This window comes from Nycticebus coucang, chromosome 10 (genome assembly GCF_027406575.1).
Source record: "Nycticebus coucang isolate mNycCou1 chromosome 10, mNycCou1.pri, whole genome shotgun sequence".
Taxonomy (NCBI): Eukaryota; Metazoa; Chordata; class Mammalia; order Primates; family Lorisidae; genus Nycticebus; species Nycticebus coucang.
This window is the reverse complement of record NC_069789.1, coordinates 100,124,310-100,196,398: the sequence shown is the minus strand read 5'-3', so window position 1 is coordinate 100,196,398 and position 72,089 is coordinate 100,124,310. Positions and strand designations below refer to the sequence as shown.

Here is a 72,089-nt window from a genome sequence, read left to right as displayed (position 1 = left end):
TCCTGTCTGTAGCTGCTCAATGAACACAACAGAGATAAAATCAGAACTCAGAGTTTCTAAATTTTGTTTTCTTTCTACTGCTTCTCTTTTATATATTAAAATTTCAAATCAGAAATAAAAGAAATTATGGATTCTAAAAGTTAGTAAATGTTAATGCCATCACCAGTGAAAAAAGTAGAATGTGAAATTTAATGTGCTGTATAATTACACCTGTGTTTAAAAACCACCTATGCATGGAAAAATTTGGAAGAAAATACACCAAGATATTTATTAACATAATTTGTTTGGAGAGGGTGAAATCTTTGGATGACTTGGGTTTTTTCCTACTTGTCTCCATTTTCCAGTATTCTTTAATGAGAAAGTATATATTACATAGTACAGGGGAGGAAGTTTTAAATAGATGTTCAATGAGAAAGCAAGAGGTGTTACCCACTAAGGGGGACTGAGGGGAAAGTCTGCACACACACCTACGAGATGGTGCCACGGAGGAGGATGGAAAGGGCCCCTGAGTGTAAGTGCAAATGGGTGAGGAAAAGATGACTCTTCTACAGAGATGTGAAGATTGGGGGCTGGGTGGGGGTAGTGGAGTCTGCTCGGCTTTATAATGTATCTCTTCCCTCTTTAAAGCCAATTCAGGTGGTAAATAATTAGGATCAATCACATTTAAAAAAAAAAAAACAACTAGTGATCAAAATGGGGACCAGGAAAACCAGCATTGGAGTCTGGACACTCAATAATTTCTGATCCCAACACAGTTGCAGAAAGAGGCTTCCCTCTCATGAGCTTAGCCTGCATGCAAAGGAAACCACCAAGGGGAGAAGTATTATCTCACGGGTCTACCACTTTGCAGGTCCACCACATGGGGGATTTGAGACTTGTGAGGTGTGAATAATGAATTCTCACATATAAACGCTGGTGAGGGAGATGAAAAGGTTCACTCATCTGTATGTTCATGCAATGCAATCATTCACTTACTCAGAAGTAGTGTTTACTGAGCACTACTGGGTCCCAGGCACTATTCCAAATGCATGAAATTCAGTGACAAAAAAAGAGATCTTCACCCTCAGGGTTCTTATGTTCTAATGAGAGAAACCGACACTCAAATATCCTTCAAATAACATGGCAGCATTGATGACTGCTATGAAAGAGATGTGTGGTTTTATGATAACCTACAACAGGAAATTTTCCTGTAGCCAAGGGAAGTGTCTCTAAAGTGGCAAAGACTGAAGTGAAACCTAAAAGTAAGTAAGAGCTACTTGCAAGAAGTGGGGAGGGTAGAAACCCCCTTCTATCCAGAGGGCAGAGCCAATGCAAAGGCCCTATGGTGTGAGGACCTAAAGGAATGAAAGTCAGAGTTGCTGGAACAGAGAGGGTTGTGCTTCTAAAATTTGATCAGTTGCAGTACAAGCTGTAGGGAGCCAAGGCTGAATGCAGGCAAACTACTCAGAAGGCTGTTACAGCGGTCCAGAAAAAAAGGTGATAACAGGTTGGACAAGGGATGATGAAGATGGAGGGGGAAGGAAGATTTAGGAGATGAAGAGAAAATTCGCTTTTGCCCTCTGAAGGTTTGCTGGAAAATCAACTAACCAAAGGAAGATTAATTGGAGGAAAAGAATGCAAATTTATTTATTTAATGTGTACTCTGGGAGTCTTTAGAATGAAGACCCAGAGATATAAGGGAAATAGTCCATTTTTATCTTAGGTTTAATGACAGGACAAACCTAGGTTTAAGGACAGCTGTGTAGGAATATGATTGGACAAAAAGGGTAGGATCTAAAGCTGGTAACCTTAGTGGGGAAACCCACCAAGGCCTATCTACCTAGGTTGTTCTTGGCCTCTCTGAGCATGACTCCTTCCCCTGGATGTGGGGCAGGGCTCTCACGGAAATGGGGGTCCTTGACCTACAGACAAACAAGGTAGGGCAGTTAATTTCTTTACAGCCAATTTTACACAGAAAGGCAGAGGGAAAGTTGGAGTAATATTTTTAAGTTTTATGACTGGCTTTGAGGAAATGGGGTTGGCTTCTATGACCTGGCTTGGAGAAGAAGGATTTAAATTTCTATGGCTAGCTCAGGGGAGAATGAAACTCAGAGATAATAGGGCAGGAAAAGACTGGCCTTTGCTTTTGACAACCCCTTGGGACTAGAGAGACAAAATTTGGGGGGTCCAAGACCACCAAGGTTAAAGAACTTGAAAGTCATCTTGTTGACCTGGGACCCCAACAGGCTTACCCTAGGAGAAAGGGTAAACAAGTAGCACACCAGCTTTTACCAGTTTTAAGTTCCCTGTGTAGCCAAGACCATCTCAAGCTTGGAAATTGGATTAAACAGATTCAAGACTGCTAGTGCCCACAAGTACCTGAGAGAACCAAACAAAGGCCATCTCTCAAAGAAAACAACGTTATGATAACTAGGAGAGAATATATTTGGCTTTCTAGCAAAGATCACATGCTAAATATAATCATTACTGCCAAACTGTAAATTTCAAATTATTACAGTATCCCAGGCACCCTGATAAAAGTGGAGGGTTATCATGATGTTAATACTAGTCAATGAAAAACAAGTTTCATAGCATAACATTAATTGCCAAGGTAATCAAACAGATAAAATTCCATACATTTTCCCTGCATCTTATTTGTGTCACTGTGAACCATTCAAAGTATTTATAAAACTCTAAATTGATCACATGAGATAAATCAATTGCTCACTTTTGGAAATGTTAAGGTGTGTCTGAGTGGACAAGGCTGCATGACCGAACTTTGTTTTCCCTTTTTGCAAAACTAAATAAAGTTGTCAAATATGAAAAAAAAAAAAAAAAAGAAAAGAAAAGAATGTTATGGGCGGCACTCGTGGCTCAAAGGAGTAGGGCGCCGGCCCCATATACCAGAGGTGGAGGGTTCAGGACCAGCCCCGGACAAAAAAAAAAAAAAAGAAAAGAAAAGAACATTATTAGTCCTCAAATTTATCCCAACAATAATTTTTTCATAAACAGTATTTATCATGTGACCATTTATATCCAGGCCCACAAAGAAGCAAAAAGCTCATGGGAGGGAAAACTGATCACAGACTGCAGCCTGGGATGTAGCACATCCATCTTCCCTCATTTCTTCTCCAGGAGAGGGAGGGAATAACTACAGGAGTTTGAGACCAGGCTGAGCAAGAGCAAAACCCTATCTCTACCAACAACAGAAAAATGAGGTGTTGTGGTAGGCACCTCTAATCCCAGCTACATGGGCGGCCAAGGCAGCAGGATTGCTCAACCCCAAGAGTGTGAGCTATGATGCCACAGCACTCTATCCAGGGTGACACAGTGAGGCTCTGTCTCAAAAAAAAAAAAAAAATGTTTAGAGTATTTGCTATGCACCATTGTTCTAAACAATATATATGTACGTGTGTATATGATATGTATACACATATCTGTAAGTTTATTCAGTCCTCATAACAAATATAACCACTTTATAGATGAGGTAGCTGAGACCAAGATTATTTTTTGTCCTATTGGGAACTGAGGGTTGTTCTGTTTTGTTTTATTCGCTCACACATAATACTATTCTGGACAGAATGACTAAATGAACCAATTTTAAAATTATTATTTTAAAATAAATGCTGGTACTGGTCAACTTTACTAATTATAAAAGTCATTTATTCTTGTAACTGACATTTATCATGCACCTGCCATATGCTCTCTATAGTTCTAGGAGTTCACAATCAAAATGGATTTCAAAAGACAACCCAAGATGAGAAAGACAAGGTGTGTTCAAGACACACAGGGAATTGTATTCTCTAGAGAAACAGACCAAGAGGTTGTATAGAGATATGTGTAAGAAGGTATTTAATTTGGGAATTGGCTTATGCATGAAGGAGGTCAAGAAGTTTCGTGATCTTCTGTCTGTAGTTGGAGAACCAGGAAAGCTGGTGTTGTAATTAGAACAAAGCAGAAGGCCTGAGACTTGAGAAGCCAATGGTGTAACTCACAATCAGACTCAGAAAGCCCAGGAACCATGAAAGCCAATGTCTGAAGGACAGGAAAAGATGAATATCTCAGCTCAGGCAGAGAGACAATTTTGCTCTTTTTTTTTATTATTATTATTTGGTATTCATTGAGGTTACAAAGAATTAGGTTACACTAATTGCCTTTATTAGGTAAATTTCCTCTTATAATTGTGCCCTACCCCCAAGAGCCAAATTTGCTCCTTTTGCCTTTTTTTTCCAAATCTTTTTTTGGGGGGGGAGGAGGGTTATTTTATTGTAAGATAGTCTGGGCTCAAATTTCCTCCTAGTTCATCCTCCAGAGTAGCTGGGACTACAGGCGCACACCACTGAGCCCTGCCTCTGCCTTTTTGTTTCATGCAGGCCCTTGACTGAATGATGCTCACCTGCAATGGTGAGGCCAATCTTTACCCAATCTAATTCAAAAACCAACCTTTCGGGTGGTGCCTGTGGCTCAGTGAGTAGGGCGCCAGCCCCAAATACCAAAGGCGGTGGGTTTGAACCTGGCTCTGGCCAAACTATAACAACAATAAAAAAAATGCTGGGTGTTGCACAGACGCCTGTAGTCCCAGCTACTTGGGAGGCTGAGGCAAGAGAATCGCCTAAGCCCTAAAGCTGGAGGTTGCTGTGAGTTGTGACGCCACGGCACTCTACCAAGGGCAAGAAAGTGAGACTCTGGCTCTGAAACAAACAAACAATAAAAAATCACAACCTTTTCAGGCAGCACCTGTGGCTCAAAGGGGTAGGGCACAGGCCCCATAGAGAGGTGGTGAGTTCAAACCCAGCCCCGGCCAGAAATGGGGGGAAAACAAAAACACAACCATTTCTTGAAGTACCATCACAGACACATCCAGAAATAATGTTTTGACTGTTATCTGAGCATCTCTTAACTCAGTGAGGTTAATACATAAAATTGTCCATAAGTAGTTCACCCATTGTCAATTTGGCACCTGTACCCATGTCTTTAAATGTCCAATCAAATAAAGACAAGACCATAATTCAACCAACATGATACCACAATCTTGTGTACAACCAAAAACGCACTAACCCCTTCCACAGAAGAGGAGGTGAAGTCCTTGAGTGATGTTTGCTCTTTCCCCTAATCCTATAATTTAAATACTATGATGTAAAATTAACAACACTTAAGTACTGATACAAAGTTAATACATCTGATGATGCATAAAAAAGAATACGAGAAGATTCAAAGATATTTGCTTAATATGTGTATATATACACATAAATGTATTCATAACAAAATAAGGAGGAAATACATGTCAATCACAGTACTAGTTTCTGTAAGTGGTCATGTGGTGGTAGCTGGAATTTATAACTACCTTCTGTTATTACTTATTCTGTATTTTCTTTACCTTCATCAAGCACCTCAACTGGTTTTGTTTCTTCATCTGGTGGGGGTAACCCAAAACTTCATTCCTAAGGGGGCTGGGCCATTGTAGTTCTGCCTGGATTGTATTGCTGTCATTTTCCATTAACTTTAATTCCAGGGCATGACAATATTGACTAAGGGATCGCTTATACTCTAGCCATACTCTTTCTGATCTCCTTTGTGATACAGTATTAATTTTCACTTAGTAGTTTAGGATCAATCACCCCAGCCATGACCATAATTTCCTTCTAGGGTTTGTTAATTCGGAGTCATGAGGAGCCCAAAGTGCCCAGGTGGCAACCTTAACTTCTAGACTAATCACTTTGGGAAATGGTGCCATACTAGGGACTTAGTATTGGTCTCTACTGCTGAAAGATGGGGCACTCAACAGAGGTCATAGCCAAGTCAGTCTTGGTTTGTCAGAGTCCATGTTGCTGAGCCCATAACCTCCATCCCTGCCACCATGGCCACTTTGTCATGAGCTCACTGGGATGTCTAGGGGAAAAGGCTGACTGGTTTCCACAGAATGGTTAATCCTATCCACTGGATTAATATAACTCTCCTCTGCTGAGGTTATCCTTTGGTAAGCATTCACATGAGACACAAGTTTCTTCATGCCTTTTGCCCATTCAGAGAGGTCTGTCCAAATGCCTATTCCCCAAATTTCTTCATCAACTTTCTAATCATAATTCTTCCAAGTTTCTGACCATGTAGCCAAAGTGTTAGTTACAGCCTATGAATCAGCATCATACATCTGGCTAATTCTCCTTCCAAACGAAGTACACAACAAGGTGCACTGCCCAAGTTCTACACTTTGGGAGGATTTTCCTTCACCACTGTTCTTCAGGGACGTCCTAGAGAGGGGCAATAGTGCTACAGCTGTCCACCTTCAGATGGTGCTTGCGTATCACACAGAACCATCTGTATACCAGGCCTGAATCTTCTCTCCCCTGCCAACTGACCAGAGGGCACTCCCCATAAGCCTGCAGGTGCAGGCTGGGAGAGAGAAAGCAGTGCAGCAGGAGCGGGGATCACGGGTATTTGGGCCACTTCTTTTTTTTTTTTTCTTTTTTTTTTTTTATTGTTGGGGATTCATTGAGGGTACAATAAGCCAGTTACACTGATTGCAATTGTTAGGTAAAGTCCCTCTTGCAATCATGTCTTGCCCCCATAAAGTGTGACACACACTAAGGCCCCTTATGTAACTTACTTGTGCCTTCAGGGCCTGGTAGGCCCGATTGTGTATATGACACTTTTATCTGCTAACGGAGTACTGGTGTGCATGCTAAATTTTATGGCTTAGGGGGTCAAATAATACACAGTTTAAGAAAAGCAGCTCAGGTCATGTAGAAACTCCATCAAGCATTAAGTCTCTACTAAGGGCCAACAATAGGAAGAGAGCTGTTTCTGAAAAGGAAAATAGTTATCTTCAGCTGAGATAATGGCCTTGCTCCCAAATCCTACAGGCCTACACTGTGATGCACCTAAAGGGGACTGCAGACAGCTCCAACAGCATTCGTGTCCTCTGCTGACACTTCAAGCATTGCTGGGTCTATTGGATCACTCAGCCCAAGTGACAAAGCAGCTCCCACAGCAGGCCAGACAGTTGCAGAGCCTTCTCTAGTTCTGACTCCACTCAAAACTAAAAGCTTTCTGGATCACTGTGTAGTTGAAGACCTGAGAATAGCTGTTAAACAGACAACGAAAATGCTGAGAGTGTGTTAAGAGATGGCTAAGCATCTCGCAGACACAGTAAAGTAGCTAATACTCCCCTGTGTTTTATCTACTCACTGCAACAACCCTTATGGACAACAAGGCTCCAGACGGCTCCTCCCAGCTCTGAATCCTCTGCTCTTGCTGCCCTTTCCGGCTCCCTGCTGTGCCTGTGTCCTCCACTCTCCCTCCCAGAAGCTGGGCCTGTTAAGACCTATGCACCCTGCAGGAGCAGACACAGGCCCTACTGAATGAAGACTGCTACACAGGCCTTCTGCTCTGGAGGTGTCACGGCCACAAGGTTCCTGTGAGCACAACTCTACTGCTTCCTCCCTGTAAGTCCAGTGCCGCCACCCCTACCTCTGACTGCCTGGCCCTGTGCAAAGCCAGCTTCCTGCTCCCTCCTCACTTGGTGCCAGCAGATCCCTTCCAGTTTCCTGCTTCACCTGGTCCCTGAACCTACTTAACATCTACTGCTCGGGCCCAGCTGAACTTCCTCCCCAGCCTCACACCCACATTCCCCCACCCACTTCACCACTTATGGCAGCCATCGCACTCCAGAAGGCCCCATGGGAATGCAAGTTTCATAAGGGTAGGGAATTTGTGTCTGTTTTGTTCCGTGTTCTGTCCCCAGAGCCTAAACCAGTGCCAAACTGCTATTTAAAATTCATACACAGAATTTTAGAGCTGGAAGAGACTTAAGGGATACTTTGTCCAACTCCATCATCTTAGAGAAAGAAAATAAAGGCTGGCATAGTGGTTCAACATCTATAATCCCAGCACTTTGGAAGGCCAGGATGGAAAGATTGCTTGAGCCCAGGAGTTTGAGACCAGCTAGAGAAACACAATGAAACCCCATCTCTACAAAAAATAGAAAAATTAGCATGTGATGACATGTGCCTGAAGTCCAAGCTACTTGGGAAAGTAGGGCAGAAGGATCACTTTAGCCCAGGAAGTGGAGGTTGCAATGAGCTTTGATGACACTACTGCTCTCCAGCCTGTATGACAGTGCTAGGCTCCATCATAGAAAAAAAAAGAGAAAGAGACAGAGAGACGAAAAAATGAAAACAAGGTCACGGTATATTCTGGTGACGACAGGATTTTCCACCACATCACCAGCAAAGCCTTGAGTTAGCTCTCTGTTGCCCACTCTTGCCCCCAGCTGGCAAACTAGTTTCTTAGCTTACTGCTTGATTTTCAATAAAATATAAAACTGTATGAAAATACTTGCACATGAAGCTTCATGAGCATTGGGAAAAACATACAGTTTTCTAAGGAGTAAAGCTGCCAAATGGTGTCTGCTTCTTAAAGTCTTCTGAAGGAAGAAGATTGAGGTAATGTAATCTGGATAAGAATCTAGAAAGAATTCAAGGAAAAGAATAGTTTAGAAGGCAAACTGTAATTGTCATGGGAGACACAGAAGACCCATACGAATAAGAGGAGAAAGAAAATAGATACTGCTGAAATTTGTGTCTGTTTCTAAACTCACTGGTTCAAATTTTAAAATAAACATCAGCAGAGGTGTGGGGCTGGGCAGTGAAACATTCTACTCACAAAAATTGATCTCAAAAACACTGAGCTAATTCTTCCCCCTTCTTCACATTCAGATGCCAGGCTACTGCCCTTGGCTTAAGGTTTTCTTTAGCTCCAAAGAGTAAACCATGCTCTGTGACCTAGATTTACATTTGTATAAGTTAAGTCTGTCCCTTCAATAGCAGTGTATTTGTTTTCAGGGATCATGCTACCTGGGTGACTGAATGACAGTTGCATGGGACACTGGGGAACATCACTCACAGCCCCAGAATTGCTTCCCCAGCTGTGAAATTGTATTACCTTTTTAAAATAAGCATACATATCAACTAATTAGTAATGTTGAATTTTGCTGAATGCATAAGTAGAGTAGAGTGGAATTGGAGAAAAATACCAACTCCAAGTTTGTTTTAAATAAAATTTTGCTAATCTCTGCATCTTTCTTTTCTACCATTCACTCTTCCTGCAGAACCCCAGATCAGTCTAAATCCTCCTTTTTCCGAATCTAGTCAATTTCTTGAACCTTAGGGTTTTCTTCCTTTAAAAATTTTTTTTTGTTCTTTATCTCTTGGTGATTTTTTAAAAAAAATATTGTGCTTTTTGTTCAAATAGTACACACATATAGAGTTGTGACATCCAACTAGGATTATAAGACTTATAATTAATAATAGCAAGCTTCTGCCACACCACACTCAGAACTGATGTTTCATATAAGAAACTAGTATCAACTATTTGGTCTGTTTTTCATGCTATTTCCTCAGCATTTAGAAATAATATATTATTCTGCCCTTTCTTGATTTTGGACATTATTTATTGACTTTCTGCTAGGGGGATGCACATTTGACTCTCCTATTCCTGTGCCTCACGGAGATTCCTGTTCTACCAGGTGCAAGCTGTGTAACCTTGGGCAGGTTACTTAATCTCCAAGTCTTTCTAACCTATGAAACAGGGAGTGCCATCTACTAAGATTTTGTGAGGGTTAAATGAAACAATACTGGTAACTGTTCACTGTTAGTATTCACTGTAATTCTTATAATTTACTACTATTCACTGTTAGTGTTATTAAGCAAAATTTATATCACTGGAATAAATTAGGGACTACTCTTTGTTCGCACCTCACCCAGACTAGTCAGAATCTTGTAGATAAATTTTAAACCCTGCTGCCTGGTAGTATGACCTGTCTCTGGGAGAGCATTTCCACAGCACAGTCTCGGGGGGCGGAAAGTCTGAAGCTGGCCAAGGTCTGCTTCACAGTTGTTTGGAGAGAAAGGGCAGCACAGTCCAGGGATGCATCTGGGGTTGGATTTAAACTTGAGATCCTGGTACATCACTGCTTCCTAGGCCAAATGATGAGGCTCCTTGTCAAAACTGAACAGAGAGGTCCTAGAACACAGCTATGGTCATGAGGAGTGGGAGGGTGGTTGCCATCTTGCAGGAGTGAGCACAGCAAGTGGAGGTGTTCCGCATCCTGACCCACTCACTGCAGAGGCCCCTGGACAGAACCGAGTTATTTTCTTCCTTGGAACTATTTTGGCTTCCCCAGTAGTGAGCAGTGGGAAGCATCCCACAGGAGGGTGGTGCTGACACCAGACAGACCTTTATCTCCCCACACAGGGGCCAGGCCTGAAATCTAGCCAGGGAGAATTCCACCTTGAACAAGCCGTTTTGCTCACCCTTGCACCCTCTCGTGTGGTAACTGGCTAGGCAGAGTTCAAGTTCGGCTCCCTTGCTGCATCCTTATCCGCGCTCCATACTTCTGGTTCAGCCATGCCCTCCCCCTTGTTTCCTTCAGCCTGTGCTTTCGTTTTATTTGTTTTATTTTAAGCACTTACTTTCCCTTCTCCCTGTGTTGTATGTCTTTCCCCAGCCACTGTGACCTCCCCAGGGTGAAGAGCAGGTGGAAGAGGATTAACATGTGGGTAATAATGTCAGACTGAGTGGGTTAGGAGCAGTGGGATGTGTGTTGAGCTTCTGGTCTGAATCTTTTTTTTTTTCTTTTTTGCAGTTTATGGCCAGGGCTGGGTTTGAACCCGCCACGTCCGGCATATGGGGCTGGCGCCCTACTCCTTTGAGCCACAGGCGCCACCCTGGTCTGAATCTTAGGTCTGGATTGAAAGCAGGGGAAAGAGACATAAAGGGTTAAGCTATAGAACCCGTATCCCAAAAGCAAGCATGTCGCCAAGCACATTATATACATTCTTTAATTTAATCCTCCCAGCAAACTTGTAAGGTGGGTATTCTTTCTTCCCACTTTACAGATGAAGACCATGAGACTCCAAAGACATGAGAAACTTGCTCAAAGTCACCAGCTGGGAAGTGGCAGGGTCCAGATTAAAGCTGAAATGCATCTGTCCCCAACACTGAGGCCCTGTTTCTTACGTCAGCTGCCAGCAGCAGGATTTCTCCACAATGAATTCCTTCCCATGTTACACTGACACCCTCTTTCCCCAGCCACTCAACAACATGGGATCTGGTACACAAGAGGCCTTAATAGATGTTTCTAGAATTGACCTGAAGAGCTGTGAACAATTTTCAGGCAACGCTTGCTTTGCCTGTTCTTTTGTTCATAGGTCCAGGAGATGCCTCGGTGGAGAGTAACGACAGAGGGCCTGGCCCAGGCACCACAGAGGGATGAAACTCACAGATGTGTGTGCAGTACAGGGGAAGAGGAAAATGGGGGTGAGCAAAGTGTTTCAGTCACCTGGCTCTGGGTTTCAATTCTATGTTTCTAGTCAGGGATACTGTGGTCTCCGAGACTGTGCTGCTGCCCCATTCTCACAGTTGAGCTGTGCTAACTTTCAGTTCTGCAGATCACCCACCATGTGCCGGAAGATCTCACCAGCCTCTCTGAGCCTCAGTTTATCATCCATAAAATGAGCGTAAGACTATCTGCCTTAACCATCTTACAAGATTGTTGTAGGTACCACATTTTTAAAAAATTTAAGTTGAAGTTTTTTATAAATGACCACATCTAGGGGATTCCTCAGTGTGAGGGACAGCCTGAAGACTGGGGGAGGGGAGCTCAAACCTGAAGGTAGGTGACTCTCTGATAACCCAAGCAAGCTGGTTTTTCCCCTAAAGGAGAATGCAAGTGGAAGCTTGAAACCCTGGTAACTGAGAGCAGAACCTAGCCCCTTCCATGAATTTCTCAAGAGCTCTGTTACCCCAGTCTCCATTCCCAGGCCCCTGGTCCCCTGCCATCTCTAGATCCTTGGGCCTGAGCAGTAAGAATACACAAGAAGAACTGCCATTATGTGCTAGGTTGGAAACCCCCTCTTCAGTCCCATTTGGGCTATGGAAGGCCCAATCTGTGATGAAGGAGCTGAGGGGAGAGGAAGGGGAAAGTGACACAAGAAGACGAGATGCAGAACACAAATCCCAGGTGCCACACCCGCATGGGTCCCTAAAACCCTAAAACCCTAAATGTCTCCAGAAACATGCTGAAGATGGTGAGAGGCAGATCAGCGGCCCGGAGAGTGGCTGTGGCCAGCCCTCTCTCTCAGGCCCCCACCATTCAGCCCCTAGGGAATGCCCAGGCTCCTTCTCTGGGACTCCAGGACATTGTGCTCACTGGGTTCTCCTCACTCCTTTATTCAACACACATACATTGAGCTCCTGCTAGGAGGCCCTCTGACAAAGACCAGGGGTATGAAAATGAGCAGAGTATCTGCAGTCATGCTGTTAATCAACAGAAAATAAAGTACTGTGGAGTGGTTTTGCTTCCTGCTCAGGTCCGGTGGGGATGGGCATGATGCTTTCTAGTTCGAATATTGCCTCTGCTGCTTGCTAGCTGTGTGACCTTAGCAAACTATCTGCCAGTTGCTAAGAGTTCTCCATTATATTTTATTTCCTTGAAGATGGTTTTTATGCATTAAAAATAGTTATTTGGAGGCTATATTGCTTTTAAGATTTCATATTCAATTTATTAAAGGAATGAATTAAAAATTAGGTCAACCTTAAGTTCAGCTTACAAGTCATATTATTCTGTTTACAAATTGAGCAACTTTACCCTTTTGAGAGGCAATTGATAATATTTAACTCATTTTACAAATTTGCAAGTTGACTCCCTTATTATCCTTGGAAACAAATGTAATATATTTAATTTCATTTTAAAGCGTTTTAATCAACAATGGTTTCCCAAATATTTTAAGAAAGCTTATAAAGCTAATATATTAAACTTATGAGTATGGTAATTCTTTTTTTATTTTTTTATTCTTTATTTTTTTAACTTTATTCAAATTAATATGCTACGATATTCTGGTTACATTGTTCTCACTTCTAGGGAAGCCTCTATCAGCTTAAGGAATGTTCCTTCTAAGCCTATTTTTTGAGTGTTTTTATCATGAACAGATGCTGGATATTGTCAACAGCCTTTTCTGCATCAATTGAAAAAATCATATGATCTTTGTTTTTGATTCTGTTTATGTGGTGTATTTTATTTATAGATTTGTGTATGTTGAACCAACCTTGTGTCTCTGGGATAAAACCCACCTGATCATGGTATATAATCTTTTTAATGTGTTGTTGTATTCTGGTTGCCAAAATCTTGTTGAATATTTTTGCATCGATATTCATTAATGATATTGGTTTATAGTTTTCTTTTTTTTTTTTTAAGTCAAACCTATTTGTGGTTTATTATTATGTTAACATGAACATATGAAGAACCCCAATTTCCTTCCTGAAACAGAACTATTCCTGAAAGTGACAATTACAAATAGCCATTCAGAAGGTCACAGGTTTTCTTTATTTGTTGGCTCCTTTCCGGTTTGGGGATCAGGTGTATTTGCTTCATAGTATGTGTTGAGGGAAGATCCCTTCTTTCTCTATATTTTGGAAAAGTTTATGCATTGTAGAACTACTTTCTCTTTGAAGGTTTGATAGAATGCTGGTGTGAAACCATCTGGTCCTGGACTTTTATTTTTTGGGAGATTTTGCATAATTGATGCTATTTCAGTACTTGATATTGGTCTATTCAAGATTTCTAAATCTTTCTGTCTGAGTTTTGGAAGGTATTATGCTTCCAAATATCAGTCAAGCTCCTCTACATTTTCATATTTCTGGTAATAGAGTTTTTGTAGTAATCATTGAGAATATTTTGAATTTCTGTGGCATCTGTTGTTATTACCCCTTAATCATTTCTGATTGTAGTTATTAGAGATCTTGTTATTCTGTTTCTGGTTAGTCTAGCTGAGGGTTTGTCAATTTTATTAATCTTTTCAAAGAACCAATTTTTTGTTTCACTGATCTTCTGAATAATTCTTTTGTTTTCAATTTCATTTAGTTATTCTTTAATTTTGGTTATTTCTTTTCTTCTACTGGGTTTGGAATGAGATTGTTCTACCTTTTCTAATTGCTTGAAATGGCCCCTTAGGTTGCTGACTTACTCTGTGTTTTCTTGATGAAGGCATCTAATGTTATAAATTTCCCTCTAAGGACTGTCTTTGCATCCCACAGGTTTTAATAGTTTATGTCTAGTAAATCCATTTGTTCTAGGGTCTTGTTTAAGTCCATTATTTCTTTGTTTAGTTTCTGTTTGAAGGATCTGTCCAGTACTATCAATGGGGTGTTAAAATCTCCAATATTATAATGTGGGAAGATATCATATCATTCAGATCACTTAAGATTTGTTGTATATATCGGGGAGCATTCAGGTAGAGTGCATAGATGTTAACTATTGAAATCTCTTCATATTGTGTGTTTCCCTTGACCAATATTAAGTGTCCATCTTTGTCTTTCATTATTTTTGTTGGTTTGAATCCCGTTTCTGCATATGAGATTGCAACCCCTGCTTTTTCCTGCTTTCCATTTGCCTGGAATAACATTGCCCATCCCTTCACCCTGAGTCTTTGTTTTATCTTTTGAGGTAAGGTGAGTTTCTTGTAGGCAACAGATATCTGGCCTGAGTTTTTGTATCCAGTCGGCCAACCTATGCCTCTTTAAAGGAGAGTTCAAAGAATTCACATCAAGTGAGAGAATTGATAGACATGGCAGAGTTTTGGTCATCTTGTTTTCCAGAAGCCCAGAGCTTAATTTTATGCCTCCCACCATTTTAGAAACTAGGCTTTGTTCCTTAATTTCTAGGTACATTTTCTTTGGTGGTGTACCCTCCTGTTGCTTGTTATAAAGAATGGGTCTGAGTATTTCCTGTAGAGCTGGTCGACTCATGAAAAATTTCCTCAGCATGTGGATGTCAGTGAAGTAACTGATTTCTCCATCACAAATGAAACTCAGTTTAGCTGGTATAGGATCCTGGGCTGGAAATTGTTTTGTTTAAGAAGGTTAAAGGTTGATGACCATTTTTTTCTGGCCTGCAAGATCAGCTGAAAGATCTGCAGTCATCTTTATACTTTTCCCTTTGTAAGTAATACTTTTCTTATGCCTGGCTGCTTGCTGAAGTTTCTCCTTCATATTAACCTTGGCAAAATTAACTACAATGTGTCTAAGAGATGCTTTGTTTGGACTGAGTTGTGCTGGGGTTCTGAAATTATCTACTATCTGAATTTCTGTGTCTCTTGCAATACTTGGAAAATTCTCTACCATAATGTCTTGGAGCAGAGAATTTGTGCCTTTGGGACCATCCTCTTCTCTTTTAGGAAACCCTATTAATTCGGATGTTTGATTTCTTGGAATGATCCAATAACTTTCTCAGGGAATATTCTGTTCTCTTTCTCCATTTTTCTACCTCTATGAACACTTGGGATAGTTTGAAAGTCATGTCTTCTTTATCTGAGATTCTTTCTTGACACTGCTCAACTCTATTTCTGAGGGAATTGACTGTATTTTGAAACTCCTCAAATACCTTTTCAATTCCTTAAGCTCTGCTATATCTTTCCTCATTATGTCCATATCCTTAGTGACTTTGTCTTTGAATTCCTTAATTTCTTGAGACAATTTCTGAACTGATTTTTGGTTCTCTGTTTCCATCTTTTCCTCCATTCCAATTATCTTATTTGCCATTCATATTCTAAACTCTATTTCTGACATTTCAGCAATTTCTCTGTGGATGGGATTCTCTGTTGTATTCTCTTCTACATGCTCAAAGCCGTTGATCTGCTCTGATTTTTCATGTTGCCAGAGTTCTTCAGCAGGTTCGTCCTCATGAGTATTTTCAGCTTCTTCCTCTTTTTCTCTTTTTTTATATGTTAATTATACTTTTTTAATTGAATTGATAGTTGTCACTGATGAGTCTACTCCTCGCCATTGCAGTGCCACTGCTATTACTTTTCTTCCAGTTTCTTGTTTCTGCCACTTGGTTCAGCCTAAGTGATGTATACTTCATACTGTCCTCTCAGTGCAGAGCTCCCCTCATTTGGCTTCCATCCACTTCAGTCCAATATCTCTCCCTTTAGGCATGAGGCTCTGGTGAAAGCTGCTTCTAGTCAGCCATCTTCCTGCAATTCCCCTAAAGAATGTTTTTCATAAGTGTGGTAACTCTTAAGTTGTCCTAAAATATTTGATGCTTCATGTTAATTTAGTGAGATTTCCAACTAAAATCACAAATGTAATCAAATTATTCAATTATATAGTATGAATCAGAACCACAAATGTCTCAGTCTTTTCTGGCTCTATAACAAAAATACCTTAGATTGGGTAATTTATAAATAATAGAAATTTATTTCTCATGTTTCTGGAGGCTGGTAAGTCCAAGATCAAGGCATTAGCAGACTCAGTGTCCACTAAGGACTTGCTCTCTGCTTCCAAGGCGGAGCCTTATTGCCGTGTCTTCACAGTGTTCAGAAGAGTGGCAGGGCAAGAAAGGGTCAGGAAGTTCTTTGAAGCTTCTTTTACAAAGGCATTAATACCATACAGGAGCCATGATGACTTAATCACTTCCCAAGAGGTCCTACCCCATAATACTATCACCTTGAGGTTAGAGTTTTAGAGGAACATGTACATTCCCACCATAGCAACAAAATTTACTGTAGCTTTAATAATCTAAATTTTCTTGAACAACACATATACCAAAAACATTAATTATCTTAAACATGTCTATCTGTATTCTTTTTCCAGGATTGAAAGATTCATAACCACAAAGGAAATGATTACATCATCCCAACTGCTACTAGTCATGACCACGTTCTAACCTAGCTAAGGTTCCTTAATGACCAGAAACATCACTGAAACATTAACTTATGATGGTACCTACTTATGCCCCCCTTTGATTGCTTTATTGATGACATCTAAAGGGCTGGCCTCATGGCCTCTATCCCTACAGTTGAGACTTGCACACTGTGATATTACCTAATTCTTTCCTCTACTACAGTAGCTACTGCACTTGATTTGATATTGCATTTATTTAGCTCTTAAGATATTTAATTGTCTTCCCATCTAGGTATAAAGAGTTTTGAACTTGTCAAAATTCTATATTCTTTTCATATTCTTCCAATCCATAGGAGAAGGAATATAATGTCAAAACTCCACACAATATTAAAAGTAAAGTCCAGAAAAGGCAGTTGTATAAAATGCAGACTCATCTTAACTGCAAGGTTAATGAAAGACCAATTGGGGGCTGGTGGTGAGCCTACACAGATATGGCTGTTGGATCAAAGCTCAGCCCAGGATGCAGTTTGATTCTACCTGGGGGCTATGCCCAGCTGTTGGGGGTTATTCTGGGACCTGAGGCTAACTGGACATACAGGACAGTAGCAGGGATTCCAGTAATTTTCCAACCAGTTGTATACATTGGCTGGCCTGGCCCAGAGACACTGAGAAGGGATAACAATGGAAATGCTGGGACCAACACCAGTGAACATTGCTCCCTGCTTTCAACACTGTTGCCTTTGCACTGGTGGTATGTCTACAAGAATGTCGAAAATGTCTCTCATTGGCCAGGTGAAGGTCATGTGTCCACTCCTTGGACCAATCAGAATAACCAAGAGGATGAACTATTCTGATCAGCAGGTCCTTCTAAACTGGTCTAGAGTCTCAGTGTTGGAATGGAAATGGAGTAGTTCCCAAAGAGAACATAATGACTAGAACACCTAGGACCCCAGGGAGAATGGCTATGAGTAAGCAAATTAGTCTGATTAGTAGGGACAACAGAAGCTCCTCCTTCCAGAGGGATGGCAAGAAGCTCTTCAGCCTTTGCCACAGCTGAAGATAATCCTAGGTTCCAGGCATGCCTTCCTATAGGCCTGTTTTCACATAAGGGTTCATCCTCCTCACTGAAGTACCTTCCCTGCCTTTGTCCCTGAAAGTCTCCTCTCCTCTCCTTTGACTCTAACAAAATCAAAAACACCTCCCTTTCCTATCCCACTTCATAGATCTTCTCCAACTTGGTTCCACAGGTTCAGCCCCAGCCTTCTGTTTCAGACAAGCCGAGGCCCCAGCAGGCTATGAGGTCCCTGCCCCAGACAGAAGCTCCAAAGCCTGGCTGCCCAAAAAATGGCCTGCCACTGACAACATGAGCACTCCCAGAAGCTTGTTAGGAATCCCTCCCCAGAACTGAATCCAAGCTTGCATTTTAACAAAGTCCATAGGTGATTCAGATACCCATTAAAGTTGGAGAAGCAATGTGCTTAATGAAGGTGGTTTAGGAACAAAAACCACAACCTAGAAAGACCCCTTAGAGATGGTCACTGGGCCTCGGAGAGGCAGTCTGTCCTCCAGGGTCTCTAGGGTTTCCTAGCTGTTGATTGTCACCTACAAGAGGATGGAGTTATTTTCTTCATTCTCAGGATAGAGAAGCAAAGGCCAGATGGAATAGCAAATCTATAGCAAAAGCAAAATGAAAACTAAGTTAAAATTAAAACCCATGAGACTGTGTAAGTAACTGTTATCCAAGGGCAGCACATAAACGTGGCTCTGTTCCTGGCTCGGTGCCCATAGCACAGTGGTTACAGTGCCAGGCACATACACTGAGGCTGGCAGGTTCAAACCCAGCCCAGGCCAGCTAAACAACAATGACAACTGCAACAAAAAATAGCCGGGAGTTGTGGTGGGTGCCTGTAGTCCCAGCTACTTGGCAAGAGAATCGCTTAAGCCCTGGAGTCTGAGGTTGCTATGAGCTGTGACACAATGGCACTCTACCAAGGGTGACAAAGTGAGCCTCTGTCTCCAAAAAAAAAAAAAAAAAATGTGGCCCTGTTCTGACCAATGTTGGGGTAAAGAGTTAAGATGCTTGCTCTTACTTTCCACCCCTATCCCAGTGCCTAAATTACCACCTTGGACTCTGGAGTTCTAGAATACTAAGGGATTATTCTGGCTATTCTAACCAAGCCCTGCTTTAGCAAAAAACAGCTCTGTCATCTCTCATGGAGGGGACTCTCTAGGGAGGTAGAAAGGGAGGAGGGACTGGGCACAGAGCAGGGGCTCAAGTCACCTGACCTGCTTTCTGGTGGTAAAATGTAACTGAGAGAAAGGAGGCAAAGAAAAGAATAAGGCTGGATTAAGTTTGTTCCCCTTGGCTCCCTCATCACCACTGGCAGGACAGAACCCAAGTCTCCCCCTGCCTGAGCACTCCTTCCTTGGGACCTGAGTGGAAGAGGAGGTGTGGGGGACACCACCATCCTCCCTGTCCCTCTTCTCTCCCAGCACCCCTCCTCAACTCCCAAGGCCTGCTTCTTTGTCTCTTTAATCCTTTAATGCTGTCACCAATTTGTTGTTTTTAATTGAAAATCATATATCCACATGATATACAGTTAAAAATAACTCTCCTTCCAAATTCCAATCTCTAAGTTCCAAATCCCCCCTGCCAAAGACAACCATTACTAAGATTCTCTCTCTCTCATTTTTTCTCTCATACACATTTTTTTCAGAGACTTCTAATGTATTTACAGACCTAATGTATATTTGTGTGTAGGGGAGTGTTCCTTTAATTTCACACTTGTGAGCAATTTATAACATTTCTGAACCTTGCTTTTTTAGTTTAACAGTATATCCCAGCAATAGTAGTATATATAAATTAAAACTGACTCCCATTTATTCTAATCTATGGATTTATTTAATTTACCTGAACAGTCTTTCTTCCTCCTTATTACTCCTTCCCTAAAATGTTAAAATAATCTCCTTACTGACCACATTCCTCTCACGTTCCTCTTTCCTATCCTTTCTTCTTGCCAATTTGCAAAGCTTGATTCTGACTTTTCTAAAACCCTTGATGGCTCTTCATGGCCTTTGTCTGTTGTTCAAAAGGCAATATAACCTAGTGGTCAGATGTGAGGGCTCTCGGGTGGGACCTGTGTACAAACTCCAGATCCCCTCCTTGTTATCAATATGACCTTGGGCAGTTCCATCCCTAAGGCTTAGTTTCCTTACCTTGCAAGATGAGTTGCTGTGAGGACCAAGTGGAATAACTGCACTCCCCTACAGTGCTCACTCAGTGGAGGGTAATTACTATTCTGCTCACTGTTGGACCAGGCACCCTTTACCTACTTTTTTCCTACACAAAGTCAGCAGGGGACAGTATTGAGTAGTGGTTAAGAATATCCGGAACCAGGTTACCTGCAAATCCTGGCATCTGGCCCTGACACTTACTTGGCCAATACTTAAACTTTATGTGCTCTTGTTTCATCTGCAGAAAATGAATGAGGATAGTTATCGTCTGTGCTTTATGAGGTCTCATGCAGATTTGTCTCTTTTTTAGAGGCAGGGTCACACTTGGTTACCCAGAGCACAGTGGTGTCATCCTAGCCTCCTTGGACTCAAGTGATCATCCTGCTTCAGCCTTACGTAACTGTGACTATAGGCACTCGCCATCACTCTCAGCTAATTTTTAAAAATTTTTTTGTAGAGACAAAATCTCACTATGTTGCCCAGGCTGGCCTCAAACTCCTGGCCTCAAGCAATTCTCCCAACCTTGGTCCCCCCAAATGGTAGGATTATAGGATTTTATTCAGATTAATTAAATGTATTCTTGAAAGGCGTTTAGAACAGTTCCTGATACATCATAGGCACTTAGTAGACATGAGCCATTTTTATTCTATGCTCAGATCAAAAGGGCTAATTGATATGCTCAAATGCTGGGTTGATATCCACCCAGTGTACACACTAGTGTTCATGGCAGGTGCCCATTTGGATTGCCCTATGCCCTTGTCATCACAGTTATTAGATGTTTTCAATATCATCCTTTCATAAAAGGGAGGATGCTCCAAGTTTCACACTTGCCTTTAATCATACTGCTTCCTCCACAAAAAAAAAAAAAAAGTGCCCTTTCACTCATCAAAATCCTGCCTTTGTTCAAGACCCACTTCAGTTCTTCCCAGCTTTTCTAACCAGAGGCCGTCTCCTCTGACCCCTGTACTTTTCTCATACTTTCCATACAACACTAGTCAAATGGCCTCACATCAACTGATTCACACACATATATGGATCCAACACAAAGGAACAAATGAGTGCTTGAAAGGAAAGAGGGAGGGAGAGTGGAATAAGGAAAGACAGGAAAAAAATATCTCCTTCAGTTCTTCAGGCCTCACCTGAGGTAGGAAAGGTGAGGTTGGCACATTGTTACCAACCAGCACCTGTGTTCCAGCAGGCCACACTGCTATACTCCCTGCTCTCACACAACTATGAGAAGATAGACCCTCCCCCTTAGCCTACCAGACAACAGCGGGTCCAACAGCAACGTCATACGGTTTGCTACGTCACTAAGGAAGATGAGGACAGGCCCGAGACATCTGGGCCTTGCAATGGAAGAGACCCAATATGTCAGCTGGTCACTCAGGAGGGCTCTGGATATGGCTCAGCCTCCAAGGGCAAAGCAGAGTGTAACCTCATTGCTTCAGATGACATAATGGCTGAGTCTGTGGTTGAAGGGACCATGGTATACACGCAAGTGTTCTTCAGTGCACAGGTGAGCTCTTCAGACAGATATACCTTCCTGCACCTCCCACTTATAAAACCATCTGATATCCTGGATGGGGACAGGACCAGGGACCTAAGGGCAGAGACTCATGGCTCTTCTCATGTTTGCCAACCTGTGGGGTTCTGTGGAATGAAGGGTCTTGTTTCTCAGCTCCCGTCCTTGGGCCATAAGTAAGGAAAGTGCTGGGGAACTAGCACCACTGTCCTCACTACACTAAGGTAGCTACCACCTTCTATGTGAGACCAGGCCCTGGTGGGGTGTTCATGTTCCTCCAGGAATGACAGGAAACTCTGGAAAGCTCTCGTTTGGTGTTTAAGGTTAATCTGATGTTAGTCTGTTACAGGCCCTACTTTCTCAGGAAAGAGAACTCAGCTACAATCTACAACTCTGTACGGAAATCTAAGATGGCGAGGACAATATTCTCTGTATCCTAAGCCCATAAAGTTAGAAACTATTTCCCAGATAATTTTAATTGAAATTCCAAATTCTCATGGATGAAGAGCTTAAATTCTACCTACTATGCATCTCCTAGATACACTCTGTGGTCATCAGAGATGCTTAAACAAATATTCCTGGTTTATGACTGTGTGAACATTTCTAATTGATTTAATAATATCTGAATATTTCTAATTCCTTTAATAATATCTTATGTTGATTATTCTTAATATTGACCAGAATGAAATGCTATGAACTTAAATGATTAATTAAATGTATTAAATTAATGATGCAAGGTCTATATATGTTTCTAAACCCATCTCTAATACTAATCTACCAAAACGGCAGTAACTCAAAATAATTAAAAATCAGCCAACAATTTGTCAATGATTTTTGAAAAATATGCCGTTCTTACTATAGTATTAAAAGATCCCTTAAAAATATTTTTTAGCATTAAATAATGATGGCAAAAATAATAACTCAGATAAAATGTTACAGTTTATAAACATAAACTCTCCTCTGATCCTTGTAACATCTCTAGAAGTAAGTGGTTATCCACATTTTATAGCTGAAGAAGCTGAAATTCAGAGAAGTCAATTTTTCCTGAGGTCACACAAATAGTAATTGGAAGTTCCAGAATCACAAGGAGTTTTAAAATAACTCCCAAACAATCCTAAACTATTAACTTTGATCTAGATGGAATGGAATGGCTGTCCATTCCGTTGTCACTGTCTGAGAACATTGGATTCATTCCCACTTTTGCTTTCAAATCTCCCCTCCAAATTCCCTCCCCTTTTTGGAACACATGCAAAAAAGATTTTTAAAAAACTCAAAACTCCACAAGTTTTTCAATTGTGCTACTTTTCTGTGATTGATGAATCCTTCCATAGATATTTACTGAGTACCTTTTGTTTGCCCAGAACTGTACACAGTGCTATGAAGATTCAGATACATTTCGGCACAGACCTTTACCTTGAGGACTTGTTATCTATCTTTTGGTGGAGGAAAGATGGAACTGATCTTGTCACCTGAAAGGGGAGAGAAAATACTACAGCCAGCCCTTGAACAGTGAGCAGGGCTTGAAGCACCAACCCCCTACACAGTCAAAAATTTGTGTATAACTTCAACTCCTCCCAAATTTTACTGTTAGTAGCTTACTGCTAACCAAAAGCCAAAAAACCACATACTTTGTATATTACGTGTATTATATACTATATTTTTATTCTTTAAAGTAAGCTAAAGAAAAGAAAATATATGAAGAAGATCACAAGGAAGAGAAAATATATTTACTGTTCATTAAGGAGAAATTAATCAGCACAAAGATCCTCATCCTCGCCTTGACTGAGTAGGCTGAGGAGGAGGAGGGTCGGTCTTACTGTCTCAGGGCACAGAGGCGGAAGAAGTAGGGGGGTAGAAGGGGAGGCAGAACAGGCAGGCTCACTTGCTGTAAATTTTATTGAAAAAAATCCACATATAAGTGGACCTGGGCACGTTCAAATGTGTGTTGTTCAAGGGTCGAGTGTACTTGACTGCTTAATAAAGTATGTGCATAGTTCTCAATGGCTTTTCTGATTTTGGAAGTGAGAGCTATCACTGTACTGAGGTAGAGTGGAAAGGCTTTATGAAGAAAGGGTTTGGATTGGAGCTTAAAAAATGGATACAATGGGCTTGATAAATGTGTTCAGATGTGTTCAGTTCAACCACCATCTGCCTCGTTCTGACTTCTAGATTGTAGTCTAATGTTTAGCCCACTAGGGACATTGTCTTTGGACTCAGCATCCAATCTGTGCTGTTTGCTGCGTTCCCAGAGCCTCTTTCTGCTCTGGCCTGGCCCTTTGTGTTTGGGTCAATATTGGTCAAACTTAAAATCATACCTGTCAGTCCCTGCTCTGAGTTTCAGAATGACCATGAATCCCCACATGGCTGGTCAGTCCTGCAAGGTGGCCACACTACCCTGGCAACTTAAGGTCTTTCAATCTACCCTCACCTGCAGTGTAGGTGAAAATCAATGCATTTCCCCACCCAAACTCTTGACAGAATTTATCCCTTGTCTTCGGAATTTTCAGGACCAGGAATTCTGATTCTGGATCTCTGCTCACTTTATCTGGAAATCCTCAAACTTACTTTAGTTATTATTTTCTGACACACTTCTCTGCACAAACAAAGCTCTTGCTATCCCCAAGCTGTTGCTGGTATCTCACCCCTCTTCTCTGATCAGCTCAGATCTCATCAGCTGCTTAAAGCCCTCCCTGGACACTCTCAGACAGGACATTCTAGAACCCTTGGAACATGAAGGTCTAAAGGTCCGGACCATTACTTTGGAAACTCTGCCATCTAAATTATCTTATATAAATGTTTGCCTTGTTTCTCCAGCTAGAGCAGCGGTTGGAACCATTCAATAGTAGCTTCTTGGGGTCAAGGCCTTTGACTGTCATTTTTGTATCACCCGGATTTGCTGCATTAAACTGTCTTGTACTGTTCCTACATAAATGCTTATTATTAGTTTGGTTGATGGTTCAATCCCTTGGCTAATCCACATGACCCTCCTTCTGAAGGATGGACCAGCCTCAGCCTGGCCTTGCCTTCCTTCTTTCACCAGAACAGGGCTGAGGACACTGGAGTCTTTCAAGGCTTTATTAACAACATTCTTTTTTTTTAGAGACAGAGTCTCACTTTGTCACCCTCAGTAGAGTGCTGTGGTGTCACAGCTCATAGCAACCTCCAGCTCTTGGGCTTAGGTGATTCTCTTGCCTCAGCCTTCCAAGTAGCTTGGACTACAGGCTCCTGCCACAATGCCTGGCTATTTTTTTTGTTGTTGCAGTTTGGCCAGGGCTGGGTTCGAATCCTCCACCCTCGGTATATGGCGCCGGTGCCCTACTCACTGAACCACAGGCGCCTCCCTATTAGCCACGTTCTTGTGCGTTCTTTTGGCTCACAGGTAGTGCCACCACCACAACAGAATAATCTTAAGTCTCCTGAACGCCCTGCCTATGAAAATTTCACCTGAAAGGAAAAGCAGGTGTGGTCTCTCTCCTGACTAAGGTTGGAGAGGCAGTTGGACCGTGTGGCGCCTGGTGTTCTGTGGACAGAAGCACCCCAGAGTTTCCTTCCGAGATGCCTGCATTTGACCTCTCCTCTTCTTCTCACACTCACGGCCTCCCAATCCCATTAAAAGTTCAGACGCAGGCTCCTTCCATGGGCTTAGATGCCTTTGTTCTACTTACTTATGTCCTCAAACACTCACAGCATTTCTTCCTCAAGATTCTGCCAAGGATGATAAAATGGCGTTGAAGGGAACATGTACTCATCTTCCTTTATCAGATATTCTCACCCATGGGCACAAGGAACTGTGTAAAATGATGTTTACTGCACTATGATGTAAAATAAAGGGCATGAAATACCTGCATGCCCATTTACTGAGAGTCCCTGAGTCTCTCAGCATGAGTTAAATACATGGCAGTCTACCCAAGCAGTGGCATCCTGCCATTTGTAAAGAAAGCAACAGCTAACACGTGCCAACATGGAATAAGCATGAGGCTCACTGTGGAGGGGGAAGAACAAAGTCCAGGATGGTGAGTATTGTGTCTTACCCCCTGGATTGGGAAAATGTGTATCTAAATGCTTATATACAGGGTGACCATAAAGCTCATGTACAATTTAAAATAATGTGCAATTTTAAATTGCACACAAACTTTATGGCCACCCTGTATAGGCATAGAATATATATATATATATATGAGTTGCTGTCTCTGGGAAAGATGGGAAGGAACTGGGACTCTTAAGTTGAAAAGTAGACATTTTTTACTTTATAATTTTTTTGTATAGCCAGACTTTGATTTTTTTATTTTATTTTATTTTTTCATTTATTGCCAGACTTTTAAAAACTGTATTACTCTTTTAATTTTTCTTCACAGTGCTTAAAATGCCTGCTTCATATAAGCTTCCCATATTGCTCCCAAAGAGCTTCCCTCCTTATTGTCAGAACAGCCACAATATCTCCTTAAGACTGTAGCCACAGCCCTGTCCCCTGCCTGTAAGGTGCTCTACATTTGGCTCACGTTTGGGAAACTCTAGTGTACATTTGTGTTACAAGAAGCTTGAAGCCCATCTCTGTCCTTCAGTGATGTGTGTCTGCTGTCATGCTCCCCTGCAGTATGGCTTCTGTGGTCTCCATTGGTCACTGACTGGCTCATTGCACAGATAGTTATCACTGGGTGGCATCATTACAGAAGCTCCACAGTCAGACACACAATATGATGATATCATACATCTTACACCCCAGAATAGAGCATCCCCCAAACTCCTGAGCCTGTAGAGTCCCTTCTGATCCTTAAGAAAATATAGCCAGTTCAAGATCTACATGCCACAGGACAGGTGAAAGGCCAGCCACAGCCATCCGTCAGTGTCTCTGGTGTTCACGTGGGCTGTTTCTGACTCCATTTCCTGTGGCCTCTGCTCACCAAACTTCTTGACACTGGGACTCAGCTCTCAATACTTGCCTAAAGGCCTCAGACTCCTTTTGAATATATTTCCCTGGTTTTAAAGCTTGGCACTTGCTTTAAGATGTGGTCTGTCCACACTCCTTTCAGGTGGAAGCCAGCCTGGCCAAGCACACAGTCTCCAGGGTGGAGCTAACAAGCCTGGGACAGGCAGATGCACACCTCAGCTACCCTTCAAAAGGCTCTCTGCTGTCCCAGTGTGAACAAGGCTGAGGGGACACCAGTGGCTCACCAGGAAAGCAGACCCCTGTGCAGCAGAATAGAAACAGATGTGTGTTTATGGTGGCCCACATGTGCACTTGGGCAGAGTATAATGTAGGTATTGAATTTTAGTTCAGGCAATGGGTTTAGACTACCTCTGTGTAATGTCACAGTTTATATCAAACTCATATATTAAATACAGAGTGGGGCAATTGAAGAGCCAGGCTCAGTGCAGTGTCATCTAGGGGGTCTCTGAGTAAGCTCTTAGTTTACCTTCATCGCTTTCCTGGGCTCTGAGTCCCAGCCCTGCTCCCACAGCCTTGTTGCAGGCCTCCCCTGAAGACCCAGGGAGAACAACCCAGTGTCTAGTGCCCAGTGGCCTTGTCTTCAGCCCTCAGCTGCCTGGGCCCCCACCCTGGGTATTCAATGGGAGCACTCTTAGGTCTCAGGGCTGAAGTAGAATATGGTTTCCAAGATGCCTCTTCCTTGGTAAAGCTACTTCTGTGAAGAAGCCAAAATAGATTTTTAATAATGTGACTTCATAAATTAAACATCACACTGTGGACAAAGCTGGTGTCACTATCAGATTATCAGGACAGCATGTACTGAGGTGGTTTTCAGCTCAGAGGTGGGCTTGCTTTGTGCCATCTACTCCCACTTCCACCCACTCCCCTTGGTGACCAATTAGCCAGCGGCAAAGGTGTGAGGATGGGAGGAAGGTTTTTGCTCTGCATGTGAGTAAACCCCAGGTCCTGGTCCCCTGGAGAACCTGGCTGCCCACTCACAGCCAGACAGCCTCGCCCCACAGAGGAGGCCTCTCCTCTCCCTCTGCTTCACCATTGTCTTTCCTTCCTCTTGCTTTGGAAGATGGGCCTGGGCCAGCAGAGGGTCTAGAGAGACAGTCATCCCAGATCAGGGCGTAGAAGAGACAAGTAACATAGAAAGCAAGGAGGAGGGAATCTAACAACAATACGGCCCTTATAGACTGCAAGTACTTGGAATAGTCTTTTGTGAATGACCCAATCTACCTGTTCTCATCTGATCTATAAATTGGTTAAGAGCCTGGCTCTTATAATGGCTGTTTTCAAAACAAAGTATAGACCATGAACAAACTTTCATATCCTCTCCAGACTAGCACATGTTCTGTAAAGATTCGCAGGCTGATTCCCAAAGCAGATGCTGCTGTGACAGCAAGGTGGGAGCACTGAAAGCAGCTAGGAGTAAACGGCAAAGCTCTCCAACTCTTTGTGGCTCAGTTGAGCAGGGTTCTGGGCTTTGGGTTCTCTGTTTCCAACCTGCGGAAGAAAAGGAGAAACTTTAGACCCCCCTTATAACATCCTTATAGTAGTCCTGTGGGGTACGAATTATTGTTCCCATTTTATAGATTAGACAATGAAGCTTGAAGTGGTAAAACAAATTACTTGAGTCCATAGCTCATGTGAAATAGAGGAGGGACTTGAATTCAGTTCTTTGGTCCCAAATCCAGTACTCTTTTAGCCACACACACTTCTCCATGATGCCCACACGGTGTCCTCCACAACTCTGGGCTGTTCAGCTGGCTTTAATGTTGGGCTGTAGCTGATGTGCCAGGAATCCCAGTGGGACCCACTTGCCCTCTCCCTTATCACCAACAGCAACATCTTTCTTGGACTGCAGATGGAGGCTCAGTATAGCATGAGGCTAATGAGTGAGGGTGTTCATCCCCCAAAGATGTTGAGTTCCTCCCTGTCCACTCCCTAACACCCTGACACCCTAATGGGAATCAATTCAGCCACTAGGCTCAGTAGTCACCTTGGAACAGTGTGCACCCTTGCTGAGCTTAAGATCACCTGTGTCCTGGAATAGTTCCCAGTGACTTGCTAAATTTTAGAAAATCATTTAAATTTATTCTGGCTTCACTTGAGAGTTGGGTGGGGGGGAACATCATAAAGTCACTTATTATCCCCTCTCTGAGCCCTAACTCCAAGCCTTAGAAATGATAGATGTCCAGTTTGAGGCCCATAGCCTGGGAACTAGCCTCAGGATAGCCCTAATTTAGAGGCCAAGCCCAACAGAGTCAAACCTGGATATATACTATGATCTTGGTTTATCATGGGAGTTCGACCCTGGGTCTCCTGAGGCCTCAGTGTCTTCACCTCTAAAGTTAAGCTCTGTGTTAGAAGACACCTAAAGGGGGGGGTAATAAAAACAAAAAGAAGACACCTAAAATCCTGACAACTCTGAGGTCAGAGGAATGACCTACTTATGGCAAGAATACACCCTTTCATAGCTGGACCTCAGGCCCTCTGCTTCTTCAGAAGGAGTTCTGGGATCTTACCTCCTCATAGACAGTGCTACCAAAGGGCGGGTTCTGGTTCCTCTTCTTGGATCCAGACTGGAAATTCAGAGGGTAAAGAATACTTAACTTCAATATAAAAATGTTTCACTCTTAACTGGGTGCAAGGTCCCAAGAGAGACTCAGGGCCCAGGAAACCCCTGAGGTGTCCTCAGCCAGAAAGCAAGTAGAATCTCCCATCCCAGAAGTAAACAAGTGTTTATGGTGTGCAAGAAGCTCCTCCTGCTGTTTCTCATTATCCTTTCTCTCTTACACAAACTACTAGAAGACCCTCTAGGGTCTTTGGATATCATATCATCTTAGTCTGGAAGCTGTTAGTTTTCTCCAGACAGAAGCAGAAAGACATTTCTTGTTGGTCCCTTAACATTTAAATATAGTCACTGAACAGAAGCTTCTCTACAGACACAGTGGAGGACACCTGCTCGGCAGGAGCACACACGAACCTGCACACACACACACACGCATCACAGCACCCCGCCCCTTGAAGACTCACCTTCCTGGAAGGCTGTATGAATGAATATAACGTATTTGAAACGTCCTGTGATGTGGGAACAGAAGACTAGTAAGAAGAGAAATAAAAACATTTCAGAAATTAGATTCAAGACAACCCCAGAGAAGTCATCTCTTCTATCCCTCTGCCTCAACCCTGCCCAGATGGAAACTTTAAGCATTAGTGAAAAGAACAAGGGACCAGCCAGGAGGTCGGACAACCAGACCACTAGCCCTGGCCCATCCTTAGTCATAGCTACCATTTGTTGAGAATCACCTTATACGTGTAAGTAGTGTACTCCCCCAGCCCTCTGAGGGTTTCTATGAGATAGGAATGATTCTGATCTGCCCCATACCACAGATGAAGCTCCGAAATGATAAATAGCTCAAGCCAGACAGTGTGTATAGGATTCAGACTCAAGGCTCTCAGGGATCCTTCCTTAACACTTCAACACCTCTGTTTGTCAAGATGTCTTCCTTCTCTACAACCAAACTAGGTGTCCTCTAAGCCAGGGAACCATACTCCTTTTAAGACGCTCCCGAGGAGGAATCTCATTCTCACTCAGCATCCTCGTCTGAGAGGAAACCTTCCTTATTTTTTCAAATGCCTCTCATTGAAGTTCAACGTAGGAACTTTATTCCCAAGCCTGGGAACTGACAGATACCAATCACTCTAAGGATCAGATTTTCTTTGTTCCACAGCTTAGCCACAAGCTGAAGAGGTTGCTGTTTCGGGTCTCAATTTTCTTTTTTTTTTTTAATTAAGCCATTTTTATCAGAAACTTTTGATCACTGACCATCAGGGGGCAGTGTTTTACTTGAGATGTCCCATCCTGGGTTAATGCCCTTAGCTAGCTGTCCATATTAGAGGATGCTCCTCTGGTTTCTGGGTAAATCTCTGTAATCCCGGAATGTTAGAGGTGGAGTGGGAGGGGACAGAATGAGAACTCAGAAGCCACTGGGTTCAGCTTTGCCATGACCTTGCTAAATGGCCCTGAGCATATTCGTTAAATCAAGTCTCAGTTTCCTTGTCTATGATATAGAATTTAGATCATATCTGCAGTATTTAGAATAGCCTTCATGAGGCTGTTATCTGAGATTTATAAAGAAAATGGACATTATAGCTAAGTCATAAGATAAAAGGCATCGCTGCTGGTCTATTCTTTCCCGAAAACAGGTATGTTAAGGAATAGGGATTACAAAGTACAGGGCCTCAAGTATTGGAAAGGAAACAGCAGGGATGAAAAATGGAAGTTAAGTCCCCCAACAAGGTTTTTCCCCTATAGGCCTTACCTGAGCCAGACCTTCTGCCAGCAATGGAAAAGAAGGGACTCCTACAGCGGGCCTCCCAACTATGCTAAGACACTCCAGAACCACACTGATTTTTCCAAATACTTTATTAATGTAACTGAGGCTATAAGCTGTCTTCTGCACCCCAAGAACACGGAGATCTTATTCTTCCATTCAATGGTGTGAATTTCAGGGAGGGGATGATGCATTAGAAAGCCCCACAGATAGACCCGGAGTGGACGGGGGAACCATACTGGTACCTGGGGCTGGATCATAGAGTAGATGGTGCTCTTTTTCTCAGGAGAGTTCTGCTTGGGCTTCTGTTTCTGCACAAGAAACAGGAAAGGAACATGAGGTAACATAAGCAGGCAGCTGTATCAGGCCAGATTTGGGTTGCACAGAGAAAGACAGCAAAAAGAAGGGGGCAGGACTGGGGAGAGCCTCATCACTGTTCACCCAGGAGAGGGAGAGACAGGAAAAAGAGCCATCTGCAGTGGAGTTAGTGTCTGGACCAAGGGACCACCCATGAGTGAAGGGATTTGAGCAACCCTGTAACTTTCTTTACTTCAATAACATAGAAACCCTTCCTTGCCTTTGGTGATTCTCTACTAAATTTGTCACATAACCACTGATAACAGAAAGGGCTCAGAGTAGAGCTGTGATCTGAGCCTTACCTTGGGCACTACAATTCAGAGGATTTAAACATTTCAAAGACTGAGAATATTGAACCCCTCTACATCCAGCCTTTTAGGACAGCTTGCCCTGGGCAGCTGAAGTGCTGGGCGGAGCACAGGGTCCTTCCTGTTTCCCTCCTCTGTTTCTGCCACCTAGGAGATTAGGGGATCAGGATAGAGGTATTTCATGGTGCTGTCCCTGAACACATATTGCCAACATGGACTCTGGTGTGGGCCAGGGGAGGCCAGAAGGGTCCACTGGACTAGGTACAATTCCCAGAAGCAAGAAGAAGCTAAACGGAGCAGAAAAGTGTTAAGCTGTCCCTGGAAACTGGAGAGCTATGGATATCTGTCAAGAAGCAGGAATTTGCTGCTTTTCTCTCCTGTCCAGACTCATGTGAAGTGTCTCCAGAAAGGTGGGAGCTGGGTCCTGAAGTGAATTTGGGATTTAGGCCTTCAAACTGGAACCCAGAGACAGCAGGGAAAGGTCAGGGAAGGCTGAAACCTGGTGTGCTAAGTCTTAATTTTCTCCTATGGTCTCCTAAAGTCATCTTCATTTGCAGGGGAAAGGCTATTTTTACTGAGCACATAGGTATTAGTGGTTGTGGGTAGATGTACCTGCTCCAGGAATTTGTACCAGAGTCCGGTAGCACTAAGAGGAACAAAGTTTCCTTTAGTTTTCACACCCCAGTGCTAGACCAAAAACCCAGACTAGGTTGTTCCCCTGATGCCCATGGAGCCCAGATCTCAGAGTGGTGCCTGTCTTGTGAGGCTTCCTAGGGCCTCACATCTGAGCAGGGCAGAAGGTCCCCACTGTGTTCTGTACAGTATTGGGCCTCCACCTCCAAGCACCAGGGATGGCAGCAGGGAAAATGCACTTCCTCTCCACCTGTACAACCCCTTATCACCAGCAGCTCAGTAGCCACTGCTTAACCCATCAGGGCCTTTCCCCTGGGCCTGCGACCACATCCTGCCCTGCTCAGAGGCCCAGCAGCAAGGGTGTCTGCAGCCCCTCTGCAGCTTCCTCCCCTCTGCATCCTGGATGACAAGCAGACTTGGTTTGCCACAGAGAGCTAGTGAGAGAAGGTCTCAGAGGAGCCCACCTGGGCCATCCTTCCATCGGCTTTGTGCTGTACTGGATACTCTCTCATGCCTCAGCCAGATTCAGGCCCCTTCTACCTAAGAGGCTGCATAGCCCCCTGAGTCAGCTGCAGATCTGCTGTGCTTTGGCTGGTCACACTTACCAGCCTGGGTCATGATTAAGGGACTCAAGAAAGTAAGTTTTGACTTGCTAGGAAATGAGAATTTGTGGTCAGATACACTAAATGGGAGAAGGTTGCACTCAACCCCGCTGGCAGGACGGCAGAGGTGAGGATGTGAGGGGGTGTGCTGCCAGCATCACTCCCCTGCTGTTATTCCTGCTGTGCCCTGTCCCTGCTTAGCAGGTGTCATTCTGCACCAGCGTGTCCCTTCTGCCTCCTCTTCATCTTCTCTGCTCCCTTTGCTTTCCTTTTTTCCTCCACACCCAGAGTTAGGAAACTGACAGAAAAAAAGGTCTATTAGGAAGAGCTAAGGATCACTTCAAGAGGACAATTGTCAAGTCCTCTTTGTCACTGTGCTCCAAATGGCCACAATCGAAAGGGTATCTTCCAGGTTAGCTGAGAGAAATCCCAGCCTCCAGGAAGCCCTACATGATTTCTTGTAGTCTTCAGGTCCTTGACATCTTCATAAATTGTCAGACACTCCTCAGGGCTTGTCTCTGCAGGAGGAAGGGAGAAAAGAACAGAGCTGCAGAAACCTCTGGAGGACCTCCAGCCCAGGCTTCCACTTTAACAGGTCCCACTTCCACATCAAATGGCCAAGTCCTTAAGAAAGATCCCAGAAAGGAGGCAGGTTTGTGCTCTTCCCAGGACACCTGACAAGCGCAGAGGCAATAAATACCCCACACACACACCTCCTCCAGCAGGCAGGGCATCCCCACAGCAAAGCAGCCTCCTGTAAGTCAATCGGACTGTACATATCTGGCAGCCACAACAGCAGGTGTGAGCTTGGAGAGAGGAGCCTCTGCTTGCTCTCCCCCAACCATGCACACATGCACACCAACCTTCCCTAAGTACAAGGAGACACTGTGCTCGAGATACATCACACTGGACACCAGGCCAAGTCACTGGGTCTGATGCCTCAGGCACCTCTGCTTACCTGGCTGCTTCCTCTTCCTCTTCCACATGCACAAGCAGGTGAGGATGCCCAGGAGCAGTGTGATTACAATCACAATGGTCACCAAAAGGGGCCAAAATCTGAACTCTACAGGTTATAGAAGGCACAAGAACCGAGTTGTCAGCTCTCCCTCCTTTCTTTCCACCTATCTGTACTGAATATGTACAGACCCTTCTCATCATTATTCCCTAAACAATATAACAGCTGTCTACATAGCATTTACCTTGTATCAGATGTTATAAGCCTAGGTGGGAGCGCCACAAGGCTCACTGGGAAGTCTCGGGCCATCGCTTATGTTCCTACTGAGTTACCTGAGTGCAGTATGCACTCCAGGTAAACAAAGACTTCAGGTGCCATCAGCATGGCCATTGTGGGGAAAAAAAAACCCATATGCAATCCCAGTCCTTACAAAACATGTGGCCAAATTGGAGTAACAAAATGCTTTTGGTTGGTTGAGCTGGTTTAAAGTATATGGGAGAATGTGTGTAAATTATATGCAAATACGTGACATTTTATATAAAGGACTTGAGCATCCCTGGATTTTGGAATCCGTGAGGCATCCTGGATATCCCATGGACATCAAGGGATGACTATATATAACAGCATTATTCATTTGTTTTTAACTTGACAAATATTCACTGTGTAGCTACTGTGTTCTGGGAAAGCCCTCCATCTCGCCTTCCTGCTAATGCTGCCTTCACGCTTCTTCCTCATTCGAACTTCTACATTTAACTTTTATGTCACACATGTGACCTGATCTATAACACAACTAATAAGAGGAAGGAATGTGAGAGCTCTTATGTCACAAAAAGTTAAAAAGGAAGGGAAAGAAATTAAATATTCCAAGTGCAGGCCAACTAGGCTCTTTACAAATATTATCTCTTTTCTCTTAACAACTATACTGTGATGTATATCTTATCATCCCCATGTCATTCAAGTGAAAATTAAGTCTCAGAGAGGTTAATGAATCTGCCTGGAGCTTGTGAATGATGAAACCATGGTTGACCTGACCCAGAAGCCAGTATCCTTGTCACTACATTATCACCTTGTTTCTTTTCTGTCCACAGTACTCAGTTTCGTTGCCCCAATTTGGCCACATGTTCCTTAAGGACTGGGATTGCATGTGGGTCTTTTTTTCCCACAATGCCTATACTGATGGCACATGAAGTCTTTGTTTGCCTGGAGTGCATATTCCACTCAAGTAACTCTCAGGATGAGCATAAGTGATGGCCTGAGATCTCCCTGTGAGCCTTGTGATGCTTCCATCTAGGCTACTGTTGTACGGTGTAGTTACATCTTGGGGTATTGTGTAGCTTTGGAAAGATTTTGATCAAGAGGAGAAAGTGGGTCTCCATGAGCCTCTCAGAGGAATAAAACAATGGCCAGGAGCCATTGCAGGACACTGACTCACAAAGCTTCTGTGCACTCCTTGTGTGAAGGGAATGGTTGCAGCTCCCAGAAGGGAAAATGGAGAAAAAATTTTTCCCAGGCTAGTACAGGCCTGACTCCGTAGGAACTATGTACCTAGAGGCTAGGACCCCGCTAGGGAAGGGCACTGGGATAAGACACCAAGGCATTAGGGGAGGAAGCCAAGGGATCTCATCTGATACCTAGGTTTCTCTTGTGCGTGAGCATGCTTGTGGGGTCCAACACCTTCAGCTCCAAATACAGCCCAAGTGCTCCACTTACCCTGCTGGACACTCTGACAGCTCGCAGTGAGGTTGAGGGAGTGGCTGTTCCAGCTGACAGGATTGCTCACATTGCAGGTGTATGTGTACATGTTATTATCAATCTCCTCTTTCAGATAGGTGAGGTTCCTTGCCTTGTGGATGAACTTGCTCCCTCTGTACCAAGAATAGGTCACATTTCTATCCCTGGAGACCAAGCAGTACAGAGACACTTGGCACCTCCCTCTGTCCAGGACCTTCTCCTGCTCCTGCAGGTGGGGTTTCTCAACTCGATCTGGAAGCAGAGATTCTGATCAGAAAGGCACTGGAAATGCAAGTCCTACAGGAATCAGAGGAACAGGGTGAATGGTCCCATAGACTCACCAAATACAGAAACCTGGAACTTGGCTGTCCAAACACGTCCAGACTCATTGGTGACCTCCAGGCAATAGGAGCCACTGTCCTGCTCCTGAGCTGTGTTAATGAGAAGAGTTAAATTCTCGGTTCTAAAGCTGAATTTATTGTTGAAAATAGTCCAAGTCAAAGATTCATTTTTTGGTTTGGACCCATTCTCCCAACTCAGTATGTGCTGATAAGCTGAAGGTGAGGACAGCTGCCTCTTCCATACAACAGAGTATATCTTCATCTGTGTGATCTTGGGCTGTAACTGGAGAGACTGTCCCGAGAGGCCAACCACGTCGCTGGTTGAACCTGGGCATCCTAGAAAAGAGAACACAAGATGAAAGTGGAAGGATGAGTGGCAGGCCTGAGCAATGTGGGCAGTTGGATGTGACTTCCCTTAAGCCAGCGGTTCTTAACTTGTGGGTTGCCTACGACCATCAGAAAACAAATATTTCAGTTATGAAGTAGCAACAAAAATAATAATAATTTTATGGTTGGCGGTCACAACAACATGAAGAATTGGATTAAAGGGTCATGGTATTAGGAAGGTTGAGAACCACTGCTTTAAGTCAATAGGATGGGGGGAGTATGAAGGTGCCAGAGCCCAGGAGAGCTCTCAAGCATAATTCCCTCGTCTGTGCCTTTTCCCCAAGCTCTGTGCGCCAGTCTGAAGGAGCCCTCAGACCAATTACAATAGTTTAAATCCCTTAAGTATTTGCTATGTGAAGAGCAGTTTTTAAACACCTTACATATTTTAGCTATCTAACTCTACAATGATCTTATATGGATGTCTTATCTCCATTTTACTGGCTAGAAGAGTGAGTTAGAAAGAGCGTAGGTAACTGGTTCAAGTTACACAGTGAAAATGATGAGGTGGAAACACAGACTGAATGGCTGTAGAGGATGAATTCTTTACCATGATATTATAAACACCATTGTCTAATGTGAGTCCTTCCAAGCAGCACTGAGGCAGCTACTAGTGGCCAGCAGAGAAATTCTGCCAGAAATTCTGAGTAGCCAGACCCCAGGAACAAACTGACCCTCCAAGCTGAACTCATGACCCCTCTACAATCCTCCCAAAGAGCTGAATTCATCTCTCTCAGGACTTGGTGCATTGAATTGTAGTCATTATTTCTCTATGTTTGGCAATTTTTCAGTGACAAGAAAGTCTCCACAAAAATTGCTCCCTAGAAAACAATTAGAAAGAGAAAAATAAAAATGCACTTCGCAGGCATATCCTAGTACTCCCCTCTCAGGGGATCAATATGAAAGCTAATGAAAGGTGGTGGTGGGGCGGTGTGACACCATAGAGCCCCCCGGTGCTGTCAGTGGAGAAGAATGGACATTCCTGCAGCTGTTTTTGGAAGAGACACTATGTGGCCTTGCCCAGCAGGGTCAGGACATAAAAAAGTCTGTCTGGGTGTGTTCAGGAGGGTCAGGAGAGTTTAGAGGACGGGATAGGAGATGAGGACAGTTGTACCAATGGCTCTGTAAAAATGGAGGCCCAAGAGGGGGGCAGTTGAGACTGAAGGTTGTTTGGATGCCTAGTGCATTATAAATGCACTTTCTCTCAGCCACACCTCACCCAGGCTTTTTGTCAAGAGACTGAGTAGATAATTAAAGGACTTATAATACCATTTGGCTAATGAAGAATGTTTCTTTCAGAAAATCAAATGCTACATGTTCTTACTTAGAAGTGGAAGCTAAATGATGAGCTCACACAGACACAGAGAGTGGCTCAATACACACGGGAGACTTCAGAGGGTGGGAGTGAGAAATTACTTCTCATCTCACCCCTAATTTCTCATTATCTAGTGGGTACCCGTATTAATTGGGTGAGGGTTACACAAGAAGCCCAGACTTCACTGCTACCCAATTTATTCAAGTAGCAAATATGCACATGGAGCCCATAGACCTATTAAATATATATGCATACACACACGTATACATACATATGTACACACACACAAACACATATACACACATATGCATGCTTCTTTGATCTAGATGCTCCTGAGAGCAAAACACACAGGACTCCCATTTGTACTTCATTTATATTTATGTGACATGTATTGGCTCTGTCCATTACCAAACCAAAGCCTTTTTAAAAGCAGAGGCTGTGCCATGAATCTCTGTGTCTGTCTCCCACAGTCATAGCAACATTTATAAGAACAGGTAACCTACCACGCAAACATTAAGTGCACAAAGACCTTAAAAAGAAAAGTGACTGAAAAAAAAATCACTAAACCTACAAAAAGGCCACCACCAATTATTTAGTCTTTATTGAGTCCTACTGTACCCATAGCTTGAAGAGGTAAGGCCTCTTCCTGTATGAGACATGGCTTCTGACTCACTCTACAGCATGCATTAAATGGTTGAGATAAATAATCCTTTAAGGAATTCTAGTTCTGATAATAAAAAATCAGATTTACACATGTTAATCCACTCTCCCACTGATAATAACTAGAAGAAAAATGAACAACATATTAATTAATATTAATTAATCTGGTACATGTTAAAGGTATCGAAGAGCTAATAAACTGCAGAAATATTATGGGGCTAAGACCTGCAAGGAAGAAATTCAAAGAGGTGAGCTCAACATTTTTGACTTCTGTTTCCAGAAGCATCCTTTTCTTTGGGCCAGGCATTCTTCTCTGTTGGCTAGGCTAGAGTACCATGGCATCATAGCTCACACCAACCTCAAACTCTTGGGCTCAAGCAATCCTCCTGACTCAGCCTCCCAGGTAGCAGGGACTACAGGCACGTGCCATGATGCCCAGCTATTTTTTCTACTTTTAGTAGAGATGGGGGTCTCACTCTTGCTCAGGTTGGTCTCAAACTCCTGAGCTGAAACAATCCACCTGCCTCAGCCTGCCAAAGTGCTAGGATTACAGGCATTAGCCACCACGCCCAGCCTTGGAAACATCTTCTGAATCCATAAATGGCAGCTAACATGCTGAGGAGCCAAGCAGAGCTTATAATAAATTCAAGGAACTAAGAGAAGCTGTAGTTCAGGGCCCTCCTGTTATAAAGCAGATATACCTGAAGACCATCAGTGTTGGAGTTGGTGCCACTAAGGGTTGTACATTAAAGTTAAGAGTGATCAAGAAATGAGCAGCCCTCACAGGGACTGAAGCTTAATTTCTAATCATCCCTGTGTTAGACTAGAATCTTTAGTAGCTCTAATCTGGCTGCCTACTAGAGGCAAACATAAACTATTACTGGAGGAAAATAACATCAACTAGAACATTAAATTATTTCCGGAATTTTCATATACCCCATATCCAAAATGAAATTTAAAATAAGCTTAAGAAGAGGAAATATGTCCAAAAACCAAAAGAAAAAATAGACAATAGAAACAGATCCCAGGGAGCAGCTAAGTAGTAGAGTTACCATAAACTTTAAAGTAATTATGCTCAATATGTTCAAGAAAATAAACTACAAGTTTGAGAATTTCAGCAGAGAGCTAGTATGACAAAATGCAAAAATAGCCATGTCTTTGCAAGGTGGCCTTGTGGATCCTCCCATCAGCAAGAAAGGGATCCACTTTCCCGTCTTTTATAAATGAATTGGCCTTCCAAATAGAATGCAGCAAAAATGATGTTGTGCCAGTTCTAAGCCTAAGACTCAAGAGGCATTGCACATTTCTACTTGTTCTCTTGTCTAGCTTATCTGTGAACAAGCCTAGAATACCTTGCTGGAAAACGAGAGATCACTCTGTATGGAGATAAACCAACACAGCTGAAGTCCTACTACATCAGCCACCCCTAGCCACTCCAGCAGCTGACCATACATGAGTGAGTGATGCAAGCTGAAACCTAAAGAACAGACTAGCTGAGCCAAGCCCAAAGTGCCAACCAGCAGAATCACTAAGTCAGCGATTGTTATTTTAAACTACTGAATTTTGGAATGGTTCATTATGTAACAATGGTTACTTGATAAATCAGATTTTTTTAAAGAACTAAATGAAAATTATAGAAATAAAACATAAAATATCTGAAAAACAAACTCAATTGAAGGGTTTTAAAGGCCATTTAGATGCCACTGAAAAGAGATTTAGAAAACTGGAAGGTAGGTCAGAGTAAAATGTCCAGACTGAAATACAGAAGAATAAAAGGATGAAAACATACAAGAAAGAGTATAAGAGATACCTGAAGATATGGCAGAAATATTCTACCTTAAGCGTATTTAGACAGGGAGGACAAGAGAGAGAGAGATGGCACAAAACAGGTAACAGATAAAAACCTCCAAAATTGACAAAAGCCATCAAGATGGATTTGTAAAATGTACTGCAAACCCCAAGCAAGATGAAAACAAACAAATAAACGAAAAAAAAACCTCAATTAAAAAAAGAAAATCAAATTATGGAAACCAAAGACAAATAAAAAAATATTAAAATACCCGGGGCGGGGGAGGACTAAATTCTCTTTACAAAAGAAACAACTCATAGCTGATATTTCAACAACAATGATAAAAAACAAACAAAAAAAAAAAAGAATGATATCTTCAAAGTACCAAAAGAAAAATCCTGCTCATCTAGAATTTTATTATCAGTAAAAAATACTTCAAAAATAAAGATGAAATAAAGACATTTTCAGAAAAACAAAAACTGAAAGAATTTGTGTCACAAGGAGACTAGCACTGAAGGAAATGCCAAAGGATATTCTTTAGATAGAAGGAAAATGGAAATTAAGACAAAAGAAGAAATGAACAATAGAAATGGAGGTAATCTGTGGCAACAACATGAAGTAGAGAGATAGAACCGTTTGCAGTTTTTAATGTACTGTTGAAGCTGAGCTAGTAGTAATTCAAGTTACATTGTTACAAGTTTAAGATGCTCATTGTAGGGGCTGCGCCTGTGGCTCAGTGAGTAGGGCACTGGCCCCATATGCCGAGGGTGGCGGGTTCAAACCCAGCCCCGGCCAAACTGCACAAAAAAAATAGCCAGGCGTTGTGGCGGGTGCCTGTAGTCCCAGCTGCTCGGGAGGCTGAGGCAAGAGAATTGCGTAAGCCCAAGAGTTAGAGGTTGCTGTGAGCAGGGTGACGTCATGGCACTCTACCCGAGGGCGGTACAGTGAGACTCTGTCTCTACAAAAAAAAAAAAAAAAAAGATGCTCATTGTAATCCCTACGGTAATCCCTTACTAAATAACTAACACATGTACAGAAAAGGAAATGAGAAGGAAATCAAAATGATAAAGCACAAAATATCAATTAAGCACACAAAAAGGCAGTAATGGAAAACATGAGGAACAGGAAAGGTTTAAGACATATAGAAATACACAGAAATAAAGGCCCAGTGTGGAGGCTCACACCTGTAATCCTGGCACTCTGGGAGGCCAAAGCAGGCAGGTTGCTTCAGCTCAGGAGTTTGAGACCAGCCTGAGCAAGAGCAAGACCCCATCTCTACTAAAAATAGAAAAAACTAACCAGGCATTGTAGGACACCTGTAGTCTCAGTTACTTGGGAGGCTGAGTCAGGAGGACAGCTTGATTCCAAGAGTTTAAGGTTGCTGTAAGCTATGATAGTACAGCACTCTACCCAGGGCAACAGAGTGAGACTGTCTCAAAAGAAAGAGAGAGAGAGAGAAATATAGATATGGAAGGAAATTTCATAATTATTTATAAAAGCACCAATTAAACAGAAATAAGCTATCTTCACTGTCTAATAAGTTCAAAATGTTAATATATAAAACAAAAATTGACAGAACTAAAAGGAGAAATAAATCATAGCTGGAGATTTTTATTACACCTCCCTCTGCAAACTGATATAAAAAGCAAATAAAAAGGTCAATAAGGCTATAAGAATTTGAGCAACATGATATCCAATCTGCCTTAACTCGCATATATAAAATAGTCCTCCCAACAACTACAGAAAATGCATTGTTTCAATGGCACATGGAGTATTTATCAAAATAAATTATATGCTGTGTATTAAATGAAGTCTTAACCAAGTTCGAAGTAGTGAACTCATACAGACTATATCTTCTAAGAACAGTGGAAGTAACCCAAAAATCAATAACAGAAAAATAATCAGAAATCTCTGGATGTTTGAAACATAAGCAACATACTTTAAAAAAAACCATGACTCAAAGAATAAATCACAATGGAATTTAAGAAATACTTATAACTAAGTGATAATAAATATCAAATGTGAAATACAAATAAAGCAGGACTAAGAGGGAAAGCTTTAAATTTATATATTAGAAACGAAGAAAGGATGCAAATCAAACATACCAATAGTGATATAAGAAGAAATAGAAATTCTGAAGAGTTCCGTATCTGTTAAAGAATTTAATTCGGGGTGGGGGGGGGAGACAAGATGGCGGACTGAACCCAGCTTTCAACAGAGGCTCCCGTCCAGAAGGAGAGTTAAGGGACAGGAATTTAGTAAGTATCCTGGTGGACTTGAGCCTCACCAAGAGAGAAGGTTGAAGAACGCACATCAACACCGCTGAGGCAAGCTGTGATCACAAGGATGCAAACAAAAGGTACAAAATCCACCACCAAGCGGATGGGAGTCCCCCTCCCCCATGGGACCGGCTCAAGAGCTCCACAATTAAACAAGCGGGCAGAAATTAAAGGCCTTCCCACTACACTCCACGGGAGAGACCTTCTAAAAAACTGGACCTACCTCCCCTACTGGGGTGCTGTGGCGTTCTCCTGCTGGGCATAAAACTGAATAAAACTTTAAAAATCCTTTGCCGGCAACCCTGAATCCCCAACACTCCCCTCCCGCCCACTGAGGTCTGGAGGCCAGTCCCCCAGGAGTTCGGATCCTTGAGTGATTTCTCAAGGGGAGTGGACAGTCCCCGAGTTGCGACTGGTCAGCATTGACTCTGAGGTACGCGAGTGAGGAGAGAGCACCAGGCTGAGGGGGAGTCACGCCTCGGCGGCACTTCCCTGTGGTGCGGTGCAACAGCCCTCCCCGTGCATCAATACAGCCAGACATAAAACTGAATGAAACTCTAGCTTCCCCCCCCACTCTCACTTGGGGTCTGGGGACCTGTCCCCCAGGAGTTCGGATCCTTGGGTGATTTCTGAGGGGAGCGCACAGTGCCCGAGCCGTGACTGGTCAGCGCTGACTCTGAGACACGCGGGCAAGGAGAAAGCACTCTACTGAGGGGGAGTCACGCCTCCGCGGCACTTCCCTGCGGATTAGGTGCAGCAGCCCACCCCCCCACCCCACCCCCGCAACATTATGGGGCCGGGCACAAAACTGAATAAAACTCTAGCTTCCCCGCTGAGAGCTGAGAGCCCCTACTCTCACTCGGGGTCTGGAGGCCTATCCCCGAGGAGTTCGGATCCTTGGGTGATTTCTCGAGGGGAGTGCACAGTGCCCGAGCTGCGTCAGGTCAGCACTGACTCTGAGACACGTGAGCAAGGAGAGGGCACTCTGCTGAGGGGAAATCAAGCCTTGGCGGCACTTCCCTGTGGTGCGGTGCAACAGCCCTCCCCGGGCGGGTGTAAAACTGAATGAAACTCTAGCTTCCCCCCCACTCCCAATCGGGGTCTGGGGGCCTATCCCCCAAGAGTTCGGATTCTTGGGGGATCTCTTGAGGGGTGTGGACCCAGCATAAACTGTGGCCGCTCAGTGCTGACTCTGGGGCGCGGGACAGAGGAGAAAAGGGTCGCCTGAGTGCCCACACCAGAGCAGCAGTTCCCTGGAGGTAGATCAACAGCCGTTTTTTCTTTAACGGAAGAACTCTCACTTCTGGATATTCTGAGGCCACACCCCCTGTCTCCCTGGGCAACCAGAGGAGGCCACCGGTGAGCGGGGAATTTCCTGACACTGCTCACAAACCAGGGAAGCTTCCAGGGCGGGGCGACCCAGAGAGGTGATCGGCAAACCTCCAGTAGCAAAGAGGACACAAACCTCCAGCAGCAAAGATGTTTGAACTCAGAACAGCCCATCTTCTGTAGGAGATGTCTGCAGGAACAGAGACAGAACCCTGCAAAGTTGTCTGTTCTGTTCTGTTCTGTTAGCAGCATCCATCAGGGACGGGGCTAAGCCTGAGTGAACACCTCCTTCCTATCACCTGCATCAAGCACTCAAAGATGTCAGGCCCCATCTCCTCCTGCTAGATAGCGGCAGTCTGCGGGGGCCTGGCAGACTTCCTTGCGATTCAGGCAGGTGCAAACCCCTGGAGTGTCTGTTCACTGCAGGCAACTGGGTTAGCCATCTGCAGAGATACCAGTGACTGGGTCCGACGGAGGGGCAAAGTGGGGAAGGAGACGTCAACCTTCCCAGACTGCTCTGTTTGCTGGGTGGCTCCTCCTGACTCCACGCTGCACTGGGGTGAGCGGTGTCAGAGGAGTCACCAGGCTCCTGTGATCCAGTTCCCAGAGACCTTTTGAACTCTCCCACCCGAGACAGGTGCCGATTGAGACAGTTGATTTGGACCTTTTGAACTGGGCTAATAGACTGAGGACTTTTCAGGCGGTGCCCTGGGTGTGCGGTTGTAGGAAGGTTTGATTCTCCTTTTCCAACTGGGGCCAGAGGTGGGTGGGCGGGGTGACTTAATTGCTGATTTTTCCACACAGCTGAGACTTCAAGCCAGAGTAGAAGTTGCAATAGGATCGAACAGAAACCAGCTAAAAACAAGACAGAACCACTTTGCTCCACCACACCAGACAGGGCCCCAGTTTCTCAGGCCACAACACTGTACGGCCCCTCGATAAAGCCCCAGGGGAAAAACCAAAGGGAGTAAAATAACCATGGGGCGGAATCAGCGGAAAAACTCTGGTAACATGAATAACCAGAATAGATCACCCCCCCCCAAGAAAAGATACGGCAGATGTGATTGAAGATCACATTCATAAACAACTGGCTGAGATGTCAGAAATTGAATTCAGAATTTGGATTGCAGACAAGATTAATAAAATGGAATTAGGAATTCGAGGAGAAATTCAAAAATTGTCTCAAGAATTTAACGAATTTAAAGACAAAACCACCAAAGACTTAGACACACTGAAGCAAGAATTTACAGCCCTCAAAGATACGAAAAATACAGTAGAATCCCTCAGCAACAGAATGGAGCAAGCAGAAGAAAGGATTTCTGACATTGAAGATAAAGTCTTCAAACGCTCCCAATCTCTCAAAGAGGAAGAGAAATGGAGAGCAAAAACAGATCACTCACTCAGAGAGCTCTCAGATAATTCGGAAAAAAGCAATATAAGAATTATAGGGATTTCTGACAACGATGAAGTGGCCTCGAAGGGCACAGAGGCCCTTCTGCATGAAATTATGAAAGAAAATTTTCCAGACATGCCTAGAGAATCTGAAATTCAGATAGCAGACAGCTTCAGAACCCCAGCACAATTCAACCCCAATAAGTCATCCCCTAGACATATCATAATTAGCTTCACTAAAGTTAACATGAAAGAGAAGATTCTCAAAGCAGTCTGACGAATATTACGTACAAAGGTAAGAATATTAGAATAACTGCAGATCTCTCTGCTGAAACTTTTCAAGCCAGAAGAGGGTGGTCATCAACTTTTAATCTCCTAAAGCAAAATAACTTTCAACCCAGGATCTTGTATCCAGCCAAACTGACTTTCATCTATGATGGAGAAATTAAATACTTCAATGACATTCATATGTTGAAAAAAATTGCCATAAGTAAACCAGCTCTTCAGGATATTCTCAGACCTATCCTCCACAATGACGAACCCAATCCTATACTACAAAAGTAAACTCACTCAGAAACTTTGGATCAAACTCCAACTTCCACACTGGCGAAAGGATTAAAAATGTCCACTGGACCTTTGAAAAACTCGATACCCAAAATTCCACCAGACTTATCAATACTCTCCATCAATGTGAATGGCTTAAACTATCCTCTGAAGAGGCATAGGTTAGCTGACTGGATACAAAAACTCAAGCCAGATATTTGTTGCATACAAGAGTCACATCTCAACTTAAAAGACAAATACAGACTCAGGGTGAAAGGATGGTCATCCATATTTCAGGCAAATGGTAATCAGAAAAAAGCAGGTGTTGCAATTTTATTTGCAGATACAGTAGGCTTTAAACCATCAAAAGTAAGGAAGGACAAGAATGGTCACTTCATATTTGTTAAGGGTAATACTCAATATGATGAGATCTCAATTATTAATATCTATGCACCCAACCAGAATGCACCTCAATTTATAAGAGAAACTCTAACAGACAAGAGTAACTTGATTTCCTCCAGCTCCATAATCGTCGGAGATTTCAACACTCCTTTGGCAGTGTTGGATCGATCCTTCAGCAAGAAGCTCAGTAAAGAAACCTTAAATTTAAACCTAACCATCCAATATTTAGATTTAGCAGACATCTACAGAACATTTCATCCCAACAAAACTGAATACACATACTTCTCACCAGCCCATGGAACTTACTCCAAAATTGACCACATTTTAGGTCACAAGTCTAACCTCAGTAAATTTAAAGGAATAGAAATTATTCCATGCATCTTCTCGGACCATCATGGAATAAAACTTGAATTGAGTAACAACAGGAATCTGCATACTCATACAAAAGCATGGAAGTTAAATAACCTTATGCTGAATGATAGCTGGGTCAGAGGTGAGATTAAGAAAGAAATCGCCAATTTTTTGGAACAAAACGACTATGAAGACACAAACTATCAGAACCCCTGGGACACCGCAAAGGCAGTTCTAAGAGGGAAATTTATACCACTGCAAGCCTTCCTCAAGAGAACGGAAAGAGAGGAAATTAACAACTTAATGGGACATCTCAAGCAACTGAAAAAGGAAGAACATTCCAACCCCAAACCCAGTAGAAGAAAAGAAATAACCAAAATTAGAGCAGAATTAAATGAAATTTAAAACAAAAGAATAATACAGCAGATCAATAAATCAAAAAGTTGGTTTTTTGAAAAGGTCAATAAAATAGATAAACCTCTGGCCAACCTAATCAGGAAAAAAAGAGTAAAATCTCTAATATCATCAATCAGAAACAACAAAGACGAAATAACAACAGACTCATCAGAAATCCAAAAAATCCTTAATGAATATTACAAGAAACTTTATTCTCAGAAATCTGAAAATCTGAAGGAAATTGACCGATACTTGGAAGCACGCCACCTTCCAAGACTTAACCACAATCAAGTGGAAATGTTGAACAGACCCATATCAAGTTCAGAAATAGCATCAACTATACAAAACGTCCCTAAAAAGAAAAGCCTGGGACCAGATGGTTTCACGTCAGAATTCTACCAAACCTTTAAAGAGGAATTAGTACCTATATTACTCAACCTGTTCCAAAATGTAGAAAAACAAGGAAGACTACCCAACACGTTCTATGAAGCAAACATCACCCTGATCCCCAAACCAGGAAAAGACCCAACAAGAAAAGAAAATTATAGACCAATATCACTAATGAATATAGATGCAAAAATATTCAACAAGATCCTAACAAACAGAATCCAGCAACACATCAAACAAATTATACATCATGACCAAGTTGGTTTTATCCCAGGGTGTCAAGGCTGGTTCAATATACGTAAATCTATAAATGTAACTCAGCACATAAACAAATTAAAAAACAAAGACCATATGATTCTCTCAATTGATGCAGAAAAAGCTTTTGATAATATCCAGCATCCCTTCATGATCAGAACACTCAAGAAAATGGTCTAGAAGGGACTTTCCTTAAACTGATAGAGGCCATCTACAGCAAACCCACAGCCAATATCATATTGAATGGAGTTAAATTGGAATCATTTCCACTCAGATCAGGAACCAGACAAGGCTGCCCAGTGTCTCCATTGCTTTTCAACATTGTAATGGAAGTTTTAGCCACCGCAATTAGGGAAGAAAAGGCGATCAAGGGTATCCATATAGGGTCAGAAGAGATCAAACTTTCGCTCTTCGCAGATGATATGATTGTGTATCTGGAAAACACTAGGGACTCTACTACAAAACTGCTAGAAGTGATCAAGGAATACAGCAGCGTCTCAGGTTACAAAATCAACATCCATAAATCAGTAGCCTTTATATATACCAACAACAGTCAAGTTGAAAAAGCAGTTAAGGACTCTATCCCATTCACAGTAGTGCCAAAGAAGATGAAATATTTGGGAATTTACCTAACAAAAGACGTGAAAGATCTCTATAAAGAGAACTATGAAACGCTAAGAAAAGAAATAGCCGAAAATGTTAACAAATGGAAAAACATACTATGCTCATGGCTAGGAAGAATCAACATTATCAAAATGTCCATACTACCGAAAGCAATATATAATTTCAACGCACTCCCTATTAAAGCTCCACTGTCATATTTTAAAGATCTTGAAAAAACATTACTTCGTTTTATATGGAATCAGAAAAAAACCTCGAATAGCCAAGACATTACTCAGAAATAAAAACAAAACAGGAGGAATCACACTACCAGACCTCAGACTTTACTACAAATCGATAGTGATCAAAACAGCATGGTAGTGGCACAAAAACAGAGAAGTAGATATCTGAAACAGAATAGAGAACCAAGAGATGAATCCAGCTACTTACCACTATTTGATTTTTGACAAGCCAATTAAAAACATTCAGTGGGGAAAAGATTCCCTATTTAACAAATGGTGCTGGCTGAACTGGCTGGCAACCTGCAGAAGACTGAAATTGGACCCACACCTCTCACCATTAACTAAGATAGACTCTCATTGGATTAAAGATTTAAACTTAAAACATGAAACTATAAAAATACTAGAGGAGAATGCAGGGAAAACCCTTGAAGAAATTGGTCTGGGTGAGTATTTCATGAGGAGAACCCCCCGGGCAATTGAAGAACCCCCCGGGCAGCTTCAAAAATACACTACTGGGACTTGATCAAACTAAAAAGCTTCTGCACAGCTAAGAACACAGTAAGCAAAGCAAGCAGACAGCCCTCAGAATGGGAGAAGATATTTGCAGGGTATATCTCTGACAAAGGTTTAATAACCAGAATCCACAGAGAACTCAAACGCATCAGCAAGAAAAAAATAAGGGATCCCATCGCAGGCTGGGCAAGGGATTTGCAGAGAAACTTCTCTGAAGAAGACAGGCGCACAGCCTTCAGACATATGAAAAAATGCTCATCATCTTTAATCATCAGAGAAATGCAAATCAAAACTACTTTGAGATATCATCTAACTCCAATAAGACTAGCCTATATCACAAAATCTCAAGACCAGAGATGTTGGCGTGGACGTGGAGAAAAGGGAACACTTCTGCACTGCTGGTGGGAATGCAAATTAATACATTCCTTTTGGAAAGATATATGGAGAACACTCAGAGATCTAAAAATAGATCTGCCATTCAATCCTGTAATTCCTCTGCTGGGCATATACCCAGAAGACCAAAAATCACAACATAACAAAGATATTTGTACCAGAATGTTTATTGCAGCCCAATTCATAATAGCTAAGTCATGGAAAAAGCTCAAGTGCCCATCGATCCACGAATGGATTAATAAATTGTGGTATATGTATACCATGGAATACTATGCAGCCTTAAAGAAAGATGGAGACTTTACCTCTTTCATGTTTACATGGATGGAGCTGGAACATATTCTTCTTAGTAAAGTATCTCAAGAATGCAAGAAAAAGTACACAATGTACTCAGCCCTACTATGAAACTAATTTGGGGCTCTCACTTGAAAGCTATAACCCAGTTACAACTTAACAATAGGGGGAAGTGGGAAAGGGGGGGGTGGGTAGAGGGAGGGGGATCAGTGGGATCACACCTGTGGTGCATCTTACAGGAGTATTTGCGAAACTTGGTAAATGTAGAATGTAAAGGTTTTGGCACAGTAACTGAGATAACGCCGGAAAGGCTATGTTAACCACTGTGATAAAAATGTGTCAAATGGTCTATGAAGCGAGTGTATGGTGCCCCATGATCATATCAATGTATACAGTTATGATTTAATAAAAAAATAAAATAAAATAAAAAATAAAAAAAAGAATTTAATTCATACTTTAAAATCTTTCTACAAAACCCCAGTCTTAGATAGCTTTACTAGTGATTTTTTCCAAACATTTACAAATTAGTACCATCTCCTCCACAGAAGAGAAGCTCGTTTTGGAGGGACAAAAACTTGATAGCAAAACTGGACAAAAACATAATAAGAAAGAAAAATCACAGGCTAACATCTCTCATGAACATAAATGGAAACTGAACATTAGCAAAGTGAATGCAGCGATATTTAAAAACAAATATACATCCTGACCAAGTGAGATCCCTCAAGGTTTATTAGCATTTTTATTGTTATTGTCTGAGACAGGGTCTCACTCTGTTGCCCAGGTTACAGTTCAGTGGTGTCATCACAGCTCATGCAACCTCAAATTCCTGGGCTCAAGCAATCCTCCTCCCTCAGCCTATCATGTAGCTGGGACTATTTTTTATAGAGATGAGGTTGTCTCTTTTGCTCACACTGGTCTCAGACTTCCAGCCTCAAGTTAGCCTCCCAACCTGGCCTCCCAAAGTGCTAGGATTACAGGTGTGAGCCACTATACCTGGCCAAGATTTTTTAGCATTTTAAAACTCTGTGAATGCAATTCATTTTAACAGAATAAAAACTTTGAGCCAACCAGGAATAGAAGAAACTGTCTTTTTTATTTTATTTTATTATTTTTGTAGAGACAGAGTCTCACTGTACCACCCCCGGGTAGAGTGCCATGACATCACATGGCTCACAGCAACCTCTAACTCTTGGGCTTACGCAATTCTCCTGCCTCAGCCTCCCGAGCAGCTGGGACTACAGGCACCCGCCACAACGCCTGGCTATTTTTTTGTTGCAGTTTGGTAGGGGCTGGGTTTGAACCCGCCACCCTCAGCATATGGGGCCGGCACCCTACTCACTGAGCCACTTAATCTGATAAATATTATCTACAAACAACCTACAGCTAACATCATGTTTAGTAATAAAATATAAAGTGCTTTCCTCCTGAGTTCAGCAACAAGACAAAGATTCTATAATAACCTCTTATAATCAACATTATACTAGAATTCACAGCTAGTTCAAGAAAAAAAAAAGAAGGGAAAGTAAGTAAAACAAAAATAAAAATAGGGAATTAATATGTAAACTGCTGTTTTTTACAAATGATATAATTCTAAGAAACTATTCAGATGTATATGTCAGTTTGGCAATCAAGCAAGCAAGCAAGCAATCACTTTGGCAGTGGGCACCAAATGTGTGTCCTCTAATTCAGGTGCCTGGAAACAGTGTCAGTGCCCACAGGTGGAGGGCTCAGTCCGCAAGACTCCCCCCACTTAAGATGCCAATTGCAAGGTCCAGGTGGTTTTACCTGTGCTTCTGACCAACTACCTATAAAGTGGGTTCCCCTGACCTCTTTGGGTTTGATTTATTTGCTAGAGCAGTTTACAGAACTCAGGGGAACACTTCTTATGCTTGCTTGTTTATTACAAAGGATATCACAAAAGATACAGATGAAGAAATGAGCAGAGAGAGAGAGTTGGGGGAAAGAGCATAGAAATCTCCAAAACTCCATGTGCTCAGCTCTCCAAACCTTTTGTGTCTTTATGGAAGCTTTGTTACATAGGCATCGATGATGGGACCATTGGCCATTGGGAACCAATCAGCTCTTCTCTTTTCCTAGGAGGTTGGGGTTGGGCTAAAAGTTCCAACCCTCTAATCTTGCCTTGGTCCTTCCAGTTATCACCCCTCATCTTGAAGCTACCTAGCAGCTGTGAGCCATCAGTCAACTCACAAGCATACAAAAAGATATCATTATGGAATTTGTAAGGATTTTAGGAGCTGTACGCCAGGAAACAAGGTTGAAGACCAAATACATATCTCACAATATCACAGATGCACATGTACTTGATCTTTTCAATAAATGGTGTAGGGTCAGTTGGATATCCATAAGAAAAAAGAAAGCCTTGATATCTTCCTCGCATCACATGTAAAAATTAATTCTAAACAGATCACAAACTTAAATATGAAAGCTAAACCTATCAAGCTTCTAGAAAAAAGCAAGAATATCTTCTATGTCTTTAGGTAGACAACACATCTTTAACAGGACAGAAAAACATTACTAACCATTAGCCATGATACAGATGGATAAGTTGGGCTTTATTAAAATTCAGACCTTCTGTTTGGTGGAAGATAACATTTGGAGAGTATAAAGACGAGCCACAGACTGGGAGAAAATGTTTGCAATATATGCATATATTTGATAAAGGGCTGATACCCAGAATATATGAAGAACTCCTATAAATCAATAAGCAATAGACTGACAGACAATTTAAGTAGAAAGAAAAGGCAAAAGATGTAAGCAGGCAATCAAAGAGATTATCTAAATATCCACAAGAATGCAAACATCATGAGTTATCAGAGAACAATTAGATTCCACATTCCCACCAAAAGAGAGTATCTAAATATCCACAAGAATGCAAACATCATGAGTTATCAGAGAACAATTAGATTCCACATTCCCACCAAAAGAGAGTATCTAAATATCCACAAGAATGCAAACATCATGAGTTATCAGAGAACAATTAGATTCCATATTCCCACCAAAATGGCGAACAGTTAAATGCTTAAAAGTTTCAAGTGTTTGGTGTGTGTCACACTTTATGGGGGCAAGACATGATTGCAAGAGGGACTTTACCTAACAATTGCAATCAGTGTAACCTGGCTTATTGTATCCTCAATGAATCCCCAACAATAAAAAAATAAAATAATAAATAAATAAATAAATAAAAAGTTTCAAGTGTTGGCAGAGATGGGGAGCAACTGAGACTCCCATTTCTTGCCAGTGGAAGTGTAAATTGCGACAAGCACTTTAGAAAACTGTTTTACAATAATTCCTAAAACTTAAATGGTAAACTTACATATACCCTCTGATACAGGAGAATTGGTACATACTCAAGAAAAGCTAGTGTTTACGTCCACTAAATCCAGTGTTATGTCCATTAACACAAGAGTGTTAATAGTGGCTTTCATTGCAGTACTTCAAAATGAGAAATAACTCAAGTATCTATTATCATGAGATGGGTAAATTAATTGTGTTATATTCTTGCAAAGCAATGAAAAAGAATGAACTACACTGTGGCAACCACATGGGTGGATCCCGCCAGCATGATGATAGGTAAAGAAGCCAGACACAAATCAGTATACTGTGAATTATTCCATTTATACAAACTTCTTATAAGCAGAATATAAAATCAGGAAAAACTAATCTACTGGGAGAGAGGTTAGAAGGTTGGTTGCCTTTGGGGGAGTTATTAACTTGGAGATGGTGCAAAAGACCTGCTGGGGTGCTAGGAATGCTTCACATCTTGATGTGGACAGTGCTCACATGTACCAACATATATAAAAAGCCATCAAGCTGTTCACTTTGTGCACATTCTTGTAAATTATATCTTGATAGAAAGTATAAAAAGTAAAAGGAGTAATAGGGACCTCTCATACAATTAAATGAAGAAACATGTACTTTGATAAGAGCAAAGTATGATCTTACCACTGCGGAAACATTACCACAGCAACAGTAAATTCATAGATTTCTTCACTCATCACATAGCTAAACCAACTGTTAGCTAAATATCAGAAAAGCTTCCTGATTCTAAGTTACTCAAATGACAAGCCAGAAATCAGTGGCACATAAACATACACAAGAGAAACAGAGAAAGCAGTGGATGAGACAAATGTACAGATTGCAAAGACAAGGCCCTAAACCCAGGCTACAGGTGCATCTGTAGGAGTAACTGAGACCCTCTGAATTAGTGAGAAGATTACCCACTCCTGTAATCAGCAAGTGTGTATTGGACTTTCCGAGTGCCAGGGTTACTGTAGAGCAGGATTTCTTAACCTCGGTCCTTGACATGTGGTGGAGCCTGATACTTCCTTGTGTGTGTGCTGGGTGCCCAGCAGCACCCTGCCTCTGCCCACCAGGCGCCAGTAACACCCCTGTCCCCAGCTATGACAAAAATGTCTTCAGACATTGTCAAATGGCCCCTGGGGGGCAAAATTGTCCCCATTTGAGAACCACTGCTCTAAGCATTGGCGTTAGCATCTAGAAATGAGTGGCAGAAATAAATGGGTGTCAATATGCAAAAAATTAAACTTAAGTTTCTTTCAGAGAGGCATGCGTGCTAGGAACTAAGTTTTTCAAGGTGATATGACAGCGTGTCTGGTGCAGCAGGGGGATTTCTTTAGATTTACAGCCAGGGACGAACTCCCTGAGGAGTCAACGTCTGAGCTGAGAAATGAAATATATGAAGGATCCAGCCAGGGAAAGAGCTAGAGGAAAACATTCCAGGTAGGTGGAACACCAAGTTCTAGGGACAAGGAACTAAGAAAGTACAAACCTTACACAGATATTTGGGATAGAAGAACTCAGAGAGGTGGACTTAGTGACTGGCAGCATCTCCTAGAAATATGACATGACCGTCATAGGCTATGGAAAAGGAAGACAATAAGAGAACCCAATTAACTTTCAAGAAACTAGCCCAGACAAGAGTGGTGGAGGTCACGGAAAGATAGGCATGTCCTTCACATATAACAAGCAAGTGCTAAAGTGCTAAAGAGTGAAACACCAGGATGGTTAATAGGCAACAGCAGTGTCAGTCCTGTGAGGGGTCAAGGGTAAGGTCCTGTAGAGAAGGAGCCACATCAGTGGGTGTGGAGCTCATTAGCCAGGCTCTGGGCTAGTGACAGGTATCCAGAGCTCCACCCCACCTAAGGCATTCATGGGCTGAGACCACAGAAGCATCCTGAGTAGTCCACAGGAGGACATGCCGAGTGCCACAAGACAAGCCATGTCTAAGGGTTCCAGCATGGGAGCCTGAAAACCCAAGTCCATAGGAAGAGCAGGATGTTAGATAAAAAAATGGAAGCTGAACCATAATAAGTTATAACAAGAGAAGACAGAACCAAATCAGAAACATGTAAGGAAAACAGCTGAAATCTGTGAACAGCCACCACTGTAGGTGCCTCAGACAGACACATCAACAAGGTGGTCAGGCTGCTCGGAGGTGGCATCTGCTGCAATTGCTCATTGTACGTACCATTCCTGTTATTTGGAAGAATGGGGTTAGTAATGGCACTGGCTCATGATATAAAAGAAAAGTGACGTACTTATAGTCTAGAGGAGGACAGATCTAACACAGCGGACCCTACACCGTGCCATGGAGGCCACTGGCAGTGATGCAGGCATCAGGAAAGCACGGCTTCCTTTGCCCTGGGTGTTAGTGGTTGCCTAGAGGATGTGGCTAGAAATGCCATTGAGGAAAGAGCCAGGCCCTGCCTGGTGGATGGAAAAAGGAGTAGGGAGTGTTGCAGGCAGAGCAGTATCAGGGTCTGGGCAGCCATGCTCTGGCTTGTGGGTCAGGTAAGGGAGAAACAACCCACTATCTCCAGCAGGTTTTGAGAGTTGGGTGACAGAACATCAGTTTAATTTTTAGGGGTTTGGTGGTGGTTTTACTTTACTTTCACCTTTTATAAAATTGTGAGAGGTAGCATAAATATTAAAAGGTACCAAACATATGATATAATGAATAGTTATAAGTAAACTCCTATGTAAACACTAGTAAATCAGAACGCAGAGCCCTACAGAGAAGAATGTAGTTCTCTGCTATCACAGAATTGAGTGGGGATTATACAGGAAAATGGTTATGTTATCCATTAGGCTGTGAAATGGGTAAAGAATCAACTGTGGCTCATGCCTGTAATTATAATCACTCAAGAGACTGAGGCAGGAAGATCACTTGGGACCAGGAGTTTGAGACTAGCCTAGGCAACATAGAAAGACCCTGTCCCTAAAAAAATGAAAATAATTCTCCAGGTGCAGTGGCATATGCCTATTGTCCTGACAGGACAGGTGGGAGGGAGAGGTGAGAGGATTGCCAAACCCAGGAGTTAGAGGCTGTAGTGACTATGATTGCTCCACTGAATGTCAGCCTTGGTGACAGAAGGAGACTCTGTTCCATGGGGAAAAAAAAAGAGAGAGAGAAAGAAAGAATGAATGAAGTTTGATGCTATACTGCCTAAGGGATCACTTTTTGAACTACACTATTATATTTTTATGTTTTATTTTATTTTAATAGTTTACTAGTTTGTACCATGAAGATGGGTCTGTCTGCAAATCAAGAAGAGCTGAAACAACCACATGTAGTTTTGGTTTATTGGTTTTTCCATTTAATGCAGTAATTTTTAACTTTTTTTGTGTAGATACAGAGTCTCACCCTCGGTACAGTGCCGTGGTGTCACACAGCTCACAGCAACCTCTAACTCCTGGGCTTAGGTGATTCTCTCGCTTCAGCCTCCAGAGTAGCTGGGACTATAGGCGTCCACCACAATGCCGGGCTATTTTTTTGTTGCAGTTTGGCCGGGGCTGGGTTTGAACCCACCACCCTTGGTATATGGGGCCAGTGCCCTACCCAGGTTTATTGGTTTTTCCAATGGGAGGAAAATGAACCAAGGGTGGAAAGGCAGCTGAAAAGGAGCTGCTGAAGAAAGACCACACATGTCCTGGACGGCCTCCTGGCGGGAGCAGTGGTGCCCAGAGACACAGGGAAGGTCACGTTGGTCAAGTGCATAAGAACACCCTTGCTCTGAGCAGAGGCAACGTGGTCATTTAAAGGAGTATATTAGGTCTACATTGGGGAGTTATTAGTGATGTTGGTGGACTCCCTACCATGTGCCTCTGTTTTCTCAGAGGAGGAGGTTGTTGGCTTATAGAGGCTGTAAGAGTGGACAGGCCCATGAGGGGACAGCAAAGGTGTAGCATCACTTTGGGGGGAATAGAAGAAACGGTGGAGCAGAAGCAAAGATTCCCAGGACATAGGGGGGCCCAGCTATGAATCTAGAGCTGTTCTTTGTAGTTGAATTTTCTCCTGCAGCCCTCAATGGTCAGCTGTAGGAAGGAGGAAGATGGTTGGAGGGAGTGTTGGTGGAAGCGATGGGGCCAGGAGCAGGATTATGGGACTGATAGGGTGACAAGGCAAGTGGGCAAGGGACTGTGCACTGGGCATTGTGACGGATACAAAAAGACCTCAGTCCCTGTCCCGGGGGAGTAAACACAACAAATGGGAGAGAAGAAGGCCAGTATGAAAAGATAACTAGTTCTCACATGCTTAATAAGGGATAGAAGGGAGCTCGACAACTTGTGCCCATGTTCAGAGTAAAGAAGCCACAGCAGACTCCAGTAGTCAGACCCCAGGCCTGCTGCCACCACTGCAGCTATTGCTGCAGTTTCGGGGGACCTTTTCCGGTGGTTCAGAATGGATGAGTTGAAACAGCAGCTCTGCTGCAGCCTCAGGGGGAAGTGGATAGCAAGTACAAAGGGCAGCCCAGAGACAGCCAGACCCAGCAGTGAGTCCGGCTCAGCACTGAGCCTGCCTGCACAAGCTGCAGGCTCCGATGTTCTGCAGAGCCCAGAGTTGCTCAGCTTCCTCCAACCTGGGCCTGCTGGTCAGAGGAAGATGTGAATGAAGCCTGACAGCCCAGGGCAGTGGGCAAGGGAGGGGCTCAGAGCAAGCAGAACTTTCACCAGCCAACAATAGGATATCAAGGTTTCTCAGTGGGGGTGTGCTACCAGGTGTGAGGAAGAGGCAGCAACTGGGGCCTCTGCTGGGGACTGAGTAGAGTCCAGTGAAAGTCAGAAAGTGCTGGGGCAGGGCCAGTCCCAGTCAAGGCAAAATCAGAGAATAGGTGAAGTATCCCACAGGGCCCATGGCCAATGTCTCCTCATCTCCTCTCAGTTTCATACTGGTCATGTTAACTCCCCTCCTCAGGCAAACCAGCCTCCTCACCTCTAGCAAAATTTGCCCAGCTCACATCCCACTCACATCCCACATCCCAGGTGATCAGTTAACTGAATCACCTCATTATACGCTCTTTCCAGTATAACCAGTGCACCTGCTTTCATGCTTCCATTCAAACCCCATGTCTTCCCTCCCTGCTTTTCTGGGCTCTTTTCCATGCTCATATTGTCCTTATACTTTATCTTTTCCTCCTAAAGTTCTAGTTATTATTCCCGGCCAGTTCTCCCATTTCCCTGCCTGGCAGGAATCTCCATTTTCTAAGCTCCCTTTGCATTCTTGCCTGTTACCTTGTGTATCTTGCCTGTTAAGGACACTTAGCATTTTCTGTCTTCACTTATAGTGTTATTGTACCTAACTACATTCCTCTATCTGAAAGATTCTTTAGGATAGAATCAACATCTGCTTCATCTTTGTTTCCCCCACAACAACTTTTATATTTCTTAGAATATAGTAAGGGCTGGGAAAAGATTTTCTGAGTACGACCTCAAAAGCACAGGCAACAAAAGCAAAAATAAACAAATGAGATTATGTCAAACTAAACATTTTGTGCACCACAGGGAGAACAATGAATAGAGTGAAAAGAACACCTTCAGAAAATACTTGTGGACTGTTCACCTGACAGGGAACTAATATGGAGAGATACACTCAACAGACGTGCAATACAAAGGCTCACAGCAGCATCATGATCATAGCAAATAACGCTGGAAACAACCCAAAGGCTCCTCAATAATAGAATGAGTGAGCTACAGTACTATACAGCCACAAAAAGGATCAGCTACAAGTAGTAACAGATAAATCTCATTAGATGTTGAGCAAAAGAAGCCGGACCCAGGAGTAGAAACCCTAGGATTCCATTTACATACAGGCAAACCTTATCTCTGACGTTAGAATTCAGAGCAGTGATTATTATTTGTGGTGGAGGGAGGAAGTAATGAATGGGGCAGAACAAGAGGTAGATACAAGAGTGTGTCCATTTAGCACGAACTCATTGACAGGTGTGTTTATAATTTTGTGCATTTTCCTGTACACATGTTGCACTTCAATCAGAAAGCTCCATTTCCAGAGACAATGCCTATCCCTAGACTGATTTTTTTAGAGAGCTAGATTCCCTGAGAACAGGGCTGCAGCCCAGACCTCTATGATTCCCAATCTCTCTCCCACACCCCTTCAATGTCACCTTCACCCTTAATTGGGGGGAAGTACAATGAGGAAGAGATGAGTACAAACAACTCCAGCCTTCCTAGATACTGCCTGGATCCTAGCCAAAGAAGTTGCAATTAGAGACCCCTCCCTGTGAAGTGAAAGTTTCGACACATCTTTGCAGCTCCGAACCCTCAGAGCTAATCTGGGAGGTGCCCCTGCCCTGGTTCTTGTCCAGTTTGTATCATCCTCCGCTCATAGACTTCAGCATGTCCTTTGGAACTTCTTCAGAATGGACACCCCAAACATGAATTTAGGGTACAAAATGAACTTGAGGGTCTGGGCCTATTCCTGTCATTGAGGTTTTTCTTTTTTTTGTTTGTTTTTTGAGGCAAACCCACCCAGGTTTGAGTGCAATGGCGCAATCAGCTCCCTGCAACCTTGAACTTCCGGGCTCAAGCAGTGCTCCCATCTCAGCCTCTCGAGTACCTGGGAGTATGGGCATGCACCACCACACCTGCCTAATTTTTAAAATTTTTTCATGAAGACACGGTCTCACTATTTTGCCCAGGTGATTTCAAACTCCAGGGCTCAAGTGTCCCTCTTGCCTTGGGACAGTGTCCCTTGTCCCTCCTCTCAAAGTGCTACAATGCCAGGTATGGGCTATCATGCCTGGCCTATGTGGTCGGTGATTTGAAGGTCCCTGCTCCTAACATATTTGGCCCCCAAATCATCACAGACTGCTAATAAGATGCCTGATTAAAATTCATTTATTCACTCAACAAACATGTTTGAACATTTATGAGTTAGTCCCTGTGTTGTGCACTAATCACAACTGTAATTACATCTTATTTCAGAAGATAAAGTGTAGGCTCAAGAAACAAAGAGGCCCTGGACTTATTCACCCCTGAATCCTTACTTGGCCAAGGGCCTGGTACACTGGTGCTCAAAACATATCCAGGGAAGGAATGAGGATAGAGAGATGAACGTCATGAAAATGAATATTTGTTAAGGGTCTTCCCATGCCGGGTTCTGCTCTGGGCTCTGAGGCTGCAATGGTCAATAAAACAGACAGCCTCCTCTTGTAGGCTGAAGAGGAGACTGGGAGACAGAGAAAGGAAATAAGTAAACAGGATAGAACATAAAATGGAGATGAGTCCTGTAGAGAAAAATGAAGTGGAGAGAGAGAGAGATATAAGGGGTTGCAGGATGGCAGGACAACATTTTTTATGGGGAAGCCATCACTCAGGGGCAGTCTTTGATCAGAAGCCTGAGAGTGAGAGCAAGCCCCATGGCCAGTGAGGGAGCAGCATTCCAAGTAGAGAAAACAGGGGATGCAAAGCCCTAACAGGGAACATGCTCGAGGACCAGCACAAGTGTGGCTGAAATGCTGTGAGCAAGAGGTGAAATGAAGGGGGATGTGGTTCTGGAGGCCAGGTCATGTAGGCCAGCATGAAAATGTGTGGCTTTTACTTTGCCTGAATTTGGAAGATTTTTTTTTGCAGTGTTTGGCCAGGACCAGGTTTGAACCTGCCACCTCCAGTACATGGGGCCGGTGCCCTACTCCTTGAGCCACAGGTGCCACCCAATTTGGAAGATTTTTGCAAAACTCAAGAGTGATATCAAATCTCCCATAAATAGCATGTGCTGCTGGGCACAGTGGCTCATGCCTGTAATCGCAGCATTTTGGGAGGTTGAGGCAGGACGATAACTTGAGGCCTGGAATTCAAGACCAGCCTGGGCAACATAGCAAGACCCCATCTCCACAACAAATTTAAAAATGAGATGGACATGGCAGTGCAAAGCTGAGGTAGGAGGGTTGTTTGGACCTGGCAGTTCAAGGTTTCAGTGAGCTGTGATCACACCATTGCATTCCAGACTGGATGACAGAGCAAGACTCTGTCTCAAAAAAAAAAAAAAAAAAAAGAAAGAAAGAAAGAAAAATAGTATGCAAATTAAATTTTCCAGTAAACAACATTTAAAAACATTCCCTATCATCATCTGTCTCCTGATGAGATGCACTAAGAATAGCATTGCATCACTTTGTGGTATTCCTGCCCAAAATGCATATCACACACACACCCAAGGAAACAATAGGCAAGCCCAAATTAAGGAACTCACCACCAAACAAAACTACCTTACACTCTTCAAAAGTGCACTGTTACGACAGATGGAGAAAAGTTAAAGTGTGGTTGCAGATTAGAGAGGATTGCAGAAACATAGCAACTGAATGTCACACACTAGCCTGATTGGATCCTGAGTCAAGAAAGAAAAAATGCCCTAAAGCACATTATTGGGACAGTTGGTAATATTTGAATATGTACTGCATTTGAATATGTTAGTGTTAAGTTTACTAAATTTGATGATGATTGTGCTGTAATAATATAAGAATGTTCTTGGTTGTAGGAGATAACAAGATAATATTCAGGAACAAAAGGGCATGATGTTTGCAATGTATTCATAAATGGTTCAGCAAAAATAATTATTATGCATTCATATACATATATATATGTGGAAAGAAAAAAATAAAGCCAATGAGATAAAATGTTAAGTGGTAAATCTAGGTGAAGGAAATACAAGAATTCTTTGTGCTCTTCTTGCAACTTCTCTAACTTCCGTCAGCTTAGCCCAGACCAGCCCCACATAGCGAGAGGAGGGAGATGCTCACCAGCTCCCACCGCAGTGGGCCTGCTTCACCAGCCCAGAGGATGCACTGAAGCCCTCGGTGTGGTGATAGGAGTGGTGTCCTCTGTCACGCAAGCTCACACCCTGTCACTCTCATTCCCAAAGCCAGACACCAAATCCCACCACTCCTGCTTCAGCTTTCTGAGCCACTTTTCAGGCTAATCAGACCAGGTTCCACTCCAGCACTCCACCCTAGAATCCTGGATTCCTAGGTCCCACCAGGCCGCCCACATGAGCCCCAAGCTCCGGCTGCCTTCACTGCTCCTTTCTCATCACCCTTGCCCGACATGGCGGCCTCCTTTACAGAGGCTGAGCTGAGCCCTGACTGGGTGAGGACACACGCATGTTTGAACTGATTCTGGGCCTGTGACTTTATTCTATACCGGGGTTCTGCTCAGCCTGGCACTAACAGGACCCTTGTCTCAGTTTCCTCCCTTGGTGCCCAGAAAGTGCCCCCCTCTCACTCCACCCCCTCCCACAAAGCCCCTCACAGAGTTGCTGATCTGAAACACCAGGTCCAAGTCTCTAAGCATCCTAGACTCCAGGCTTGGAAAGGAGGGTAACAGCCTTTGGTGGGGTCTCCACCAGTGAGCCTTAAGTGGCTCGATGTCCAGATGACAGACATAGGCTTGCTGTGGCACCTCCTCTTACTGTCTTCTTCTCCCACCCCAAGCCAACATTTCCCTGATAATTTCCAGGTTCCTGTGGCCTCCACTTGCTGGAGGAGCTGAGGAGGTGAAGGACCAGGCTCTGTCCTAGCTGTTGGCCTCAGCCTCCTCAGCTCAGCTTTCCTTCCCCAGAAATCCATCTGCTGTCTCTGAGCTCCAGAATCAACCAGATTCCTCGGAGCTGCTTCTCCTCTGTCACCCACAATTATACATCAGGTTTCCTTTGTCCTTAAAGGCAACTGGGAGGAGGTTTTTCTCCCCACTATGCAGAAAGATACATCGAAGCCAGTGGGAAAGGGTCCTGTTGCTCAAGCCTTCCTGGATTGCTGATGGCAGGGCCAGGTGCTCCTCTCCAGGAGCTCCAGAGCCCCTGGCAGCCTGCTATGTCTCACTTAAACTGTGAGAGCTCTCAGGAGCTGCTTGGAGTCACCGGCCCAAATGACCATGTAAGTGGCACAATCAGAGGTTCCGGGCTCTAATCTCCCTGAGGGACAGCCCCTAGTGCACATCAGCCCCGGACCCATGCAGGCTGGACCTCTTACCTTGGCCCTGGGGCATCTTAAGGAACAGCAGGATTATGAGGGTGACAGCTGGCCTCAACATCACCAGAGGACAGAGGAGGCAGGCCAGCCCCTCTGCCCCACCAGACGTTCCACAGTGCACAGGCTCAGCAGCCTCCAGGCAGCGGGAGGACGATGTGGGGCAGAGCAGCCTCGCCTCCTGTGTGGCCACAGTTTCCTCAGTTCAAGGCTGTTAACGTCTGCTGTGAGTTGACAAGGCCACTGAGAAAGCCCCAGAGTCTGGACCTGGTCTGACAGTTCCCACAAGCCAAACTCATGAGGTTTGCAAGTGGGCGGGTGCTCAGTGTTCTCAGGACTCACAAACCAGCTTCAAAATTGTATCCCTTTCTCTGCCCCAGCCTGGTTGCTTTGCTCTCAGGGCAGATACCTAAGAAATTTTCCAATTCTCTCCATTCTGCTGGCAAAACAGAGTGACCTATGTGGGGACCAAATAGCCGTTATCCCAGACCGTCCCATTCCAACAGACACTGTGGAAGGGGAGGAGGAGGGCTGAGAAGCAGAACCTGGATAAGAGGGTGATAATGTTGAAACCCAGGAGGAGTAGCTGGGGAGACATAGGAGAGACTAGGGTGGGGCATTAGGAAAATTTAATAGGCGGAGGATTCTATGCAAGTGGATGACAGAGTTTAAACACCAGCACATCAGTTTTTTGAAAAAAAGAATTTGGTTTTGTTCCAAGTTTCATATCTGGGCTTCTACATTCCCTTCCTTCCTCTTTTTCTACTTTGCCATTAGAATTCTCTCTGTGGTCTCTTGCTTTGTCCCAGAAAGGATCCATTTTTGCTGCCCTCTCCCACACTTGAAATTCACCCTCCAGAAAGGCCAGGCAGCTTTGGAGGGCCTTAGGCCCCCATGGAGGGCTAGGGGCAGCACATCCCCCTCCACGCCCCCAGAACACTGCTTCAGGGTTCACGCCCCTTTCTTCTGCTTTCGCCTTAGCAGAAAATACTTTTGCTTCCCTCCAGGCCCGTCTTTCTTCCCTTTCCCCATTCTTTGATCCATTTCTAGTCACAGAGTCTGAACTGGGGAAGCAGACTGAGAGTCTCAGCTGCAAGGGAGGCAGCGGTGGGGTTCTGGGCACAGCACTGGATTTGGAGACAAAGACTTGAACTTGAATCCCTGCTCAGCAACTTGTGATCTGTGTGATCCCAGCTGAGTTACACACTGAGCCTGCAGAGCCATGTGTGGGTATAACTTGTCCCCTTTCCTCACAAGGAAGTTTTCAAGATCAAATTAAACCCATACCTGAGAGCGTGCATGAAAAAAACACTGAGCATCAATGTGAAGCTTTTGTGTTTTTGGTTCTGTTTCTATAAGCCCTGCACAGCATTTTCAGATGCTCTCATGGTAGCATCTCTTCTCTCCTTTGTCTCCTCCCAAGGTGTAGCCCTCAACCCTGGGGAGAGTCCTTGGAGTAGATCTGGCCATACCCTTGACCTTGGGAAGTGATATTCAAGACGTGATAAAGCAGGAAGGGTAAACATCCTCACACAATGGATGTGGGACAAGATCCCACTGTTGAAAGCAACCAATGAACCACAAGAATCAGCTTCAGCAATCCTGACCCCCAACACCAGCTCCATCCTCCCCCCCAGGCAGGTGAGTGACCCACTAGCCCCTGGAAGCTGAACTGAGAGTAGCCATACCACTTTGTACGTGTCTATGTGTGGTCCTTAACAAACACTACCACATAATGTCTGCTGTTTGCTCTATACACTGCCCTTCCTGACCCTGAGCTCTTCAATATGAAGTCCGTATTCTCCTTAGCTTAGTGTTTCCAGAGCCTGGCCCACTGCCTGGTCCTTCACAGTGGATAAATAGGTTGGCGAGCGCTGAAGGAATGAATGAAACCCCAGAAAAGACACTTCTGTTCCCCTGGAGATGCAGTAGTAAGCTAAGCCACCGTGGTCCCTACCCTCAAGGAGTTGATATCTTGCCTTGCCATGTCTTTGTGCAGAAAGCCCTGCTGTGCACTTATGCTACTTTAATGTGAAGACCTAAGACCCCGCAAAGTCCACACAAATTCAGAGATGCCTGTAGCTTCATTTCCCATACATACTCCCCAGGTCTCTAAAAGTCTGGGACAGGAGACTCAGAGGGGCGCATTTAATGGTCAGCAGATATCTTGGAATCTCAAACCAGGATTTCACCATGTTTCAGGGAGTCAAATTCTTTCTAATAGATCCCACTTCTGATGCCAACTGCAATGTTCATTAAGTCCCCAAAACCAACTACTTCTGAGACAAATTACAAGTCTGGAGTCCTTAGACCACCCAACACATTTGATGATTCACTAGAGAGACTCACAGAACTCATGAGACACTCAGGAAACCCGTGTTACACGGGTTTCAATGGCTACAGTTTGTTACAGCAGAAAACACAGATGAACATGAACTGAGGGCAGAGGTGTCTGAGTCAGGGTGCAGGAGCATCTCAAACACAGCCAGGCACAGAGATTCCAATTCTCCTCTCCCAGTGGGGTTGTGCACACAGTGCTTGTTTCTCCCAGAAACTGCATGTGATACTACAGAATACTACCAACCACGGAAGCTCTTTCACATCTTGGAATGCAGAGTTTTTCCTGGGGCTCAGTCCCATAGGCATGGCTGACCACCTGCATGGCTGACCTCAGTCTCTGGTCCTTATAGGGGTTAAGCTGGTCCTATGTGGCCCCAAATCCTTCCATATATGACATTATTGGCACAGACTATCTAGCATGGTCCAAGGTCCCCAGTAAATGAAGATACTGGGGATACCCCAAGCAGAACATTCCAAGGATTACTTAAGATTACCCAAAGCAAGATTACTTAAGATTAACCAAAGGCAAAGGCCAGGCTTCTCTTTGGGTAAGGTTCATCCATTATTGCATGCCTGGAAAAAAAAGTAAAAGTAGCCAAAGATTAACCCTCCCCAAAGGGCCCAATTGGTTTTACAGGTTATGATCAACCTGTCTTTCAAGAAGTCAACAAATAATTTCTGTGACACTAGACACTAGATGAGAATTCATTGCCTTTATTTCTAACCCTCTGAATATTGTCTGTGCTCCTGTTTAAATGAAACTATGACTAAACTTTGAACAAGCACAACCACTTTTTTACTGTTTCTGTTGCTCAGAGGAACTGGAAATTTTCTTCCTCTTCTATATATATTTGTCTCCTTCAGGCTCCGACTTGCTGGAGGAGAATTAGCCAGCTATTGTTTATTTATTGACTGTGGTGACTTATAGATTCAAGTTAAAGGTGAGGGATACAATATTTCCATAAAGAAGATGGAAGGTGGAGGCTTTTAAACAGTCCATGGGACATCAAATAACCTGTGGTAGACCTGCATCAAAGTCAAGGACCCAGGAACTAGGGCCAAAAAGTGTAACCACATTATAGCTCAACTTAGAATACAGTATAACAGAAACGTGTCTATCCCAGCTTCAAGGTGGAGAAATAGGTCTGACTATGCAGAGAATTAGAGGGTATGTCCCTGTCACTGGCAATATGATGCAGGAAATGGGCCCAATCTCTGCTTTTTTATGTTGTAACAAGGTGTTTCTACATGGGATGTGCAAAAACCTACCTAATAAGTATAATGAACATTATCTGGGTGATTGACACACTTATAACACGGACTCAAGCATAACAAAAATTGATAGATTCAACCAAAAACTTCTGTTTCCCTGTAATATTTTGAAATTGAAAATAATGGGGAAAAAAAGAATTCTGGAAACTAGAAAAAAAAGTTACTTCTACACAAAAAAATGAATGAAACTGTTTTCCTAAACTGCAAGGAAAATGCACCAATAAATTGTCTTTTGCAATTTAAAAAGAATTAAATATAAATTTGTCTCATACATGTGTATCATGTATTATATTTTATATATCAGAATCTGATTTAGTATCAAATTATATCCTGCAATTGTTATGTTTGACATGTTACTATATTAAAGTGTTTTGCAAAAATAAAAACAACAAAGAAAACATAATGAATTCTAATTCCCTGCTACCTAGTTTGTGAATTTTATCTAGTTTGTGAATTTTAAATATAAAAGATCAAAATTGAGGCCATAAAGATACAGTAATTTGTGTAAGCCAAATTAATTTTTTTCAGTTGTGCTACATTGGGACCTCTAAAAACAAATCCATGTGATCAAAGTTTAGTAGTATAGTCAGATGAACTTGCATCCAAGTGAAGTTGTCATTTTAATGTACGAACATTAGCAATTTAGCATAAATGAAAACCTATTTCAGGTTGCTGTTTATCTGTCATGTAGTGTTTATTTTTATTTTTTTTTAATTTTCAATTAACATGAGGGTACATTATTTAGGCCACAGTGTTTGCATTTGTAAGGCAAAATCTAAGTTGTAGCTGTGTCCTTCACACAGGGTGTGTGCCACACACCAGCACCATGTGCCCACTGGGGAGGAACTCACAGACCCTCTGCACCTCCACCCTCCTTGGATTCAGCTGAGTTTTTCTCTCATGTGAGTAGGTTGTTGTTAATCTACTAGTTTCAAATTAGTACTGAGTACACGGGATGCCTGTCTTTCCATTCTTGTGATACTTTACTCAGGAGAGCATTTACCACATTCATCCAAGTTGTCACAAAGGATATAAAATCTCCATGTCATGCAGAATTCTTATCAGTGCTGACAGGTCCCTGGTTCTATGTGCCATTACATCTACCATGCAGATTGCATGTGCCCACACGCCCACACAAGAAACCACAAAGGATGATAAGCCTAGATCTGACTTCCTGTTCCTGTAGTGTTCCCCATCCCTGCCTGCCACCTCTCTGCAACGACTTCTACATGAAGTCTCTGAGTTTTCTGGCATACTCTCTCTGCCTTCTTGCCTCTGATGGTGTCCCTTAACATGTCTGTGTGCTTTCTTCTTGTGAGGATGTGGCTCTCAGAGACTACATGCTTTGACCTCCCCTTGCTCTCCTTTGTTCACTGATACTTTATTCCTGTCTTCCGTTCATTCTAGCCACAGCCACCCAGCACAGCTGCAGGCAGCGAGATACACTGTGACAGAGAGTTAGAGATATGAGGGGTGTCCAGAAAGTATCCATCCCCTAATCATTCTTATTGCCCTAACAATGGCTGGATACTTTCTGGAAAGCCCTCGTACTTTAGATAAAATGTCTAAAGGCATGTCTGCCTCATTCCAAGTGATGCTCTTAAAGCATCATTTCATATTTACAAATATTTAACAGTGACTTTTGTTGCCCTGTGTTTTAATTCTAGGATATCTTCCTAGCATACATGTATATCAGTAGGTCGATTTCTGGGTCTTGGGCACTAGAAATTTTACTCTCATTCACTCCCTCAAGTCTGCAAAATACTACCTCTTTCCTGTCTAGCCCTTCTTTCTGATCTAAATGAATCAGTTCCTGCCCTGCTCTCCTTTTTTCTCTTATCTTGTCAGATCTTTTAAAATCTGCTTTTTCGCCTGGCAATAGTCCACTTACCAACTCTGCATGCACATTATTTCTTTTAGCACAGTAGCACTTGTCTTATATATTGCATCTTGTGTGTGTGTGTATACAAATACAGTGATGCAACAAACATTTACTTTTCAAAAGCATCTTCATGAGCACTTCATGTTTTAGTTAAAACCTTCTGCCCTACTTGAGGGAAGAACAAACTGAGATTCCATCAGCCTGGATTTTTAGATATTGTCAATAAAATAGCATGATCAATATGTGGTGCTTAGTGAAAGACAATGGAATTTCCTGTTTTTCTATAATTTCAACTATAATGACTTCCGAGACTTAATCATATATTTGCCTCACCAAAAGTGAAAGCTGTAGAATTCCATCCAGAGGAAGTTGTGTGGAGAAACTGTGAAAAAGCATCATGGAAGCATGGTCTTGGTAGTTGAGTTATTTTAACATTCCTTACAGAATTTTCTGTAGGAGCCTATAGTTACTCACTTCCTTGAAATTTCTTTTTTTTTTTAATTTTAGAAAATTAATCATTTTAATTTACTTTTGAATAGATGACCTCATCTCATTTTAACAACTTCCTTGAAATTTTAACATAAACTGAGAAAAATATTATTCTTACACCCTCTCTTTCAACTTCCTTGCATTCCTAACAGGATTTTAAATAGTCTTTAAATGTATTTGGCATATCGATTACCAACAGTCTTACCTAACCTCATTTCCCTAGGTTGTCAAAATCCTGAGGAGTGTGGAGTGAATCTCTCTGACAACTAGAATTGTTTGCAGTAAAGCTCAGCTATTTCTAGCAAAAGGTCCTGAGTACAGAAAATAACCACAACTATACAGACCACAATACCTTTCTTATTTCTTAACCCTATGCAAATCAGACAAGGAAAGATTGCAAAATCTTTCACATTGGGAATGTCTGTTCCTCAAAAGATACCATCAAAAAGTAAAAAATAAAAGATACATGGTAAGAAGACATATTTGCAACATATACAACAAAGGGCTAATAGCAACTAATATATAAATAATTTCTATTAATTGATCATAAGACTATAAGAAAAAGGTAAATGAACAAACATAAATAATCTAATAAAAAATTATAAAGGAAGTGAACAAGTGCATATTTCAAACTGGGGCAGAGCAAGAACGTGGGCCAGAAAGATCATTTGGCCAAGTTCTCCTAGTACAACTGAGGAATGGGAGAAATCCAAGCTGTGCCTGGTGCAGAGATCTTGACTGGAGCTGTGGCTCAGGGTGCGCTGCAGCATGGAGTGGTGCTGGATACAGCGCAGGAACAGGAATGGCAGAGATCTGAAATTCTAGGCAAGTTTTTTGTGAGCCAGTGGGAGTGACAGGCTCTGCCCTGGAAGTCCTGTTGGGAAAAAGCCCTTTTACAGTTTTTGGTTCTTGTGGGAAGCTGTGTGATGAGTGGAAAGCCTGGAAGAGTGGGTGCACCCTAACAGTGATCAGCAGCCAGATTTGAGGGCTGGTTGGAGAAGATTTGAGGCCAGCCCAGTGGGGTGGAGAGGAAGAATCTGACTGCACTCAGGCTGGTAAGGAGTGCCTGATTTTGAGGAACCCACCCAGTCTACCCTCTCAAAATCCTTGTGTTAACAGGCATGGCCTTAGCACCATGCTGATCAATAACATTTCTTCCATTACTCTCATACTCTCTTCCTATCTCTTGTTCTTCAAGTTTTTTTTCTGTTATTCCCCCTTCCCCCCCCCTTTTTTCTCTTTCTTTTCCTTTTCTTTTACTCTTTTTTTTTTTATTAAATCATAACTGTATACATTGATATGATCATGGGGCATCATACACTCGCTTCGTAAACCATTTGACACATTTTTATCACAGTGGTTAACATAGCCTTTCCGGCGTTATCTCAGTTATTGTGCCAAAACATTTACATTCTACATTTACCAAGTTTTGCAAATACCCCTGTAAGATGCACCACAGGTGTGATCCCACCGATCCCCCTCCCTCTACCCACCCAACCCCTTTCCCACTTCCCCCTATTGTTAAGTTGTAGCTGGGTTATAGCTTTCATGTGAGAGTCCCAAATTAGTTTCATAGTAGGGCTGTGTACATTGGGTACTTTTTGTTTTGTTTTGTTTGTTTTTTTTTATTGTTGGGGATTCATTGAGGGTACAATAAGCCAGTTACACTGATTACAATTGTCAGGTAAAGTCCCTCTTGAAATCATGTCTTGCCCCTATAAAGTGTGACACACACTAAGGCCCCACCCCCCTCCCTCCATCCCTCTTTCTGCTTCCCCCTCCATAACCTTAATTGTCATTAATTGTCCTCATATCAAGATTGAGTACATAGGATTCATGCTTCTCCATTCTTGTGATGCTTTACTAAGAATAATGTCTTCCACTTCCATCCAGGTTAATACAAAGGATGTAAAGTCTCCATTTTTTTTAATGGCTGAATAGTATTCCATGGTATACATATACCACAGCTTGTTAATCCATTCCTGGGTTGCTGGGCATTTAGGCTGTTTCCACATTTTGGCGATTGTAAATTGAGCTGCAATAAACAGTCTAGTACAAGTGTCCTTATGATAAAAGGATTTCTTTCCTTCTGGGTAGATGCCCAGTAATGGGATTGCAGGATCAATTGGGAGGTCTAGCTTGAGTGCTTTGAGGTTTCTCCATACTTCCTTCCAGAAAGGTTGTACTAGTTTGCAGTCCCACCAGCAGTGTAAAAGTGTTCCCTTCTCTCCACATCCACGCCAGCATCTGCAGTTTTGAGATTTTGTGATGTGGGCCATTCTCACTGGGGTTAGATGATATCTCAGGGATGTTTTGATTTGCATTTCTCTAATAGATAGAGATGATGAACATTTTTTCATGTGTTTGTTAGCCATTCGTCTGTCGTCTTTAGAGAAAGTTCTATTCATGTCTCTTGCCCATTGATATAAGGGATTGTTGGCTTTTTTCATGTGGATTAATTTGAGTTCTCTATAGATCCTAGTTATCAAGCTTTTGTCTGATTGAAAATATGCAAATATCCTTTCCCATTGTGTGGGTTGTCTCTTTGCTTTGGTTATTGTCTCCTTAGCTGTACAGAAGCTTTTCAGTTTAATGAAGTCCCATTTGTTTATTTTTGTTGTTGTTGCAATTGCCATGGCAGTCTTCTTCATGAAGTCTTCCCCCAGGCCAATATCTTCCAGTGTTTTGCCTATGCTTTCTTTGAGGATTTTTATTGTTTCATGCCTTAAATTTAAGTCCTTTATCCATCTTGAATCAATTTTTGTGAGTGGGGAAAGGTGTGGGTCCAGTTTCAGTCTTTTACATGTAGACATCCAGTTCTCCCAACACCATTTATTGAATAGGGAGTCTTTCCCCCAAGGTAAGTTCTTGTTTGGTTTATCAAAGATTAGGTGGTTGTAAGATGTTAGTTTCATTTCTTGGTGTTCAATTCGATTCCAAGTGTCTATGTCTCTGTTTTTGTGCCAGTACCATGCTGTCTTGAGCACTATGGCTTTGTAGTACAGACTAAAATCTGGTATGCTGATGCCCCCAGCTTTATTTTTGTTACTAAGAACTGCCTTAGCTATACGGGGTTTTTTCCGGTTCCATACAAAACGCAGAATCATTTTTTCCAAATCTTGAAAGTACGATGTAGGTACTTTGATAGGAATGGCATTGAATAGGTAGATTGCTTTGGGAAGTATAGACATTTTAACAATCTTGATTCTGCCCATCCATGAGCATGGTATGTTCTTCCATTTGTTAATATCCTCTGCTATTTCCTTTCTGAGGAGTTCATAGTTTTCTTTATAGAGGTCCTTCACCTCCTTCGTTAGGTATATTCCTAGGTATTTCATTTTCTTTGAAACTATGGTGAAGGAAGTTGTGTCCTTAATTAGCTTCTCATCTTGACTGTTACTGGTGTATACAAAGGCTACTGACTTGTGGACATTGATTTTATATCCTGAAACATTACTGTATTTTTTGATGACTTCTAGGAGTCTTGTCATTGGGTACTTTTTGGATTAATAAATTGTGGTATATGTATACCATGGAATACTATGCAGCCTTAAAGAAAAATGGAGACTTTACCTCTTTCATGTTTACATGGATGGAGCTGGAACATATTCTTCTTAGTAAAGTATTCTTTTACTCTTTTTTCCTCTTTGTTTATTTTCCTCTTATTCCTCCTCTTTG

At 42.8% G+C, this 72,089-nt stretch overlaps 1 protein-coding gene and 1 pseudogene across 3 annotated transcripts; one reads left to right on the top strand and one right to left on the bottom strand.

The window, feature by feature from the left end:
- LOC128596470 (60S ribosomal protein L17-like) overlaps nt 1–264 on the top strand; it is a 3,152-nt pseudogene extending 2,888 nt beyond the window's left edge.
- A 25,400-nt stretch (nt 265–25,664) lies between these two features.
- CD244 (CD244 molecule) lies at nt 25,665–62,766 on the bottom strand. Of its 3 annotated transcripts, XM_053607328.1 has the most exons (9): nt 62,432–62,707; nt 35,610–35,945; nt 35,248–35,520; nt 33,541–33,645; nt 33,033–33,100; nt 30,928–30,993; nt 29,382–29,447; nt 28,871–28,927; nt 25,667–27,848 (listed from the first exon to the last, which is right to left on the bottom strand). In XM_053607328.1, the coding sequence occupies exons 1-9, from the start codon at nt 62,490–62,492 to the stop codon at nt 27,768–27,770; spliced, it is 1,113 nt and encodes a 370-aa protein (XP_053463303.1). In that variant the 5' UTR covers nt 62,493–62,707; the 3' UTR covers nt 25,667–27,767. The 3 variants fall into 3 exon arrangements, with proteins under 3 accessions (XP_053463306.1, XP_053463303.1, XP_053463305.1); XM_053607331.1 differs by lacking the exon at nt 33,541–33,645 and having other exon boundaries at nt 25,665–27,848; nt 62,432–62,764; XM_053607330.1 differs by lacking the exon at nt 28,871–28,927 and having other exon boundaries at nt 27,766–27,848; nt 62,432–62,766.
- Nucleotides 62,767–72,089: the final 9,323 nt, after the last annotated feature.

What these genes read in the sequence shown, in the direction of transcription:
- CD244 (XM_053607328.1), bottom strand. Translation starts at nt 62,492, where the DNA reads ATGTTGAGGCCAGCTGTCACCCTCATAATCCTGCTGTTCCTTAAGATG. An exon ending in TAAGATGCCCCAGGGCCAAG is followed by an intron (nt 35,946 to 62,431) that starts GTAAGAGGTCCA and finishes TCTCTTTTCTAG; the next exon opens with GATGCCCAGGTTCAACCAGC. An exon ending in GTTCCAGGTTTCTGTATTTG is followed by an intron (nt 35,521 to 35,609) that starts GTGAGTCTATGG and finishes CTCTGCTTCCAG; the next exon opens with ATCGAGTTGAGAAACCCCAC.